Source organism: Humulus lupulus, chromosome 8 (assembly GCF_963169125.1).
Source record: "Humulus lupulus chromosome 8, drHumLupu1.1, whole genome shotgun sequence".
Taxonomy (NCBI): domain Eukaryota; kingdom Viridiplantae; phylum Streptophyta; class Magnoliopsida; order Rosales; family Cannabaceae; genus Humulus; species Humulus lupulus.
Genome location: NC_084800.1, coordinates 104,826,025 through 104,898,113, shown reverse-complemented (window position 1 = coordinate 104,898,113; position 72,089 = coordinate 104,826,025).

Genomic DNA, 72,089 nt, shown 5'->3' with positions numbered 1-72,089 from the left:
ATGTGTTCTGCCCGAGGAAGCACAAACTATTTTACAAGAAATACATGAAGGCTTCTGCGGAGACCATGCTGGGGAGCAAAACCTAGCTCTAAAGATACTGAGACAAGGCTATTTTTGGCCCACGTTGATAAAGGACTCGATCTTGTATGTGCAGAAGTGTGACAAATGCCAATGCTTCGCCATAGTTGCCCGAGCTGCTCTGGTCGAGCTATCCATGATCTCATCCCCTTGGCCATTTTCAACATGGGGAATTGTCTTAATTTGTTATCCACGGGACATACCCATTTTTCCCTGTCCTTTGGAAGCGAGGCTATGCTCCCTATTGAGGCGATGGTAATGATCCACAAACAAAATACCTTTGATCAGGATCATAACCACGACCTAATTAGTGCATCTCTCGATCAAATCGAAGAAAAATGAGAGGCATCACAATTACAACTCACCCATTATCTACAAAAGATCACTCGTTATTTCAATTCAAAGGTTAAGGGACGCAGACTCGGATTAGGCGATCTGGTTCTTTGAAGGGTCTTTGTAGTAAGTAAAGATCCCAAAGATGGTGTGTTAGGGCCGAATTGGGAAGGACCATATTAGATCGTGGAGGTCTTACGCGAAGGAACTTTCAAGCTAGCCCGGTTAAGTGGAGAAATAGTCCCACGAGCCTAGAATGCTCTACACTTAAAAAAGTATTATCAATTGTTTTGTTATCTTTAATGTTTTCAGAATTACTGTTTATGTAAGTATTATTTATAAAAGCCATTTCAGTTTAATAACAGTTGATTATTAAGTCACCAATTTTATCATTTTGTTATCACGAGCTCACTTTGTAAAAGCAACCAAAAACATTTATACATTCTGGTTGCTTAGGGGGCACATAACCGAAGAGAGCTTTTAAGAGAGTTCAGCTTATTCAAATAAAGATTAAAACTTAGAGTTTGGAAAAATTTATTATTCAATTAATTTTTAAAGCTCGAATTTTCAAAGTTTCGAACGCAAACTAAGTTTGAGAAATCTCTAAAAATAAAACCCCTGGATATAACCAAGTCCGAGACCTGATTTCTAACAGGTATAAAGCTACTAAGCCTGTTGAAACCCCTGGATACGACTAGGTCCACGACCTGATTCTTAACAAGTGTGATGCAATTAAGCAAGCAAAATCTTGGATACAACTAAGATATTGATAAAATCTATCCCGATCTAAAGTTAACCCCTAAGATTTTGAATGTACAAGAATCTAAGGATTCAAAAGCATGAGAAAATAATAGACTGAAGGGAACACAAATAGATCATATGTTAGATATATATTCAAAAATATATTGTCATCTTGAGGAGAAAAAGCCTCGACTTGAGCTCGAAGGCAATTGTTTTGGTCCCAAGGGACTTAATTACAGAAACATAAAGATAAAAACAAAAACAAAGATAATAAATCATTATGGTCCGTCAACTTGCTCCAGAGAGGTTACCTCCTCGCCATCTCACTCAACAACTTCAGAAGCTTTGGCGGTCTTTGAGGGTTCTTGTGAAAACTGAATCTTGAACCTGGCAAGATATGGTACCCACAGCTCAGGTTGCATAAAGGAGAAGTTCCCGTCCTGGTTGAAATCCTATCAATGGTAAAGCATCTCCTTCGTCAAAGTTGATGACTCCGAAACTTCCTCTTTGGCCTTGGCCTTGGCCTTGACCTCGTTTAGCTTTTTCTTGAGTCCTTCATTTTTGGCTTGTAGCTGGTCCACGCGACGACTCACCTCCATGACCTGGTCCTGGGAGGAAAACTGGGTGGCCTTTTCAAATCGGTCGCTCTCTTGGGAGGAAACCAGGGTGACTTTGGTGGTCTGTTCGTCCTCTTGAGCAGCGCTCAAGGCAGCTCAGAGATCCTCGTCCCTAGCTTTAACCTGAGCAATTCCTTGGAATTGAGCTAGAACAGAATGAAAAAGGATAATGCAAGTCAAGAATAGTTTAAGAAAAGAACTAAGGAGAAAGGAAAAATAAAAGTTAGAAGAGTGAGAAGGACTCACGTGAGGTTCATCCCCATAGCAGATTTGAGGGCGTCCTTAGGAGTACACTCCTCTATAGCCCTCAAGACTTTGGCGTTGGCTCTGAAGGCATGGCCAACCATATGGCATGCCATCTCGTACACAGTACCCCGAAACACCTAGGGGATCTTGGCCATGTTGAGGGCTTGACTGGGATCTGGACAATGGGAGCCTCACCTTGGATCACTTGAGGAATTGAGAGAGGTACATGTCGAGGAAGAGGAGGCGGAGTTTGGTGAACCGTGACAGTTGTTACCGGAGCTGGGGGTACGTTCTTTTGTGGCTGCTCCCGGGTGGAGCTGGCACCTTTGTCCCTAGCTAAAGAATCGGTGATAGCCGCAGTCTTGGGAGTTTGTTTCTTTGTCAATGTGGCCCTCTTCACCACAAGATCAGCTCCAGTCCCATCGACCTTAAAAGCATCCATCAAACCCGAGGCATCTGGCAGCTCCATCTCTTCACCTGAAAAAAAATGAGAAGAAGGTTTAGAATTGAAAAATAATTATTCAAAGTAATATAAAGACAAGAAAAAGGGCAAGAACCCTACCCTCCAAGCTAGGGGAGGAATCTACTACGACCAGCTCGGGGTTATGGATTGGGATATGCACAACCTCTAACTCTTGGATTAACAGAGGTGGGGGAGAATCTAAAATTATGTCCTCCTGGGTCCTAGGGGTTTCAGGTCCTTCTTTGGGCTGAACTCATCTATGTACTGCCTAAAAGTAGGGGCATATGTACCCTGAAGCAAGGAAGGCTAGGTCCTATAGTTTGTCCCCTACTCTTAAAAAATAATGGATCTAAAATTGAGAGTGTTGTCAACCACACTGGTACCTTTAGGGGTAGTTGTGGTCATAACGTACCACCAAATGGTCCACACACTGAAGAGGAGTTATGTTTACGTCTGTGTCAATAGGATGACAACTAACGAGCTGGTTAGGGTTGAAGCGAATTAGCCTAAAACTGCCAGCAATCTGATCTAACTCTCTGTATGGCTATGGGTTACCTTGGCTGGAGGGGCCAACTGCTGCCCCGAACGTAGCTCGCTCTGGATCAGGTGTCTGATTATCTTCGGGAGCTTGCCTTTTGCACACCAGCAGTGCCACATTTTCTTCCTTCTCGATGTATTCATTGATTGGCAAGGCTTCTTGAGGAGGAGGGAGGTCGAGGATGACAAGAAGAGGAACTCGGGTCCTGAGAGCCAGCGTTTGGACCTTGCTGATCAGGTTGGAGGCCACCATGGTGGTGTCATTCACAATTTGATGGTAGTCTTTCTCCTTAGGAGGAAAACTAGACAAAGTCTCATATTGACCCCCAAGGGTCACATACCGCTTTGTCCTCGCGAATATAGCTTCACAAAGAATGAACTCAATTAGAATACTTAAAAAAAAAGTGTGGAAACAATAATAAAGTTCACATGTTGAATTGATAAAGACAAGGGACTTATGAGGGCGGTTATATTATCGGTTATCGTAGTTCTTGAACCCATTTGACATAAAGAACAAGTCTTTATAGTCTTTTGGGTGGCTGGGGAGGTCGATGATGGAGGCTGAGTTGGGAAACGAGTGAGGTAGTAGATATCGTCACCTCGCCCCATCTAGTTGGGACTGCCCTTGAGGCAAAAGAAGTACATAATGTCTGTCGGAGTGGGGACCTCCCACTCGTGCCTCAAGAATAGATACTTTAACCCCGCCAAAAGTTTGTATGAGTTTGGAGAGAGTTAGAATGGAGCCAGTCTGACGTAGTTCAGGAAGTCTACAAAATACTGGTCCAATGGGAGGAAGGCACCTGCCTTCAAGTGCTCATCACTCCAAGCCCCATAGTCATCTTGGAAAGGGTCACAACTCTGCTCTCCTTCCCATGGAGGTCGAACATGGAGGCCATCAACTCCCTTCTCAATCACATGACTCAGCAGGATCTTGTTGACTTTCCCTTGAGTCGAGATTCGGGATGCTATGTGCTCGGCCTTGAAGAACACACTGGGGTCGACCACAAGTTCCCTCTCCACCACAGGGTCGAATTGAGGAATGGGAGAGTCAGAGGCAACATGCTTGTCCTTGCTCTGAGCAAAAGAGTTCGCAGTGTTTTTCTTTGTGGGGGGGGGGGGGATGATTTAGCTCGCTTGACGACAAAGCAACCTATTAGTGGCGACCTAAGATAATTACTGGCTACAGTTGTGGAGGTATGAAAATCCACGTGTTTAAGTGGTTTACTTTTTGGATATGAAAATGTATACGAGCTAAACTGTGTCCTAGCCTCAACACGTGGTCCTAGGCCATGCGCTTTGATTTCTTAAAATTCCCTGATACTTCAGGATTCGTGTGTCAAACTCATCAAACCCACTACTTTTCTTTTCAAATTGGTTTAATGCAAAACCACTTAAGGGATCAGAATTGTAATATATCCTATATGAGCAAGTCTATTATGCCATAAAATAATAGAATCAAAACCAAGCACATAAGAGAAAGATGAGCATGCATTATTATCAAAACCATTGTCTTTGGTACACAATTTGATCATCCCATCACACACATACCCTTTCCCCCACAAAGTAATTCCCATTCGATAGATTAGCTTACCAGACTCAAACACTGCTTTAATGCTCAGTTTGCTTAACAAATTCCCACTCACAAGATTCCTACTCATATCTGGAACATACAACACATTGGTTAATAGAACCTTTTTTCCTGACATGAAGTAAAGATCAACATTCCCCTTGCCCAACACCTTGAACCTTTGCTCATTTCTCATTTGGATCTCATGTGCATCCTTTGATTCTTCAAAGTTATTGAAGACCTCTCTATCATAAGCAACATGAATAATGGCACAAATGTCATACCACAATCCTTGTACTTTTCCTTGGATTGCATTCACCTCACTCAAGGCTGCAACCAACTCCTCTTCGGTTGAGTTGACCTTGGATCCATGGTTATGGGACTTTCGATACTTGAATTCTCTAGCCATGTGACCCCTCTCGCCAAAAAAAAAAACCAAGGGTCTCTCACACCCTTGAATTGCCCTTAATTATTCCTTGGAGCTATATGAGTATCTTTCTTTGATTAGAGCTTCTTGTGAGTCTTTCCTTTTGATTGAGAGGGTTTCTCTATGGCATTAGCTTTGAATGTCCCAACATTGGACTCTTCCATACACTTATCTCTACAACAAGACTCATCTCCAATCCTTAGGTGTTTCAAGATTTCTTCCAAAGATATCTCTTCATTCTTATGGAGAATCTTCTATCTTTAGACTCTCCAAGAGGAAGGTAGTTTAGCTATAATCCCTCCCACGATGAAAGGTTCCGACAATGTTATCTTAAGAGTAGACAACTTATTCCCAATAACTTGAAGCTCATGTACTCTTTGGGGAGTAAGGGGTTTAGCATCAAAGAATTTAAATTCCATGTATTTAGTGATAAGGAATCTCTTGGCATCTTCTTCTTCTTCTTCTTCGGTTTTGTACTCCTTCTCAAGAGTTTCCCATATCTCATTTCCCAGATAGTATTTGTGTAGAGATCATAGAGACGATCCGACAGAGCATTGAGTATGTGGCCTTTACAAATGAGTTCATCCTCTTCCCTTTTCTTTATTTCTTTAATTACGTCTTGAGAATCATCATCCTTTGGAGGCTCCAAAGTCTTCAAATCATTTTCAAGAATGTTGTGCACCTTTAAAGTTGTGAGGAGAAACTTGATCTTGTCTTGCCACCATACAAAGTTTGAGTCATCAAACCTATCTAGTATAACTAGAACATGGGACGTGAACTTGAGGACTGAGATTGATGAGCTTTCTTCCATGACTTTAACTAGCACAAAAACCTTTACAGATATACAAACTTTGACACAAAACAAATGTTAAGAGATAGAGATTTTTTATTGTTAGGGGTTAGGCAATGAACAACCTTTATTTTGTGATACAACTAAAGAAAAAAGATACAAGTAATCAAAATTTAATGATAGTAAAACACAAATTATAGAAACATAAAGAGAGCAAAGTGTAGAGTAGGCCTTTCTTGAAGAACTACCCTTAGAACATAAAATCACAAAGCTATGATTTTATGTGAAACACAAAAGTTGTAAGGCTTGACACAAATATTGATTTTTTTGTCCAAAACTCTCTATTTATAGCCTTCTCTATGAAAATGCTTGAAGCTACTACAATGGAATGAGATTAGGATACATTAGCCTTGAGTCTTCATACAAGCCAAGCTTTCTTGATGAAGATCTTAGAGAAAACTAGTAATCTTGAAAGCTAGAGAGAGAGAGAGAGAGAGAGAGAGAGAGAGAGAGAGAGAGAGAGAGAGGGGAGAGAGAGAGTTCTTATTTTAGGGAGATATAGGTGAGTGATCAATTCACCAATCATATAAACCCTTTAAATAGTATAGGACCCTCTTTAGACTCAACCAATAAGATTAGAGCATTTAAATTTAAGTTTTGGATCTAAAACACATAACTGTATAGACATGCATGTATGCCCTAGGCGATGCATCGCCTAACACCAGGTGATGTATCGCCTGCTCTGTCTTGTGCTCGTTTTCACAGCTAAGGCGACATGTCGCCTCCCAAGGGTGACGCATCGCCGACGCCTATGACTTTGTACTCCAAAATTTGTCTCAAATCATCCCCAAATGCTCCTAAACTTCTAGGGTACTCTTATATACTCCAAATAAACATTTAGGACCCAAAAATATGATTTATAAATGTCTATACCAAAAGTTAACTTCACATGTTGACTTATGTAAAATTGGTATTTGTTTTACACCTCTTTGTGCCTAAATAATTTTGACATGTATTTAACCAATATCAACAATTGAGAAAATTAATTAATTAATATATTAATTTTTGAAATAAAATAATTGATTAATGAATTCAATTTTCAAAAAATATTTCTTAATTAAAATTGGTATGTTTGAAAATTCTATTTAAATATTTAAGATAATTAATTATTTTTATATATTAAAATAATTTGAAAAGAAAAATTAGATATTTGAAATTTGATTTGAATTTGAATTAATATTTATTCATTAATTATTATGATAAGATTATTTATCAGATTTGATACTTTTGAATAAATGATTGTTAAGTAATAATTAAATAAAAGTGGTTAAGAAACATAACCCTGAAAAAAAAAAGATATGCCACACACCAATCACGGTGATTGGACTATGATTGACGTGTGACTAGGTCCAAGACTAGTTTTGGATATTTCTTTTATTTATTTAATAATTAGTTTATAATTTTAATTTTTAATTTAACTAATTCTTTTTTAAATATATCAGATAGAAAATTGTTGTTTTTCACGAATACGCTTAATAGAGAGAATATTCTAGAGAGAGATTCTTTGCTTTTCACAGAGAGAAAAATATATTGTAATATTTTTCCTATATATTGTAATATTAGGTGGGAGATGATCCAGGACTCAAATGCCATTGTCTCTAAGGCACGTATTTCCTTTTGCATTGCTTATCACCACCCTACATCAATCATTGCCTCTTTAAAAGATCGAGGCTCAACACCTGCCGTCACAGCTGCAAGAAAAATTCTATGTTGCAAAGAAAAAATTTCGCAATTGACAAAGTGTTATAGGATACATAGTACCTAAAGAAGACTGAGAGGCGGGTAGAACGGTGGGACTAGATGAAGGACTCAAATTTCTCACAGTGTTTGTCACATAATATCGAAGAAGAATAGAAGATCGTTTATCTCTCATACCTTTTCCCATGTTATCATCTGCAATACCATTCCTTGTAGCAATCATAGAGCTATCTGTAATGGAGCTAGGGAAGTTGTGAGTAGATGCTGTGCTATCCCTGAAAAATTGTCTCATACCTGAAAATTCCAAGATCTCTTGTGTTGAGAATATCTTATGAATCAGAAAATTTCCATCACAACTTTGCGTGCCAACACACATCTTGAGTAGTAGAGATACATCTTGGAAGATCTTGGTTTGAGTATTTTGGAGGCTGCTTTGGATTGGATGTTCGTAGGAGTTACAAAAAGATAGCAAGGATTCTTGATAGATCTATAACTGGTAAATCCTTATCTTTTTCTATTTTATTGATTAATGTTTGCATATTAATGGATCCAATTATTTATAGATTGTTTAAATATTTTTTTTAAATTCCTGGGCCCACCACCCTTTGCATTCCGCTGCACACATGGTAAACCAGTTACCAACAATTGGTACCAGAGAGATCATTAATCTTTGCATACATTAATTGTTGTGTTGGTATAACATGCATTCTTATATTAATGTAATATGTGATGAATGGATTGATGTTTTTTTTTATTAATGTTTGTTCTTAAGAGTCATTAATTATATGGTGTTTTGGTTTAGGAATTGTTCTTAATTTTTTCTAGATCTACAAAATTGTAAGCTGTATGGGGCATAGAATTTTTTGTATTTTATTTTTCTGTATTAGTATAATTATTTGCAAAAGGATGTAATCTCGGGCCCCAAGCCCAAGGGTGTCGAGACCCTCCCGACACCTGCTCTCAGCACCCAGGCGCCTCTGCACCGTGTGCACCAGGCTCTCCTGTACTCGAGCCTCCAGCCAAGCCCATGCGTGCCTAGGTCTCCTTTACCTTGTGCGCCTATCTTTCAGTGTCCTTGCTATGCTTGGCTCCCTGCGCCCCTGCCGCTGCCTTGACAGCTTGGTGCGTAGGTGGCTCTTGAGCCACCCTTATCGAGCTGAGCCCCTTATTGCAAACTTCTACTACTTGGCTTCTTACCCAAGCCCTAGGGTAACTGGTTGTTTCCTTAAATTTGTGGGCTAGGCCCAAATTGTTAATTGGAATTTTAAAATTCTAATTAAATTTTGAATTAAGTGGCCCAATTTCAAAATTGGCCTTAATGACCGATTGGGCTTTATTTAGCCAAGTTCAATATATCTAAAATATTGTTTAAAAATTATTGAGGTCATTTATAATTAAAAATTGGGCTAGATGGAATAAAAATAATAGAAGGTCCAAAATATAGATATGGAGATTCTACATGAAGCCTGGTTTTATTTTTGTATTTTATTTTGTAATTTATTGAAAGTGTTGTAATTTTTCTAGAAATATCCAAAACACCCGGCTCACATTTATTTATTTACTGTATTTATTATTTAAATGTTTGAATGTATTAAATGCGTGTAATAGCATTTTCATGCATTGTAACATGACATACATATTACCCACACAGTATCTAATTAAAGCATGCATCTCATATGAGTAGCAACATGTTTTGACTAGGAACATCCTATTTGATTATATGATTTTACTTGATGAATCATATAATTAATCTAGTTTAAACTAAAAGAAGATGGCATATTTATTTTAAGTGTTAATTTCATTCATATTTGATAAGTAATAAGCAAATGATATTCTCAATAAGTAGAGCATTTATAGACTAGATATTTTAAGGGCTTATTTAGTAGATTGATTAAATCTTGTTTAATGTTTAAATTTTTAGTGAGATTAATAATTATTAGAATCTCATTTGGTAAATTAATTGGATTAATTTAATTTAATTTAATTGAAAAGTATAGGATGTTTTGTGAAAACACATATTCTAAAATAGTGAGTGGGAGATTGAGATGTAACAATAACTCCTATGATTTCCATTCATGGAATGGGCCTTTGTTTCCATCCCCATAAGGAAGGTTTCTGAATGTGTTATTATTCAAGGTTAACTTCTTTATTTTTAAGAATAGGATTGAATATGTATTTCAAGTTTGTCTGACCCTAAGGCACACTTTTGAGTTAAGTCATTAATCTAAAATAATGGATTACACTCACAAAGGTTAATTAGGCTTTTGAGCTTACTAGTAAATTTCGACTAAACAAAAGGTTGTTCGTAAGTCAAAAGAGAAAATAGTTGATTTTAAGTTTTTACTTATGGATTTGAGAAGTGTCTCACAATTTATTTGAGATTAGTCTGACCTACCCTAAGGCTGGTCCATTAACTGTCAAATTAATTTATCGCAGAATTAGTAATAATTGTTTTTTATGTGTTGTTTAAATTTGTTGCATTCATGCATCATTATTAATATTCCGAAATTATTGATATTCATTATATAGGCTAAGTTCATTTTCTTTTATTTTGTTATTTAATCAATGATGTCTAGCTCAAACCCTATTACTGCTTTACTGGCAAATGAGAAGCTCACTGGTGATAATTTGATGAAATGGAAATCAAACATGAACATTGTGTTGATTTGTGATAACCACAAGTTTGTCTTTACTAAGGAATGTCTTGAGGTCCCTGCTGCCACTGCTCCAAAAACTGCTAGGGAGAAGTATGTGTTGATTTTTATAGATCAAATCAGAGATTATATGCAGCGAAATAACAGTCAAAATTGTTAATTTAACCCCACAAGATTTCTAGATCTACTTCTTCACATACATACATATATATTGAATCAAAGACATGAATAGAAAATTGCCTCAAGTCCTTCCTTGCTGCTATCTTTTTGTACGTCAAAAATCATTGAGATCTCACACCAAGATCTTCCAAAATGTTCTCAACACTCAAAGAACAAGTGTGGGCTCGCTATACAAAACAATAGGAAAAATCTATTTATCATATGTTCTCGACACATTAGATCTGATAAAGTTTGGACCTAAGTTTGTGAAGAACAGTGATCTATGATTGTACCACTGTTCTATTTCTCTCAGGGAGATTTCACAATCTGTTTTCTATCACTAAAAGTATCGTTCTGAAAAATTGATCTCCTATATTTAATATATCCAATATATTAAAAATAAAATAATAGTTATTTTAAACAATTTGAAAATAACTAATCAGTTATTAGAATTTGTTTAAATAATAATTTTGTAATCATATTACAATATCTCATTATTTCTTTAATATTTAAATAACTAAAATTGTGGAACAAAGAAACTTCTAGAAGCTTCTTGTGTGTGTAGCACAGTGACTGTGCACTGTGCTACACGTGTACCACATGCCAAGGAAGACATGTGATTTTTCCCAATTATTTAAATACCAAAAATCCCAAAAATAAATTAATTTGATTTTTGTTAAATCAAATAATTAATTAATTACACATAATTATACAATAATTATGTTTAGTGCATAGAAAAACATTTTACTTATCAAATAAGTCATTTTGCCCATTTTTGTATTTATCTTTGTGAGTATTTGTTTGAGCCATTTCGGGGACCATGGACCTATAACATTAAGCTCTAATAAATTGAAACTAAATAATTAAAGTCTTTAATTATAGTATTTAATTTATTAATTATGATATTTCTCCACTATAAATTCATAATTGAACTCTTTATGTTATAGATATACGTTTACAGAAATCTTATTCTAAGTTGTCCATTGATATAACCATCTTACAATAGTTCAACCCTCTAATTAATTAGTTCATAAATTAGAATGGAATAATTACCATTTTACCTTTCTAATTTACTTCTCATTCCTTAAGTACCATTAATTCACTAGTGAATAATTAATCTATAATCTAATTATAAATTTCAGCTCAAAATCATTCAGTTCCAGAATTAACCCTTAAGGGAACTAATATACGATATGTTAGGAAAGATTAGATTCTGTATTGTTGATACATGTTCCCAGTCATCCATGATATTAAATCTCCAAAACAAAAGTTATTAGCCTCATTCTATGAAGATACCTTAACGAATGAATCAAAAGATTTAATAAACATGAACAGGAGTTCATGAAACTCAGGATTTACGTTGATCTATAAATGATCATCAATTATGATATGAATTACAAGTCTTTATTATTAAATGGTTTTTGGATAAAGACTTTTATTCATATCGGTCCATGTCATATATAATCATATTATATAAATCACATTTACCGAGATGTCTTACCACATCAATAATCCGAATCTAGATTATTTGTATCAACATGATACTCAGCAAACCGTACTTACAACCCTAATTAAAGAATTCCATAACTTCAATTTGTTGTTGTTGACTATTTTTATTCATTCATGTGATCTTAATTCTCTCGTAATAATACAAGATCACATCCTCAATAAAGAATATGGAATTTTTCTGATATTTACAAAATTATTCAAACAATAATTTAATAATCTAAATATAACAATAATAAACCATTGTATTTATTTATTCATCGAAATAATAAATGTCTTTTACATGCTTTTAGGACATACTCCTAACAGTATGATGCTTGGATATTATCCAAAAAAAGGCTAAATGCTACATGCTTGCTAGTTTGAGTGATATACTCACAAAGAAGCATGAAGAAATGGAGACTACATATGAGATATGGGAGTCTCTTCAAGCCATGTTTGGATAATAGTCTGATCAATGCAGACATGAGGCTACTAGAGCCTATATGAACATGAAAATGAATAAAGGTATTCTTGTCATAGAACGTGTTCTAAAAATGATTAATACAATGCATGATACGGAAGTTCATGGAGCAACCATTGATGAGAGGACTCAAGCTAGACTGATACTTGAGTCACTCACACCAGCCTTTTTCACATTTACTACCAGCTATGTTATGAACAAGTTAGAGTATAATATGACTCAGTTATTATATGAGTTGCAGACTTTTGAATCACTCAATAAGAGTAATACAAAAGTAGAAGAAGCAATTGTTGCTGATTCTAAACCTTCCTCTTCAAAATGGAAAAATAAGAAGAGAAAGAAACCCAATGAAAAGGACAACGACAACCAAAAAAAGAAGCATAAAAAGTCATCTAATGGCAAGGAGAACAAAAAGAATAAGGATAACAAAACTTCCAAGAAAAAGCAGCTCAATGGGACATGCTTTCATTGTGTACTTGAGGGTTATTGGAAGAAAAACTGTCCTAAGTATCTCTCAGACCTAAAAGAAAGAAGAAAGGAAAATATGATTTACTTATTTTAGAAGCTTGTTTAGTGGACGATGATACATCATCATGGATTGTTGATTCTGGTGCCACTAACCAGTTTTGCTTTTCTTCATAGATTCTAAGTTCTTTGAGGGAGCTTGCTGATGAGGAGGTGACTATGAGGGTTGGCAGTGTTCAGGTCATCTCTGCCAAAGCAGTTGGAACAGACCGTTTAGAATTTGATAAAAATAAATTTCTTGTTTTGGACAATGTTTATTTTACTCATGAATTTACTAGAAACTTAATTTCCGTTTCTATGTTGCACGAACAAGACTTTGATATTTCTTTCAATAATAATTCAATTTTTATCTCAAGATCTAGTATTGAAATCTGTCATGCAAAATCCAATGATGGGTTGTATAAAGTAAAGGCAAAAGAAAGATCAATCTACACTCTGAAATGTTTAAATTTGTTAACCCAAGTTCTAATAAACGTCAAAAGAATGATTCCGACAGTGAAACATATCTATCGCATTTGAGATTGGGTCATATTGATTTGGATAGGATTAATAGATTAGTAAAGGTGGGTCCTTTAAGAGAATTGACTGTTGGTTCTCTTCCTACTTTCAGGAAAATGGGAGATTGTTGGGAATAATGCCCTTAAAGCAATTGTAGTTGACAATGGTTTTAATGAAATGAATAAATGAATTAAATTATTGTGTATATGTAGCTTATGTACTATATTATTGTTAATATTATTAAGAAAATATTAGAAAATTCCCAAGTTCATCTAGTGCTCTCAATCTCATATCGGTATGAGAGGATTGAGTTTGAGATAATGGACTTAAATAATTCGTGGTAAAATAAAGTTGTGGAATCTATAGATTGCTGCTAGTATGGTCCACTAGTATTGTGAATACATCTGACCTAGATCCGGGTTACTAGTGTAGTAGGACAGCTTAGTGGACGTACTTTGCATACTAAGAGTATGTAGAACTGGATCAGATGTGATATTCTAATACTTGTTTAAATACCATTTCGGAGAATTATAAAACACATCAACTGATGATTATAAACAAACTGATCTTAATCGTGAAGTTACTATGAACTCCTATATATGTCATTTAACCCTTTGATTCATGTGTTACGGTTTGTCAGAATGATCATGCTAATAACTATTGTTTTGGGGACTCAATGATGTATATGGATGGGGACATAGCTTAACATATATGAAATCTGTACCTTCTTATAGATTGAATGATGGTTTCTTATTTGGTTGGCTTTTAGAACTGAAAAGGTTATTCACATCAAATTCATAATTAGATTATGAATTAACCTTCACTAGTAAAGTCAATGGTACACTAGGAATCAAGATATAATTAAAAGGGTAAAATGATAATTTTATTCCCGCTTAATTATGAATCATCAATAGAGGATTAATTTATATGTAATGATTATATCAATGGACACTTTATGGTTATAATAAAAAACTCAGCAAATATATTTCTTTAATTCTCAAGAGTGCACTTTCATATTTATGGTGGAGTAATCATAAGATTAATAATTATGATTATTAAATCAAAGAGTCTTGGTTAATAATCTATTATTTATTAGAGCTTGGAATTATTGGTCCATAGGTCCCCGGGGTAGCTCTATCAACACTATTCAAGGTAAGAGTTGATGCAAGGGTCAAATTGTGAATGGGCTATATGAGAGAATATTTATTCTTCGCGATAAATATACAATTATGTTGCACAATTTATTATTGCATCAATACAATTTTTGAAATTGTATAGACATAAAAGAAGTTGATTTTAATCAATTATTTTATTTAAATGAGAAATGATAAATATGGATATCAAAATTGGTTTTGATTATTATATTTATTTAATTAATAATAAGATGATAATGAAAATTCAAATTTTGAATTTTGAATTTTGAAATGTAAGTTGTTGTCTTTTCCCTAAAAAGATGATACCTTATTTGAATTTTTAATTATTAATTAATTAAAATAAATATGTACGAAAAATTAAATCCCCTTATTTAGGGAAGTGTTACACTCATAGGGTTTCCTGGACTGCCGTATACGTGTACCACTACTGATAATGATCAGTTATTATTATTTTTATTTAATTAAATAATTAATAAAATATTTTGAAAAGTGTTTTAAAATGGAATGTAAGACTTTGTCTTTAATTATCATTCATTTTATTATTATTAAGATGATCGATTTTATTTGATTATTATTATTATGATAATAATACCTATATATTCTATTTGATAGAAAATAGAAAGAGAAGTTTTTTTTTAAGAATAAAAAAACTGATCACTTTTTCTCACAAAAGATAAACATTTCTCTCTTGCCTAAAATCGTGAGTCTCATGTGCTGAGAATACTTTTTATTCAAAAATTTGATTCTTGTTCTCTATGTGCCCACGAATTTCTTGGAAGATCTTGGTGTGAGTACTCTAGTGAGGATAGGATTAACAGATTAGTAAAGGTGGGTTCTTTAAGAGAATTAACTGTTCGTTCTCTTCCAACTTTAGGGAAAATGGGAGATTGTTGGGAATAATGCCCTTAAAGCAATTGTAGTTGACAATGGTTTTAATGAAATGAATAAATGAATTAAATTATTGTGTATATGTAGCTCATGTACTATATTATTGTTAATATTATTAAGTAAATATTAGAAAATTCCCAAGTTCATCTAGTGGTCTGAATCTCATATGAATTTTTTGTTGTTGTATACAATGCTACCCATTACCACAATTTCTGTCGCGCATTAGGAACTGTTCCTAATAATTGGTACCTAAACCATCTTTAATCCCTGCGCATGTTAATTATTTTGTGGGTATCATGTGTATTTTTTATATTATGCGTAATATATGAATGGATGGATGTTTATGTATGAATTGTTGATGTTCTTAAGGGTTGGTTTTCATGGTGCTTTTGGGTTTGGAAAAGTTCTTAAATTTTCTAGATATACAAAAATTGTAAGCCATTTTGGGGAATAGGAATTTTGTAATTTATTCTATTATCAATTTCTAGATAAAATCGTTATGGCTCGAGCCCCGAGCACGAACCCCATGGCGAGTGCCCCTGCGCCTGAGTCCGCGCACGCCCCTGCGCTTGACTCTGCAAAGCCCCTGCGCCCCAGTCCATGCAACCACCGCTCGTGTGCACTGCAGTCACCGCCCAAAGCTTGTGAGCCCGCCCCTAGGGCCCACTGAGCACCAAAGTTTTTATTAATTGGGATTTTTATTTCAAACTTAAATCAATAATTAAAATTGTTTAATTTTGAATTAATTGATTAAAATCCCAAATTTAAATTGGGACTAAATAATTAATTGGGTATTAAAAACCCAAGTTTAATTATTCTTAAACTTTTTTAAGATAATTAAAAAGTTATTTTTATTTAAAAATTAAAATTATAATGGCTCAAAGACTGAAAGAGAAGGTCAAAGATCAAAGGAGTTGCTCTTCATTATGCCTTAGTTAGTCTAATTAATTTTTTGTGTATGTTTTACAAGTGTTGTAAAATTCTAGATATACCCAAAGCACCCATCCCATATTTATTTATTTATTGTCTTGAACATAATTAAATAGTTTAATACTTTGTTATGCATTATAACATGCCATACATATTACCCACATAGTACATATTAAGCATGCATCTAATTTTTTTTAGAAACATGCTTATGATTGATTATATGTTTTTATTTGATAACTCATATAATTAATTTAGTCTTAATTAGTTAAGATGGTAAATAGAATTTAAAAGTTGTTTATTTTCTTATTAATGTTTTATTAAATTAAATTGTATTCTACTTAAAAAGCAAAATAAAATTAATCTAGGGCATGATTATTTATTTTGTATAATTTGATTAGTATTTATTAGAATATCATTTGGTAAAATTAATTTAATTGATTTTCCAATTAAATTGAAAAATATTGATTTTGAGAAAAACACATTCTTTTAAAATAGTGAGTGGGAGAGGGAATTATGACAATAAGTCCCTTGGTCTCCATTATTAGTTGAACATCAAGAGGCATAGGAAGAGCCTCGTGCCACCTCCGTTTGCAGCCTTCCTAAGGAAATGCTTACAAATATGTTTATTTGATTTCAAGGTTGACTTCTCCTATGAGAATAAGATCAATGATGTATTTCATGTTTGAATGACCCTAAGGCACACTCTTGAGTTAAGTCGTTAATCGAAAAATAATGGATTACACTCCGAAGATGTATCTAGGCTTTCGAGCACAACTAGCACATCTTGACCAAACTAACGACAATTCATAAGTCAAAAGAGAAAAATGAGTTTTTTAGTTTTCACTTATGGAGTTGAGACCTTGTCTTAAGGTTAATTTGTTTTTAGTCTGACCTACCCCAAGGCTGGTCCATTAATTTTTAAATTAATCTATGTGGATTAGTAATTTTATATTTTATGTGGTGCATTCATGCATCATGTTTAATATTCCAAATATAAAAATATATTTATTATATGCATTAATTGGTTATATTTTATTTATTTATTTTTTCAGCAACATGTCCAATCCAAACCCTCTAACAGCTTTACTTGCTAATGAGAAATTGAGTGGTGATAACTACATGAAATGGAAATCGAACATGAACATTGTTTTGATATGTGAAAACCACATGTTTGTCCTGAATGAGGAATTTCCTGAGTTTCCTGCTCTCACTGCTGCAAAAACTACTAGAGAAAACTATGACAATTGGATCTTATCTAACAATAATGTCAAATTTATATGCTTGCTAGTATGAGTGATGTGCTCAGAAAGAAGTTTGAAACTATTGAAATAACTTATGAGATTTGAGAATCTCTACAAGGCATGTTTTGCCAGCACTATGATAAGTGCAGACATGATGCTACAAGAAGATTCATGAATGTGAAAATGAAGAAAAATGTTTCTGTCAGAGAACATGTCCTACACATGATCAACATATTGCACTATGCAAAAATCCACGGTGCAACCATTGGTAAGAGAACTCAAGTAAGTGTGATACTTGAATGTCTCACACCAGCTTTTGCGGCATTCACTACCAATTATGTTATGAACAAGTTGGAGTACAACATGACCCAACTGCTGAATGAGTTACAAACTTTTGATTCTCTAAAAAAAAGTTCCACTAAGGTTGAGGAGGAAAATGCTGCTGAAACCAAGCCTTCCACTTCAAATGGTAATAACAAGAAGGATTTGATTAAGAAGAATCTTTTTCACCTGTGGCCATGCTTAAAGGTCAGGAGCAAAAAGTTTGCAAGCTTCTTTAGTTTATTTATGGACTCAAACAAGCTTAAAGATCTTGGAATCTTAGATTTGATGAAAAAATTAAAAACATTTGGTTTTGAAAAAAATGTTGACGAACCTTGTGTTTACAAACAAATCAAAGATAAGATTGTGGTATTCCTTGTTCTTTATGTTGATGCTATTCTACTCATTGGGATTGACAAAGAAACATTATCAAAAGTAAAGAAATTGTTAGCTGAGCAATTCCAAATGAATGATTTGGGAGAAGCCAAATATGTTATGGGAATTCAAATCTATAGAGATCGAAAGAACAAAATTTTGGCATTGTCTAAAGCAACTTATATTGATAAAGTGCTAGAACGTTTTGGCATGCAAAACTCTAAGAAAGGCACTATGCCTACTCGGTCAGAAGTTAAATTGTCTAAAGAACAATGTCCACAAACACCTCAGGAAGATGACGACATGAGACAATATCCATATGCCTCTGCGGTAGGCAGACTAATGTATGCAATGTTGTGAACTAGACCTGACATCTGTTATGCAGTAGGGATAGTCAGTCGTTATCAATCCAATCATGGATTGGGTCATTGAACAGCAGTAAATAATATTCTCAAGTATCTCAGACATAATGGAGATTACATGCTTGTGTATTCAGGTGGAGACCTGAACCCCATCGGACATATTGATTTTGATTTTCAATCAGACATAGACAGTCGAAAGTCGACATCTAGATCGGTTTTCACACTTGGAGGAGGTGCTGTAGTTTGGAGAAGTATTAAACAATCCATTATTGCATATTCCACCATGGAAGTCTAATACATAGCAGCTTGTGAAGAAGCTAAAGAGGTTGTGTGGCTCAGGAAGTTCTATATTGATGTGGAAGTTGTTCTAGGCATGGATAAGCCACTTTTTTTGTATCGTGATAACAGTGAGGTAGTAGCTAATTCAAAGGAACCTAGAAGTTACAAGAAGGGAAAGCACATCCAGAGGAAATATCACTTAATCTAAGAGATAGTCAACCGTGGAGATCTTGCTGTCTTGCAGATCCGTTCACAAAGACTTTATCTATTAAATCTTTTTGGGGTCATGTAATAAGCATGGGGTTGGGGGAAATGCCTCATTTGCTTTAGGGAAAATGGGAGATGTTTGGGAATAGTGCCCTTAAAGCAATTGTAGTTGACAATGGTTTAATTAAATGAATAAATGAATTAAATTATTATGTATATGTAGCTTATGTACTATATTATTATTAATAATATTAAGTAAATATCAGAAAATTCCCAAGTTCAACTATGTGGTCTCAATCTCATATTGGTATGGGATGATCGAGATTGAGATAATAGACTTAAATAGTTCGCAGTAAAAAAAAGTTATGGAATCTTTAGATTAATTACTGCTAGTACGATCCACTAGTATTATGAATACATGTGACCTAGTTCTAGGTTACTAGTGTAGTCGGACACTTTAGTGGAGGTACTTTGCATACTGTGAGTATATAGAACTGGACCAGATGTGATTTGATAATACTTGTTTAAATACCATTTCGTAGTATTGTAAAGCACATCAACTTATGATCATATACAAACTGGTCTTAATCCTGAAGTTACTATGAACTCCTATATACGTCATTTGACCTTTTATTCATGCATTACGGTTTGTCAGAATGATCCGGCTAAAAACTATTATTTTGGGGACTCAATGATGTATATGGCTAGGGACATAGCTTAACAGATATGGAATCTATACCTTCTTATAGATTGTTTGATGGTTCCCTATTGTGTTGGCTTTCGGAACTGAAATGGTTATTGACATCAAATTCATAATCAGATTATGAATTAACCTTCACTAGTAAAGTCAATGGTACACTAGGAATCAAGATATAATTAAAAGGGTAAAACATTAATTTTATTCTCGCTTAATTATGAATCATCAATAGATGATTAATTTGTATGTAATGATTAAATCAATGGACACTTTATGGTTACAATAAAGTACTTAGTAAATATATGTCTTTAATTCTCAAGAGTGCGGTCTCATATTTATAGTGAAGTAATCATGAGATTAATAAATATGATTATTAAATCAAATAGTCTAGGTTAATAATCTATTATTTATTGGAGCTTGGAATTATTGGTCCATAGGTCTCCGGGGCAGCTCTATCAACACTATTCAAGGTAAGAGTTGATACATGGGTCCAATTTTTGAATGAGCTATTTGGGAGAATATTTATTCTTCGGGATAAATATACAATTATGTGATAATTGAAGTTGCACAATTTATTATTGTATCAATGCAATTTTTGAAATTGTATAGAAATAAAAGAAGTTGATTTTAATCAATTATTTTATTTAAATGAGAAAGAATAAATATGGATAGTCAATATTGGTTTTGATTATTATATTTATTTAATTAATAATAAGATGATGAAAAAAAATTCAAATGTTGAATTTTGAAATTTAAGTTGTTATCTTTTTCTTAAAAAGATGATACCTTATTTGAATTTCTAATTATTAATTAATTAAAATAAATATGTATGAAAAATAAAATCACCGCATTTTGGGGAAGTGTTACACACTTAGGGTTTTCTGGACTGCCTATGCATTCACCACTACTTATAATGATCACTTATTGGTTTTTTCATTTATTTAATTAATTAATAAAACATTTTGAAAAGAGTTTTAAAATGGAATGTAAGACTTTGTCTTTAAATATCATTTATTTTATTATTACTAAGATGATTAATTTTATTTATTTATTATTATTATTATTATTATTATTATTATCATAATACCTATATATTCTATATGATAAAAAATAGGAAGAGAAGTTTTTTTTAAGAATCCAAAAAATTGATCACCTTTTCTCACAATAGATAAACATTTCTCTCTAGCCTAAAATAAAGAGTCTCATTTGTTGAGAATACTTTTGATTCACAAATTTGATTCTTGTTCTCTATGTGCTCACCCACATCTTGAGGTGTAGAGAATGTCTTGGAAGATCTTGGTGTGAGTACTATAGCGACAATAGGAAGATCGAATTATAGAGGAAAAGATTCAAGGATTCTTGATAGGCTACAAGAGGTAAATCATTTCGTATCAATTTTACATATTCATACACATATTTCATATTAAAGGATCCTCATATAAAGTTGTTTATATGAAATTTTTTTGTTGTATGCAATGCTACCATTACCGCAATTTCCGCTGTGCGCTAGGAATAGTTCCTAACATACGTCACTTTTGACACTTACAATAGGGGATTTTCGGCATCTATTATGAGACATTGTGCCCACCCACTCTCTCGAGTACGGGACATGTGTCAATCTATAATAGGCGTCTATTCGGGTTTCGAGTACTGTGACAGTTGTCTTCTCAAATTTTTACTTCCACTAGTTTTATTTAATCAAGGGGAAATTGGCGACTAAAATACTTAAGTTTTTGTCACTCAAGCACTTATATACCTAAGTTTTTTTTATGGTAAAAGTACCTCACTTCAAAAAATTTGGTGCTCTGTGGTGCCTACCGTTAAGTTTTTCGTTAGCTGTTGATGAAGTAGTAATTAAATGGGAAATTGGCAGCTAAAATATCCAAGTTGTTCTAATCCAATCACTTAACTACCTATGTTTTTTTTTAAAATTATTTATTTTTAAAAAATTAATTAATCACGTAGGTTACGACATCCTAGATCTCGAACTGATCTAATCGTGTGACCTAGATCAGTTCCCAAAGTATATGTATAAATAGGAGAACTAGACCTGAGTCTTACCACCTTTGCATTAAAAAAAATTTCCTTTTCTCAAGATACTCAGAGCTCTCTACATTCCCTCATTTTCCATAAGCTTTCAGACCATTACTTCTGAGCATGTTATCACTTCCTAGATCGAGAAACCACAATGTAAGTATCTTTATATCTGGTTTAAATTTCATTTTCTTATTTTCTGATAAGTTTTATGAAATTTTCTAGTATATTTTCTTTTACCTGTTTTGGCCTGGTATGATTTAAGTTTGGGTTTTATATGTGACCGACGCTGGTAGCATTAGCAATGGATAGGGACAATGCACAAAAAAAAAAAAGGTCAATTTCTTGGTTTGAAAGAGGAATGTCTAAATACATGAACTTGAAGATCTGAGGAATTCTTTTTTAGGTTTAGTTCTAGGTAGCTTATGGGTCACAGTTTCTTAAGCGGTTTTTCATTAAACCACTTTCCAAAGAGAACTGGGTCAAACACGCGAATATTGAAGTATCAAGGGGTTCCGGAGGTTATGGCGCGTGGTTTTTTACTGCGTGTGAACTCACGTATTAACATTAGGTGAGAATCTAGCTCATAGATTTATTAGGTCGAATAGATCGAATCCAAAACAACGGGTTGCCTCATTTTTATCATCATAGTGAGCTTATATTATAGGTCTCCTCTAATAGACCGCTTTGTCACCAGGAGAACTAAATTATGGCCAACCAGAAGAAGTCAGTGACTAGCTCTTCTTCTCAAAACAAGAATAAAGATAAGCAGATTGCTTCCGAGACTCCTATTCCCCACTTCGGCCCAATGGTGGATAGGAAAGTTGTGGTTGACCCCAATGCCTTCTTCGAGGCCGAGCATATCGAATCTTGGATAAAGACTCAAGGTAAGGTCAACAACATCTTACTGAGTCACAGGATCGAGATGAGCTCCAAAGTACTTGTTTCGATCCCTTGCTCTAGGATGACTTGGGGGCTTGGTTCTTGGAACTAGCACTGTTCTAGCCCCCCTCGAACTCGTATCGACTCCTGGCGAGGTTGAAGTATTTATTTTTGAAGAACGAGTAGGACGTCCCCACCCCCACCGATATTATGTATTTCTTTTGCCTCAAGGCTAACCCAAAGTCAAAGGGATGAGGCGATGGCTTCTACTACCTCAACAAATCCCCTAGCACAGCCTCCATCATCGACCTCCCCAGCCACCTGAATGACTACAAGGATCAATTCTTTATGTCAAACAGGTTCAAATATTTCACCCATCGATATTTCAATCGTCCTCGTAAGTTTCACATCTTCTTCTTGAACTTTGTACTTTGAATTATTTCTTAACAAAGCTTAAACATATTATGATTGAGTTGTTATCTTGTGCCGCTATATATAAGCGAACGGAGCGGTCAGAGACCCTCGGAGGTCAATATGAGACTTTGGTGTAATGACCCAACTAGTTCTAGACTTTGGACCATTAAAACTACTTACACATAGACATTATTCTTAAGAAAACATACATCCGAAACATTCATAACTTTGTTAAAAAAAACTCTAAGTAAATGTTGAAATACATAAATTCAGTGTATGGGATCCCATTGCTTCAAAAATAAAATATAACGTTAACTTAATTAAAATTGTTTACAAAACCAAGTGCGGAAAATACATAGAAATATAATTAAAAAGACTGAAAATAACGTTGTCCTCGAATCGTTCACGTAGTCCACCGAATCCATTCTTCCTCAATACATAATCCCAAGCTGCCAAGAATCTTTCCGCCGCCATAACTATTTTCCTGAATACATGAAAATAAAGGAATGAGCCTAATGCCCAGCAAGGAAAATCTACTATAAAACATAAACATAAACATATACTATAAACATATGAAGTAAAAACATATATCATATAGGACTACAATATTAATGGCCATTAACTCATTATCGTAGCATGTGATAAATCTATCTAGGTCCTCAGTCTACTAATCGAGGTAGGTTAGATCACAAGGTAGTATATGATAACCCATCTAGGTCCTCTGTCTACTAATCGAGGTAGGGTAAATCATAACTCTAATCTATGATTATGGTAAAAAATCTTGGGATTTGATTTTCTATCTAAGCAACTGACCCAAGTGACTATAACATAAAACATATTCATATACATATATAACATATCAACATAACATATCATAACACATATAATCTAACCTATTTTCCTTACCAATATCGGGATATGAGAACAAGGATGGGATTTGGAACACTCCTAAAATCTAACAATGAGAAGGTGAGTATTTCTAAAAGAAAGAGATGAAGAGAAATGAACTAAACCACTGAGAAGAAACTTACCGACAAGAAATCTTAAGTTCAAAGAACTTAAATACCTAACCAAGATAATGAAAAACAATAAGTTAGGATTTGAGTAAAGAAAACTATAAGAAACTAATGAAACATACAAAAATGAACTAGGAATAGGAATACCTTTGAATGTACTAGAACCGAACTACACCTCGATATCAAAAAACACACTATTAACCTTACTTCCCAAGTGTTTTTAAAGCTTAAAATTAAAAAGCTTATAACCCCAACCCAAGTGTTTATCTCTCAATAGTAAACCTAGCAGCTTGAAGGCTCTGAACACAGCTTGAAGAATGAGAGAAATGGCTGGGTACTAGGTCCTATTTATAGAGTTTCAAGGAGTGTAAAGATATTCTTTTAGCTTGAATAAAAATAATGAATATTACTTGAAAAACATTTGAACATTCATTCAACAGAGGTTTAAGACTCGCTCAAAAGGTTCAGAGGCTTATCAAGAGGTTAAGAAATAAAATGAGCTCGGTTTCAAAAATATTTGAAATATTTGCCCTAGGGCCAATATATCGCCCATATTAGGCGATATATCGCCTGGGCTTATATCCCGAGGCTCGTCGATGCGTTTCTGTGAAGTTACGTGTTTTTCGTATTCCTCGTGTGGCGATATATCGCCCCTAGAGCTGCGATATATCGGCATACGCTGAAATATTATACACGTAATTGCACTTTTTCAGCTTAATTTGAATTGCGTAAATAGCTTTGACTGAGTCATATAACATTTTTAAAGCTGCTGGCAGATTCTGGGGGTTTCAAATATTTCTCTTATAAAACTATTCATAAAAAATGCTTAATTCCTTAATAAACGTGCACATGACAAGTGTCATTATCTTATTAGTTCTGTTATCCCAAAAATCAGAAGTGAATGACATGGCAGGAATTAATTGCACGTGGCTGACACCTAGCAAAACCTGTGTTCGACTATCGACCAGGAAGATATTCTGCATTATGCGATCGTTCTCTTCACACGACCAGTCTGGTCGTAGGCACGTAACACGCGAAGGAAATCTTAGGCAGTTATAATGGAATCCGAAATTCTCTCCCATGATTTCCTGAGTATCCGATTATTTAGGAAATAATATCTGTAACAAATCAATGTAAATCTTCCCTGAGCTTATAAATAGAAGAAGAGGGCTCAGGGAAGGGGGGCTGGATCTTTTCTCTTTTTCTGACTTCTAAATCGCTTGAGATTAGAATTATTATATAAATCATATTGTATTGTTCTTCAGAGGTTAGTGAAACTCATTGAACCCTAGTTCTTTGATCACTCCTTTGAATCCCACATCAATAACAATCTAAGTGGGCGTAGGTTATTACTAGATCCTGGGGCCGAACCACTATAAAATATCGTGTTCTTATTATTTTAGCCATTACGTTCTTTTCAACGCATTCATCCACGTCAAGCGTATTTTGACTCCGTGTCAGTTGCCCAAAATCAGGGTCAACATTCTGGTGCTTTCATTGAGAGCTAGACATATCACCGTTGAGAAAACCAATGGCGAAAACTACAAGGAAAACTGGACAGCCGGCCGCCGCTGCACCATCAAATCCGCCTCCTCCTCCTCCTGCAAGCGTGGCTGAGGATGAGCCACATTTGGACTTTGAGGAGGAAGAAATGGATGACGCGACGCTGAAGAGTACTCTGGGGGCGTTGCATGAAGAGCTGGCCAATCTGAGGCCCAGCCAAGAAAGTGCTACCGAAATCATGGCGCGGCAGCAGCAAGAAATTGAAAGGCAGCGCGTGGAGTTGAGCGAGAGGCAGGCGGAGATGGACCGTCACCAGAGCGAAGCCATGGAAGCCCTTGAGGCAGCCTTGCAATTGGCGAGGAATCAGGCTGCACCTGCCTCGCAACTTGATTAGCCTGCGAATGGGCCACCGCACAGGGGTCCCAATCCTAGCCCGCATATCCAACCCTCGAGCCCGCAAAGGCCCGAACAGCCTCAGGTGCCTCATGACGATTTCCCACTGGACCCTGAGGCACAGCCTCCATCCCAAGCTGGTCGCGGAAATCCCCCACATCAGAGGCAGAATAGGACTGAGCATCAGCCTCGTAGTCCTAGACGCCATAGGGGCGATGAGCCAAACCTTCCGAACAGAGGGCAGCATCCTCCTGGTAATAGGAGGAACTCAAAGTTAGGCTCTGCGGTCCGAGGTCCCCCACGGCATGATAATGCACGGGTACCTAACGACCAACGCAGGCCACCCTCTAACGCTCGGGACGTTTCAGCCCGGGAAGGAAATCGAGGAAACAGTCGATCCCGTCATAGCCAATCACGATTCAGAGATGGCAATGGTTATGATGAGGCCGATTCCGGCAGAGGGAATGTCGGTCGGAGGAATGACGAAAGAGGTGGAAACAGGAATCAGCCACCTCAGGATGACCAACCTGGCAGACGGGACGCTGGGGGACAATCCAGGCAGAATAACATCTTCAACCAGCTCGGAGCCAGCGGCAGCAGAGAAGAGACGAGGACTTGAGAGATGTACTCAACGATCGTCACGAGCGGCATGGCGAGAACATCCCCCCAGCAACAGAAGCCACATCAATTCCCGTCGCTGTGCAGGCCCAAAAAGATTCCCTCAACCAGGCAGTGCAACAGCTGGTTGGGGGAAGAACATCTCATATCGATCACGACAGGAGGAAAGGAACTACTTTCTTCCAAAGGATAGCTATGGCAGAGACTCCTAGCAAGTTTAAAATGCCTACGCTTCTGAACTTTGATGGGTACGGTGACCCTGTATCTCACATCAATAAGTTTGAGATACATATGGACATTCAGAAAGTGTCTGAAGATGCTCGGTGCAGGATCTTCCCTGCAACACTTTCTGATGCCGCACAGGAGTGGTTTTTTAAGTTCCCTCCTGCAAGCATAGTTTCCTGGGAGATGTTCGTAAGGGAGTTTTATGGAAAGCTCTACGCAGGTCGCGTGCATCCGACCGAGGCAAACCAGATGGTTGAAATTCGCCAGCAGGATGGAGAATCGCTGAAGGACTACATCCAGCGCTTTATGCGAGCAGCAGCTGGAGCGAAAACAGTGGGGGACGAAGGCAAAATGATGGCCATAACCGCAGGGGTTAGGCGTCGCTCCCCCCTCTGGAAGAGCCTCCGCAAAGATGGAAAGCCTTCAGGCAAGGATAAGAAAACAGCCGAGCCCGCCAAAGCCGCCAATGGGTACAAACCTAACGGCAACGGCAAAGGCAACGGGAACGGTAACGGCAATGGCAATAATGGTGGAAAACGGCCACACAATGAGCCTTACACCTCCGACAATAAACGAGCCAAGTGTAACCGTTATGAAGCTCGGTTCACTAACTACACTGCCCTTGTTGAGTCTCGGGGAGAGGTTTATCAGGCCACGAGTTCTAGTGTGCCTTATAAGAAGCCTGCCCCCATTCGAAAAGGATATTTCGAACAGAGACACTACCAAGTTCTGTCGTTATCATAACGACTACGGACATGACACCAACGAATGCAACCAGCTGAAGGATGAAATCGAGTTCCTTATTAGACAAGGACACTTGAGAAGATACGTACGGGCCTCAGGAAATTCCCAACGAGAAGCTCCAGGTGGCAACGAACAAGCGCCCACACGCCAACGCTCGCCACCTTTGCAGCCTGCCCCCGTGACTGGCACACTGTTAACCATTTGTGGAGGCCCGCACCTCGCGGGAAATAGCGGAAAGGCCAGGGAACGATACGCTCGAACTCTGCGCCACGACCAGGACATCGAGATGATGACTGTGGAGGACCGTGCGCCAAAAAAGGCTCGGTCAGAAGAAGGCGAAATAACCTTCTCTGATAGCGATGCCCAACATGATGGTGAAGAGAGTGCTAGTCGATACAGGAAGTTCGGTGAATATCCTGTATAAGTCTTCGCTGGCACACATGAAACTGTCCGTTAAGGACCTGGAGCCCTACAACTAGACAATATACGGCTTCTCTAGTGAGGGACTCACCCCCGCCGGATCAATCAGACTGCCAGTGACGACAGGTACAACGCCTACTACCAGGACATTACTCGCTACTTTTATAGTAGTTGATTGTCCTTCGACGTACAATGCCGTCATTGGGAGGCCTATACTGGTCGATCTACGAGCCGTCACCTCCTTGTGGCACTTGGCCATGAAATTCCCGACAGACGCAGGGGTAGGACGTGTGTTGGGAAACCAGAGGGAGGCCAGAGAGTGCTATAACGCCTCAGTTACGAAGGCGAAAAAGGGAACATCGAAGGGCACTACCTCAGATAGGTTGCAGATGGCAATTAATACACAAGCCCAATCCGGTGATGAGGTCACCAAATAGGGTGTTGCCCAAACTGAGGATAGAGATCTAGATCCTCGCTTTGGGGATTTTGAAGAGAGCGTTGGACCCGTCGAGGACCTGGAAGAGGTCCAACTTGACGAAAAAGACCCGACCAGAGTCGTGAAGGTCGGGAAAAACCTAGAACCAACCACGAAGCATACACTGGTGGAATTTTTGCAGAGGAACCAGGAAGTCTTTGCCTGGTCGCACAAAGACATGGATGGGATAGACCCTGCAGTTATCACCCAGGTCCTGAATATAGACAAGACTTTTCCACCCGTGCAGCAAAAAAGTAGGCTGCTCGATAAAGATCGGTCGAGAGCCTTAAAAGAAGAAGTCGAAAGATTAAAGGATAATGGGTTCATCAGGGTAGCATATTATCCATCGTGGGTCTCCAATCCAGTGCTGGTTCCCAAGCCTAACGGAAAATGGCGAACCTGTGTGGATTTTACAGACCTCAATAAAGCCTGCCCAAAAGACTGCTTCCCACTCCCAATAATCGACCAGTTGGTCGATGCTACTGCAGGACACGAGATCCTCTCGTTCATGGATGCATATTCGGGCTACAATCAGATTAGCATGCATCCCCCTGACGAGGATCACACCAGCTTTCGGACCGATACGGGCTTATACTGTTATAAAGTAATGCCCTTCGGACTGAAAAACACAGGTGCGACTTACCAGCGGCTAGTCAACCACATGTTTAAAGAGCTGATCGGAGTAAACATGGAGGTATACGTGGACGACATGCTGGTAAAGTCTAAGAAGGAAGAAGGACATGTGAAGGATTTACAAGAATGCTTTGATGTATTGAACGAATACCAGATGAAACTAAATCCTCTCAAATGTTCCTTCGGAGTTGGATCAGGGAAGTTTTTGGGGTTCATTGTAAATTCCAGAGGAATCGAGGCCAACCCCGACAAGATAAAAGCCCTGATCGACATGAAATCGCAAGAGAAGATCAAAGATGTACAAATTTTAACTGGGAGAATCGCAGCCCTAAGTAGATTTATTTTGAAGTCAACGGACAAATGCGTCCCTTTCTTCAATCTACTTAGGGGCAATAAGAAGTTTGAATGGACAGGAGACTGGGAGCAAGCTTTTCAGGCCTTGAAGGCACATATGGCACAGCCTCCCATTTTATCCAAGCCGATCGAAGGAGAAACTTTGTTCATTTACCTGGCAATCACGAAAGTTGCTGCTAGTGCGGTGTTTGTACGAGAGGAAGAAGGCGTATAAAAAGCGATCTACTATGTTAGCAAGAGGCTGATCAGGGCAGAACTGAGATATCCACCCATTGAAAGGTTAGCATATTGCTTAATCCTGGCCTCAAGGAAACTACGTCCTTACTTTCAAGCCCATCCTATCATTAGTGCTAACCGACCAGCCCCTTCGGCAAGTCCTCCAAAAACCAGAGGCGGCTCGGCGCTTATTAAAATGGGCAATCGAACTAGGGCAGTTCGATATCACATATTCACCGAGAGCAGCAATAAAAGGACAAGTCTTGGCTGATCTTATTGCAGAGTTCACCGAACTCCCAGACAGCGAATAGTGCGAACAGCCTAGTGCGCCTGAGCCTCAAGAGAAAGCTCCATCGTGGAAGTTATTCACGGATGGGTCGTCCAACGAATCCCACGCAGGAGCAGAAGTGATATTGATAACGCCGGAAGGGCATCGATTTCACTGCGCCATTAGGTTCGACTTCACTGCGTCAAATAATGAAGCCGAATACGAAGCACTCCTCGCTGGATTGAGAATGGCCAAAGACATAGGCATAAAGACGCTTGATATTTACAGCGATTCACAGCTGGTAATGAACCAAGTTCTAGGGGAATATCAAGCACGAGGCCTAAAAATGGTGGCCTACTTGAATAAAACAAAAGACCTGCTAGCCCAGTTCACGAAGTATACCCTCCAGCAAATACCGCAGGATCAGAATTCAAACGCAGACGCCTTGGCCAAACTCGCAAGCATGAAAGATGCTGACACTTTGAACATTGTGCCAGTAGAAAGATTGAGTGAGCCAAGCATACGAGCAATTGAAGCCAGTATGGAAATTCGAATGGAGGATACATGGATGGCGCCTTACTTGGAGTATCTGACAAAAGGTATACTACCAACAGATAGAAACAAGGCCAGAATTCTGCAAAGGCAAGCCGCTAGATACATACTGGTCGATGGTGTTATGTACCGAAGAGGATATTCCATGCCACTACTCAGGTGTGTTACACCAGAAAAAGCTAAGGAACTAATGAAAGAGGTGCATGAAGGCTTCCGCGGGGATCACGCTGGGGGGCAGATTTTGGCAAAAAGATTCTAAGGCAAGGATACTTCTGGCCAACTATGAACGAGGATTCGATGGAATTTGTATGAAGATGCGATAAATGTCAAAGGTTCTCCAAAATTCCACAAGCAGCTCCAAACGAGTTGAAACAGATGTAGAGTCCGTGGCCTTTTGCGGTTTGAGGGATAGATTTGATTGGATCCCTGCCAAAGGGAAAAGGCGGAGTAAAGTACGCAGTCGTGGCAGTTGATTACTTCACCAAATGGGCTAAAGCTGAACCACTCGCTACCATAACGACCAAAAAAGTTATTGACTTCATCATCAAGAACATTGTTTGCCAGTATGGTTTGCCCTGAAAGATCGTTTCAGACAACGGAACCCAATTTGACAGCGACTAATTCACCGACTTCTGCGAAAGGCACAGAGTTATTAAACGCTTTTCTTCAATTGCGTACCCCCAAGCAAACGGGCAGGTCGAGGCCGTGAATAAAACCCTTAAGGACACCCTGAAAAAGAGGCTTGAAGACGCCAAAGGAGCATGGCCAGAACAGCTGTCTGAAGTCCTCTGGTCGTATAGAACGTCTCACCAAACAGTGACAGGTCATACCCCATTTTCCTTAGCCTATGGATATGAGGCTATGTTACTAGTCGAGTTAGATCCCCCCTCACATCGACGCATAACATATGACCAGGACCAGAACAGCCAACTGATGATGGAGTCCCTAGACTCAATTGATGAAATACAAGAAAGAGCCCAACTCCGAGTAGCTGCATATCAGCAAAAGGTTGCCCGGTACTTTAATTCAAAAGTGAAAGAAAGAAAATTCAACGTCGGAGAGCTAGTGCTACGACGAGTTTTCTTGAATACCCGCGACCCCACTTCTGGAGTACTCGGGCCAAACTGGGAAGGACCATACCAGATCGAAGAAGTCCTTCACCCAGGCACCTACAAACTTGCACGCCTAAACGGAGATCTCGTTCCATGCTATTGGAATGGAGAACACCTGCGCAAGTATTATCAATGAACAATCCTTTTTAAAGGACTGGCTTGTATTAAAATTTACTTTTTACAAGTTTAGCAAAAAGGGTTAGCCACATTGTATGGCTAATAGCTTATAAGTGTAAGATCTTTTTTAAGATCACTCGTAAAGACACGTTTAGTCCATTTTTAATACGAGATTATAAAGGACTGTGCGCAGCCAGTCATTCTTGCCAACTTTTGTAAATTTATTTTTACAAGTATTTGTTCATTGCATGTGTTGTTTTGCTGTATTACAAGTGTTAAATTTTGCAACGAGCAGTAATGTTCGCACAGGTCGTGGTCAAGGCAAGTGACCAAGGACCTGAAGCTCCTCGATCACTTGGGGGGCATATAAGGTACATCGATAGCAAAGTGTACCACCATGAGGTACGTAAACACACGAACAAAATAAGTTAAAGCATGCTTCGATACATAGAGCATTTTTCAAAAATATTTTGAAAAAAGCAAACCAAAGTACTATGCTAAGTTCGGTCATGCGAACGGGTATTATAATAAAAGATTATAATATCATAGGCAAACGTTTACACCACGAGCATTAGTGCTCGGATGTAAATATGAAATTAAAAGGAAAAAACCTTTACACCGCGAGCAGTACTGCTCGGATGTAATTGTTCAAGCATAAGCAAAAGAGCTGCCCTTGCAGCAATAAAAGAAAAAAGATTGTCTTTACAAAAAGACCCGTGGGCCATAAAAGCTGAAAAAAAATATATTAATTTTGCTGGGGGGCAGGAGAGTCTTCTGGATTAGGAGCGTTTTGATCAGCCGGAGGTTTAGCCACAGCAGCAGCAGCAGGAGTTTGGGCCTTGGCTTTCTCTTCTGCCTCCAGCCGAGCAACACATTGCGCCATCAGAGTCTGTTGCAGATGCTCGGAGAGATAGCCAATGTCTGCCTCCCGATTGTGCTTCCAGAAGTCATAGAAGCAGAGGAAGGTGGCTTCCTTATACTTCTTCAGAGTTTTAACTCTGTCCTCCTCGAGCTTGCACACCCGCTCCTCAAGCTTCTTTACCTCATCCCTGCTGGCGGTCAGATCGAGTGTGAGCTGTTTACACTCTTGGGTTATGAGTTTGCAGTTCTCCTTCCATTTGTGCCGCTCGTTGATGGCTTTATTCCGGGCCGCTTCACTCTCCTGAAGCTCTCGGGTAAGAGTGGATTGGTCCTCGCATAGCTGCTCGTTCAGCTTAGCCATCTCCTTGTTCTCCTCGAGCAGCTTGGTCTTCTCATCCTCAAGCGCTTGCATAGCCTGGGCAAGCCTGGAGTCAAAGTTCCTCTCTCAAGAGACCATTGCCCCAGCTCAACGCTAGCTAGCATTCAAAGACTAAAACCCCTGAAAAAGAAAAAATGAGTTAAGAAAGGAAGTTTAGCATAAATGACAAAGCAACAAAAGACGACTTACACTGGCTATCTCGTTCAACCCTCTGTTAATGATTTCGTTGATATCCATTGTGGCAGTGTCAGTGATGGCGACCTGGGAGCGCTTATGCTTGGAGAGCCGATATAATCTCTCCCTGGCCATGCCAACTATGTGGCTGGGCAGGGAGCCTTCGGACAAGTGGTCCGTGGTCTCTTTGTCTACGGCCTTTGAGGAAGACCGAGGATCGGCAGGTGTGGGAGTTTGTTGCTCGGGGACAGGCGGATGTGTTAAGTCCTCTTTGGAGGGGGCGTCGGTGGGAGCATCTTCTGTTCGGGCCTTCATTGAAGGGGTCTTGCTACTTTCCCTACGAGCTCTTTTGTTGTCCTTCTTCGGGACAGAAGCTTCGGCAGCAGCTTGGTAGTGTGCAAAGAAGTCCCCGGAGTCCATGCCTGCACAAAGAATTACATTTCAAACAATGAGATTAAAGGGTCGCAGAGAAACAGAGGTTAGAGTATAAGAATTGCAAAAGTAAGGTACCCGAGCTACACCTACTGGTCATAACATTATCTACTGAACTACCTAGTTCCTGGAAGAAATCTGAATTTAAAGGAGGAGCGTTCCTAAAGTTGCCGTCCCCATCAAATAGGAGATGGGAATTGGCAAGTTATTTAAAAACGAGAATGGTGTACCGTATACATCCGACGAGTCATCAGACTGTTCGACAGGCTCAACAGCCTTTTGTTTCCCCTTGCCCTTGGGGACCGACGGTTCTGCTGCTCGGTGGGGAGCAGCAAGTTCCCTGATTGTAACCCCAGTTGGCCTCCTCCTAGGAGGAGTTGACTAAGGTTGCTGCTCGGGACCCTGCTCACGTCTCGTGCCAGCATGGACACCACCCGCCGCAGGTTCGCTGGTCGTAGGAGGGGAGCCCTTAAGGCCAGCCAACCTGAGGTTAGCCTCAGTGATCAAGTTTTTCACACTCTTAGCAGCATTGTACATGCTGGCTAAGAGCGCTGCCCTCGACTCCATTCCTGGAGTGGGGGTCGGGTGCAACCATGGACCTGGAGTACAGTGGAACAGTAGAGTATTATGATAAGGAAGATTTAAAGGGCAAGAACTACTGGTTTAAGGCTCGTTATTCCCCTTACCTCCTCAGGTGAAAGCCAGGTTGTCCACAGCAATGTCAGGTGTGAGAAAGTACTCCAGATGATACTTCCCCACATTGGAGATATGGGTGGTCTCGGACAGGAAGGTGCTTCCGGTCTCCTGATGGAAAAAATGGAAGTACCCCGTACCGTCTTGGTTGGGGTTGGACTTGAGGTTAAATAGATAATTGACCTCATGAGGGGAGGGGGCTGGCCATTTCTTGAGTTTGTAAAGGATATAGAGCACGGTCAGCATCCTATATCCGTTCGGGGTAATCTGAAAAGGGGCCACCCCGAAGTAATTAACCACCCTTTGGAAAAATGAATGCAGAGGCAAGGTGGCACCTGCCTCAATGTGATATCTCGACCAGGCGCTATAAGCCCCCCCTGGCAGGTTGGGCTCGCTAGTCGATGGAAGGTCTGACTAGTGTTATCCCCGTCAGATTGTACTTATTTAAATAGTTGGAGACCATGCGAATGGTCACCGTGCTCGGAGATACCACGTGCCACTCGACAGCCGGCTAGTTGGCATGACGAGGACGGGCACGTGCCTGGACTTCGGTCTCAGGAGGGAATTCTCCTCGACCACTGGTTGAGGGGCCATCAGCAGGAGGCTGACTTGGAGAAGGGTTGCGTCTTTTTCTGGCCTTGGTTTTTGTTCTGGCCATTTTCTGGGTAGGAGCTGGTGGAGGATTTGGGTTAGAACGTGAGAATGGAATTTCTGGAATCAACGTGGATGGATTCTCTTCGCCTTCGAGCAGTTGGGCTAAGAGTTCGTCTTCGATAGGTCTTTCTCCCCCCCAAGGGTCTTGCATATGAACTGCAAACAGACAATGGAGGAGATAAGACATAATCTGCGAAGTAGTGTGGGGAAGCTGGGATAATGTTGCTCGTGCCTAAATAGCCAGCAGCATCCTAATCCTACGCTAACTTCAACGTGGGTAAATAAAAAAAAAAAAGGAAGAAGAACGTTTTCTGAAAAGAACTTTTTTCAACTCCTAAACGGCAGGAAAAAATTTCAGTTTTTTCGTCTAGCTTAAAGGTTGAATCTTTCGACAACCTAACGTCCCAAATCAGAAACTCTATCTATCAAAGTACTGATCTAACCCATACAAGGTATAAAGATGCACTTCTGCAGAATATTAGGCGGTTTATACCAAAAACCCTAAAAACTCTATTCAAGAACGCAAACATATTAGAGCACAAAAATAGCATGCATGGCGTAGTACAGAGCTTAAAGGATGGAATCCTTACCTGAGAGAAGGAGGAGATTCGGAAGAAAATGAAAACTTGAGGCGAAAGACCTGCGGCACGACGTCGGACTGGTTTTCGAAGCTCTGAACACTGGCGCGAGTTCTTGAAGATTTTAGCAAAGTTGATGGGTAAAAATTTCTTAAAAGCGAAGAAAGGCCTACTTATAGAGATCGAAGGGACAGCCAAAAGTCGGTAATCATCACTTCCCACTTTCGAAACGTGGGGAAGTGGACAAGCCGTCAGATTGCCTTTTTGGAAACCGAAAAGGCTTGATTAGACATAATTATGACATGGTTTTCGAAAATGCACGGGGACTCTGACAGACGTGGGAAGACGAACGGTTGTTCCCTTAAGTTTCTTTATTACTGGTCGCACTAAACAAACTTGGGGGGAAAATGTTATCCCAAAAATCAGAAGTGAATGACATGGCAGGAATTAATTGCACGTGGCTGACACCTGGCAAAACCTGTGTTCGACTATCGACCAGGAAGATATTAGGCATTATGCGATCGTTCTCTTCACACGACCAGTCTGGTCGTAGGCACGTAACACGCGAAGGAAATCTTAGGCAGTTATGATGGAATCCGAAATTCTCTCCCATGATTTCCTGAGTATCCGATTATTTAGGAAATAATATCTGTAACAAATCAATGTAAATCTTCCCTGAGCTTATAAATAGAAGAAGAGGGCTCAGGGAAGGGGGGCTGGATCTTTTCTCTTTTTCTGACTTCTAAATCGCTTGAGATTAGAATTATTATATAAATCATATTGTATTGTTCTTCAGAGGTTAGTGAAACTCATTGAACCCTAGTTCTTTGATCACTCCTTTGAATCCCACATCAATAACAATCTAAGTGGACGTAGGTTATTACCAGATCCTGGGGCCGAACCACTATAAAATATCGTGTTCTAATTATTTTAGCCATTACGTTCTTTTCAACGCATTCATCCACGTCAAGCGTATTTTGACTCCATGTCAGTTGCCCAAAATCAGGGTCAACAAGTTCTATCTAAACCTTATAGTATAATAAATGGCATCTTCATAATCAGCTATATAAATCAAACCCTATGTTATAATTAATATTCTTAAACTATATGTTAAACTTATAAAATCTATAAGTGTTGCTACGAGTGTTCAACTAAGTCCCGACTTGAACCAAAATCCACAGTAATAAACATACTATAACTATTACTAGCTATTACTATATCTAACTAGCTAAGTTCTCAGACCACCTCCATAATTGGATCCGTCGTCAAGAGGGCGAGAATATAGAAGAAATCCACCTCCAGAGCCAGAGTTGCCATTGGATCCCCTGCAAAGGATAAAGGTGTTAGCTCCACCCAAAAACAGCACAAGCAAAAGCAACCGCCTACTCAGGTAACTTCAGTTACCATTCATGAAGTTCTTCCTCCTCCTCCTCGCGAACCTGCTCTGATTCCTCAAATTAATTAAGGTGAGGTCCCATCTCCTCAACTCCTACACACATAGATCCTAGTCTTGTAGCTCAAGATTGCAAGTATCCCGGAAGCACTTTGTGGACCCATCCACGACGTCGAAAATCATTTAGTGAGTCACACCAACTAGGTGAACGTTAAGGATCTGAGGGCCATAGAGGAGCATTCCCTGGAGAACATTCTGGAGTTGGCCTTAGGAATGAATATGACCATAAGTTATCCCCTTTTTCATTACATCCTCTTTATTTTTTATTTTTTGCGAGTTAATCATGCTATGCATTTTTATTTTGTCGTCTTGTTTAGCTTAAATCCACGGCATCACCTAGATCCGAGCTCAAATAGATGAGGTCAGGGCTGCTTTGGTGGTATCCCAAGACAATGAATGAGTTGCCAAGGGATAGGTCATCGAGGTAAGCCAGCGTTGAGACTAGCTACAGGTCGAGGTCGACAGCCTCAATAAGAAACTTGAGGAAGTCGATGTGCTCAAAAAGAAACTGTCCGAGGTCGAAGAGAAAGCTAGCAGGATGCCGAAAAGACATAGCAGGATGTTGCCGAGGCAACGAACTCCCTAGAGGAAATGCTATATTGGTGTTGGTCGTACAACTAAGAAGGAGATTTCTCATTTTTGGATGTGGATGTTTGAGGGTGTTACCTCGCCAAGTTTCAGAGTTGATTCTCGCAAGAGCCCTCCAAGATTGTGGAGGCTTCTGGAGCTGCTGAAGGGGGCGATGATGAGGTGACATCACATGGGCAAGATGTCGATTCTCAGTGATGTTTAGAACGTCCTCATACTAACTTATTTTTTATGTTTTATTGCAGGTTCTTTGAACCCTTTGTAATTAAGCTTCCAAAAGCTAAGAAAATCATCTTCAGGCTTATTTCAAGGTTATTTATCCTGGAGTTATTCGTATACTTATGTTAGTACATGTTCATTAATCTCTAATCTATTTTTTGTTCCTCTTAACCTATTATCTTTCCATGTTTATGAACTCTTTTTTATGTCCTTGTACATTTGCATAGTCATAGGGGTTAAACTATAGATCGAGATGAGTGCTTGATGGCTCAACCAGTTAATTTTGGTCAATGACTTGGTTATATCCAGAAATTTGTTTGCCTAATAGTGTTATACCTGTATGGAATTAGGCCTCAGACCTGGTTATATCTAGGAGCTTGTTTACCAAATAGTGTTACACCTATTAAGAATCAGGCCTCAGACATGGTTATATCCAGGAGTTTGTTCGCCTAATAGCGTTACACTTGTTAGGAATCAAGCCTCAGACCTGGTTATATCAGGATTTCCTAGTGAATTCTAGGTTTTCTTTATTTGAATTTTCTTAACTTAGTTCGTATTCATAATTTCTTTGAAAATTCGAGGTTTAAAAGTTGTAGAATAATAAATTTTCCAAATTCTAAGTTGTGGCAAATTTTATCTAAATTTGTTAAATACTTCAAAGACTCTTCGAGGTTTATATGCCCCACAAGTGATCAGAATTTATGAATATTCTATGTCGCTTTTACAAAATGTGCACGTGATACATCACAAGAATAAGATAAAATATTGATTCTATTTTTAAATTACGTAGTAATCCTATTATTAAAATATACCGACTATTATAAATAAGCCTTACACGGAAAAATACTAAAAATATTAAAAACTAAAAAAATTGTCCTATTATTGATAGTATTTTCTATGGTGTAGAGCGTTCTAGGTTTGTGGGAGCAATTCTCTACTTAACCGAGCTAGTTTGAAGGTTCCTTCACGTAAGACTTCTACGATATGATAGGGTCATTCCCGATTCGCTCCCAATACACCACCTTTCGGATTTTTGTTTGCCAAAAATACCCTTTAGAGCATGAAGTCATCCAATTTGAGCCTTCTTCCTTTGAATTTTGAGTTAAAATAGCGAGTAACCCTTTGGTGGTAATGGGCTAGCTATAATTGAGACTCCTCCCATTGGTCTTCAACGAAATCCAGGGATGCATTAAGCAAGTCATGATTCCGATACTGGTTCTAGATTCTTTGCCTTTGTGATGTCACTAAAGCCTCCACTGGGAGCATAGCCACGCTCCAAAGGTCAAAGAGAAGAGTGTGTGCCCAGTTGATGTGCGATGTGAGGTCCTGTAGGCCTAGAGAACTTCCAGGTGCTGCTCTAGTCATGGCCCTTTAACATCTTCTAGTCGCTTCTTTAAGCTCGCCTTCAAGGTTTTGTTTACTGCCTTGACCTGGCCATTAGCTTTAGGGTATGCTACTAAGGAGAAAGACTTCATTATGCCATATTTCTCGCAAAAGGTTGTGAATAGGTCACTGTCAAACTGAGTCTCATTGTCAGACACAATCTTCTTTGGGGGTAAAAATTGGCATATGATGTTCTTCATGACAAAATCTAACACTCTCTTCGAGGTTATCATCGCTAGGGGCTCGGCCTCAACCCACTTAGTAAAGTAGCCGATGGCAACAACCGCATAGTGAACTCCTCCCTTTCCAATTGGCAATGAGCCGATTAAGTTGATCCCCCATACAACAAACGATCAAGGTGATGAAATCATGGCTAGCTCCATAGGTGCTGCTCACGCAATAGTGGCAAAACACTAGCACTTATCACACTTTAGGACATACGAGGCCGAGTCCTTTTTGAGCATAGGCCAGAAGTAACCTTGCCTTAAAACCTTCACAGCCAAATTTTCCCCCTAGCATGGTCACCACAAAACCCTTCAAGTACCTCTCGAATGATGGTTTGGGCTTCCTCGAGCAGAACACATCACAAGAGGGGAAATGAATGGCCTCGCCTGTAGAGATTTCCTTCGACCATAATATATTGTGGGATCTGATACAATAATTTTCTTGTATTCTTTCGATCTTCTGGTAGTTTACCGGTCGTAAGGTACTCGACAATTGGATTCATCCAGATCGGTTCCGTGTAAATTACTCTAACTTCCATTGACTCTTTCTCGATACTTGGTTGTTCCAAGAACTCTACGGGAACCACATTTAATATGTCTGCTGCCTAGGTGGTGGTGAGGCAAGCTAAGGCATCAGCATTAGTGTTCTATTCGCAGGGGACCTGTTCGATGGAATAGAGCTCAAATTTAGACAGATCACCTTTAACCTTGGCTAGATAAGTTGCCTTTTTGATTCTGCAAGCTTGGTACTCCCATAATAATTGATTAACCACGAGCTAAGAACCACTAAAGCATTGAATTACTCTTGCTTTTAGCTCTTTTGCTATCCAAACTCCAACCAATAATACCTCGCACTTCCCTTCGTTATTGGAGGTGTTGAAACCAAATTTAAGAGCCGTATGGAAGTGATATCCTTCACACATAGTTAAAATCATTCCAGCTCCAAACCCGTTCTCGTTTGACGATCAACGAAGAGTTCCCACAATTCTTGTACAGGTTCTCTCATTGGTTCATCCTGGGATCTCGTACATTCAGCCACGAAGTCGGTAAGAGCTTGGACCTTGATTATTATTCGCGATTTGTATAGTATCTCGAACTCACTGAGTTTGATTGCCCACTTTAGCAGACGTCCCGATGTCTCAGGCTTTTGTAAAACTTTCCTTAAAGGTTGATCGGTTAAGACATGTATAGTGTGAGACTGGAAATACGACTTGAGTTTCCTCAAAGCCAGGATCAAACAGAAGGTGAGTTTTTTTATGAGAGGATATTTGGATTCATCTCCCAAAAGCCTCTTGCTCACATAATACACCGGTTTCTGTGTTCGATTTTCCACTCGAGCTAACACAGCACTGATCGCGTTTTCTGTTACAGCTAGGTATACGTATAGACTTTCCCCAGCAGCTGGTTTTGATAACACAGGGGGCTCAACTAGATGATTCTTTAGATCTTGACATGCCTATTTTCATTCTTCTATCCACTCAAACTGTCTTTTTCCCCTAAGAAAGTTGTAGAAGGGGAGACATTTGTCTGTGGACTTTGATACGAATCAATTTAACTCAGTCACCTTTTTGGTTAAGCTCTATACATCTTTTTTGCGACCTTGGTGAGGGCATTTCTAATATCGACCTGATCTTTTCTGGATTTGCGTCGATCCCCCTCGCATTGACTATGAAGCCTAATCCTTGACGACACCCCAAAGGTACATTTTTGGGGATTCAGCTTCATGTTGTATTTTTCCAACACATCAAAACATTCTTCCAGATCAGATACATGGTTATTGGCAGTCTTTGACTTGTCAAGCATATCATCGACATATACCTCCATGTTTCTCTCAATCTGGTTAATGAACATCTTGTTGAGCAGCCTTTGGTAAGTTTCACCAACATTCTTCAGCCCGATTGGCATAACTTTGTAACAATATACGTTATTCTCAGTCATGAAACTAGTGTGCTCTTGGTCTGCAGGGTTCATCACGACCTGGTTATATCCAAAATACGCGTCCATGAAGGGCATGAGCTCCTGACTAGCTATTGCGTCTACTAGTTGATCAATCCTAGGAAGTGGGAAACAATTCTCGGGATAAGCCTTATTGAGGTCGAAGAAATTGATGTAGGTTCTCCACTTTCCATTGGGTTTTGGGACTAAAACAGGGTTGGTTATCCAGGTCAGATATTTCGCATCCTTGATGAACCCACATTGTAATAAGTGGGCTACCTTTTCTTGTAGGGCTTCTCCTCACTCTTTTCCCAACAGCCTATATTTTTGCGCTTTCATAGGTACATTTTTGTCAAATTTAATGTGTGTGTCATCAGGCTCGGACTGATCCCTACCATGTCCTTATTCAACTAGGAAAGACATCAAGATTTCTTCTAAGAAATTCAACCAACTCCTTTCTTTTGCATCTCAGGTTTTTCCAAACCTTTACCACTTTTGAGGGTACTTCTAGGTCAAGGATGATTTTCTCTATCTCTTCTAAAGCCTAGAGCTCAGATCTCTCTTCGCCTAACCTCGGATCAATTTCTCTGGGTTGGGCGACCTCATTTCTGAATTCTTAAGGTTCTTCCACCTCTTTGACAACTACTATTGCCCGAAGTTCCTCATTCTCTTAGGTTATTACCATGGCCTGCTGTTCGGGTTGTGATTTTCTGCTCATGGAAATGCTATAGCATTCCCTGGCAACGAGCTGATCTCCCCTCACTATGCATATCCCATGGATGAAGGAAATTTCATGGCCAGATGATGAACCAGATTTATAGCTTCAAACGCTATCAACATAGGTCTTCCCAAAATTGCATTGTAGGCAGCCAAATAATTAATTACAACGAACTCAAGCATCTTGGCAACATCTGGTGTATCCTCGCCCAATGTAACTATGAGATTAATTGTTCCTATGGCTGCCATTCTGTCCCCTGAAATTCCATAGAGGGTCATTGAGGTCACTTTAAGATTGGCTACAAATAGCCCCATCTATTCTAGGGTGGACCTGAATAGCACATTTACAGAGCTCCTATTGTCGAACAATATCCTTCGTACTCTTCTACTGACGAGCTGAATCGTTATCACCAACGGTCATTATGTGGGAATTTGATGTGGCTAGTGTCCTCTTATGTAAAAATCATTAGTTGTTTCTCCAATCGCTGTTGCTTTGATAACCTCTACTTTGGTAAAAAATTGACACGATTCTGCGTCTTTAGCTCCTGGATATACCTTTTCTGGGCTCCATTGCTCGTTCCTGCCGAATGGGGCATTCCAGCGATAGTGCCTATTTCTCTTCCTTCAACAGGGGGAGGGATAACCTAATTTCCTGGAACTGGTTAAGGGTTGGCCTGGCTTGCCTGATCTGGTTATGCTAGCGGTCTAGCCCCAATGAGAGTCTCGATCTCATCTTTTAGTTGATGACAATCATCAACGTTGTGACCAATGTCATTATGATATTGACAGAATATAGCTGGATCTCGCTTTGCCCTTTGAACCTTCATGGGTTCTGGCTTTTTCCGTGGAAGGCAAGTAGAGTTAGCTAAATAAATATGTTCTCGTGTATCTGTTAAATATGTATATGTGATCTAGACAGATGTATATTTATCCTTGTGCTTATTTTTCTTGGAGCCATTCTGGTGCGCTGGCCATTCTTTTCGTTTATTGCCCCCTGACTGGTTATTCTGGGTAATGGGCTGAGCCACAGCTACAACATCTGTTACCACTCCAACGGGCTCAACAAGGGGTCTGGCTGGTTCTTGCGACAATAGATTCTGCCTCTTTTAAATTTATCCATGCTCGAGCCAAAAAATCATCTACACTCTTCACTCCTTTTCTCTGGAGTTCTTTCCACAAATTTTCTCCTAGGTTAATTCCTATTCTCGTAGTCATGAGATTAGAGCTATCATTAGCGTCTTTAGCTCGGGCTATTGCATTTGTGAATCGGTTGACATGTGCCTTCAGGGATTCACCGGGATGCTACTTGATGTCAGTCAATGAATCAACATCTACTCGGGTCTCTTTTGTAACCCGAAACTGTCTTTTGAACTCGAGAGATAGTTTTTCTTGGAGGTGATTGAATGTTTTTTATATTTATTTAACTACAATTTGGTTGGTCTAATCAATATTGCAGGGAGCAGAATACACCTTAGGTCAAAATTTAAATTGTGGTCCATCATCAGCGTGTTGAAAGTCCCTAGGTGAATGGATGAATCGGGGTTCCATCATATGTGGGCATGGTCAGCATCCTGAAACCAGCATGATATGGATTTGCTGCAATATGGGGAGTGAAAGGCTCGAGCTCCTCATCAGAATCACAGTCATCAATGCCTATTCTAGACATGAGTCTTTTCATTTATTCCTCCATTATGGTCAACCGCTCTAGGATTTGATCCTTGGTCTCTAGGTTATTTTGGAGCTGATTATCATCTCCCATCCTATTTTACGTGTTAGATGGGTTAATCCCTCAATGCATGAGTTCGGTTAGGTGGTACATTCCCATTGTCACGTACAATAGACGGATCTCCCTCGGCCTGAACGTAACTCAAATCATCGTGGCGAGTTGGGGTCCTCTTTGTGAGTTCAGATGATCACACAGGTCAGAATGTGGGTTGGAGCGAAGGCTTTGTGCGAAGTTTAAATGATTTCTCAAGTCGCTTTCATGCCAGCCTCCATGCTGGCTCTCTCCAGTAGGTTTCATTCGCGAAGCTTACAACTCCTGGCTGGGATCGAGGACCTGGATTATTAGCGTGAGACTGTGTGATATAAACGTCTTCTGATGGGGGAGGATTTTTCCTGCTATTCCCTTGGGCCAAAGCATTCCCTTATGGATGAGGTGGCATTGGATGTCAAATCGACGATGGAGGATGCCTTATCAGTGAAGTTATCCTTATTCCATCGAGAAACACTAGATTAGCTCGTCCTTGGTCCACTCCAATTTCCTAGGTTGGAGGCAATGCATATTCGTTTCTCTGTGCCAGAGTTGCTCGCCGAGGCACGGATGGATTTGTTGGGATGTCTCTTCTCTTTTAGTCGGCTTCAGCTCGCCTTATCTAGCCAGGCTGATTCCTGGGAGTGTGAGTTGAATTATTATTCCTTTGAGAGCTCACAAATTAAGCATTTAGCAGAGTCCGTTCAGAAGGTACGGAAATTGGGCTCGCAGTTCAGACAGAACGACTGACATTAGGACGATGATACCTGTGGGCATTGGCAGGTTGAGTATTTCACAGAGTTCGTTCAGAAGGTACGGAACTCGGAGTTGCAGTTCTCACAGAGCGACTAATATTGGGTCGATTATTTCTATGGGATCTATGGGACCCATTGTGCCTCCTTCCAACATTATCATCAGTTGCGGGAGGGGGTAATCGAGCCAAAATCTCCTAAATTAGCTTTTTAGCCTAGCAAGATGGTTCCTTATCTGGTTGCTTTCCATCTTGATGGTTGTCAGGTACCCAGGACGGGGATTTGGTGGGCGTGAGGCTGAGCTCCCAGCATCATCTTGGTCCACATGTTGTTTTCCAGGATGACGTTGTGCGGATGTGCCTTCTCCTATGGGGATGGCCGCATGGTGAGGCTCCTGATCATCAGGTTACTCTATCTCATTGTCACACATAGATCGAGTAACCACCATAGTGTCTGTTGGGTGAAACTTGCATGGGGAATTAAACCTAATATGCTCTCAATGAAAGCACCGATCTGTTGACGTGATTTTTTGACAACAGGGGATTTAAAAATTCGACAATAGAGATATTAGGATTTTTGTAAAATCGAATGTATGAAAAGTAGCAAAAAACAAGCATGCAAAATGCTCACACAATTTTATCTGGTTCAGTTATTAAAATCCACATAGTCCACGAGTCACTCTTATTGATCTATTTAGGACTCTAGAGGAAATTGTTTATGACAATTTCAGCAAAGTTTTTGCATACAGAAAGTCGATCCCTTTAACTCTCCATTCCCCTTGTATTTATAGGAGATTCTCATGGACAGTGTTGAGTAACCGTATATTAATATAGTAATTGACCAATTTCGTTAACTTCCCATTTACATAAATATATGATTGCCTATTAAATTTACATCTGTTATATCATGTAATAAATGCATTATAAAATTTGAACTTTTATGAGGCATATAAATAATCTCCGAGTCTTTTGGGATCCTTCACTGTGCATCATGATTGGACTTTCGCGAGTTGAATGTAACACCCTAAACTCCAGGGATCGTTACGGTGTGCCTTGTAAACAATGCTAAACTCACTAATCGAGTCATTTGGGCAAAATCATGTAACTAAGTATGATTAGTGGTTTAAGGATTTAAAATTTTGGTTAAGATATAACGTTTCATTATAACGTTTATTATATACATTGGGATCCCAAAAATATAATTTAATGGTCTATTACAAGAAAATATTTACAACCAGCCGATCTAAGCGACAAATCAGGGTTTAGCCCTAGTTCCTCTCCTTCAAACCTCGGCTGTGGCGGTCGAGCAGCTGCATATGTACACATCGTCACCTAAGCTCACCAGCTCAAGGATGGTCTAGCTTTCTTTTTCCTTTACCTACACCACAAAGCACCCGTGAGCCGAAGCCCAGCAAGAAAACTCAATATGCTCAAGAACAATCATATCATGATATCAAATCATATCTGGCATGCCTAGCAACATAGCTTTATTCAAGCATGCAAATAAATTCAAACAATGCTGGGGAATCGAGGATAAGAAATCCTTCCCTCCTGATTGGATGACTATCAAGTGAATCCTAATCAGATGAGTGATTTAACACATGAGGCTCTGGTAAACAATACTGAGTGACCGACAAGCAAGTCACTACGGGGCTCAGTACCCAAAGCCATGCAAATGATGATCAGAATGATCATACAGAGCTTATAGCCCTAAATAGATGAGTGAATATCACTTTGAGGTTCCGTTAACCATACTGAGTGACTGACACGGAAGTCACTATGGGGCTCGGTGCCCATAGCCGTGTAACGAAACCGTTACCTAGGCTTTCCTACAATGGCTCTATCAGATGAGTGACTGATGGGTAGTCACTAGCTTAAACAGAAGAGTGACTACTAGGTAAGTCACTAACTTAAACAGATGAGTGACGACTGGGTAAGTCACACAAGCGCTTTTAGTTTTCATCGAATTTGAGGTTGGTCTGGCATTAACGCTCTTCTGAGTCATTTAATTCAGATGTCGAATAGATCTAATATTTATTGGCTTGCGTTGAACACGCTAAGTTCGTCCTGACTTATGAGTCAGCACTGTGTGACCAGTGCCCAGTACCACTGCCGAACTTGACTAATAAGTCACAGCTTCACAGTTGATACTGACACCTTTGCCAATTCTGAGTAATTAGTCAGTACCCTGCACAAGTAAGCAATGCTACCAGTATATATCATATGTCAAATATCCAAAAGTAGGGCATTCATCATGCTTACTTAACAGTTGCTAGCATAATTATGATCATGCACAAACACAGAGACTCAAGCTCTGATCAGTCTCATAGTCAATATTCATGGCATGCCCTAATCACATGTTTCTCGTGCATCACATGCATCACACTTAATCATCCAGCATGCCTCAATAATAACCATATACAAAGGAGCAAGATTGCTAAGCATTCAATATGCTATCAATGTCATCATTTAAGTATCCAACATGCATTAAGAATAACCATGCATGTCACATATGGGGTGCAGTTTTCTTACCTCGGCTTCGAGCAAGAATTAGTAAAAGAACGACCCTTGAGAATGATCAATCATTTGATCCTTTAGCGATCATCTAGTCATAACAAAATATGGAATCCCATCAATAGAATAAATCATAAAAAGGTTTATAATCTAAAACCACACTCCCGGGATCCATCCCGCACTCTCGGGACTCTTAATCTACCCAAACGGGGTAAAGGAACCAACCCTCGAGCCCTAAAATAGGCTTGCTGGAAAATGCACTAGCGCTGGGGCGCTGCCCCAAAGTCAGAGAAGCCCAAAATCTGCCCTGCCTAGCGCTGGGGCGCCATCAGCATACCAGAAACTTTTCTGGTCTTCTCGCCTGCGGTCCCCCTTGAAAACCAAGCATCCAAACCAATGCCAAACATCATCAAAACATCAAATTCAACCCCAAAACTTCATCTACAACACACCCTCATCAAAACCCACTCAAACTTATACAAAAACTTCCATGAATTCTCACCATTAACACCTCAAATTCTCAACTAAAAACTTACTAAAAAAACAGAGTATAGCTTAAATTCATGGATCTAATATTACCTCAAGCTTGATCTAGTCCCCCTTCAATGGTTGAACCAAGGTCCTAAGCCTTCAAGCCTTGCTCTCCTAGCTTGGATCTTCAAATCGGCTCTAAAAAATCTAAAGGAAGAAGGAGAGAAGAACATGTACGGGAGGGAGAGATGAGGATGATAATGTGCTCTGTTTTTTACAATTCCACAGCCTTCGAAATGATACATATCCTTTGCCAAATGACCATATTGCCCCTAGGTCAATTAAATCCCTCTAAAGACTTCCAAGGGTAAAACCATCCTTTCCTGCCTATCTCGTTAATTATAATTAACACACTCCAATTCCCGTTATTCTAAAAATTCTCAAATGCCAATAATTCATATCCCATTACCCTCTAATTCCCGGCAACGTTCTAATAACCAAATTACCCCAAGACTCACTCTAAGCCCCGAACTTAATCCCGTTATGACTAGACCGATAACTTGCATTCCATGATCGTCTCATGCCAAATGGCTCGAACCAATCCACATATAATGTGGTATTATTTATAATTCACCCACATGCATGAAAATACACAATCACACCCTCAACGGGCCAAATTACCAAAATGCCCTTATAATTAAATGTGGACCCATATGCATGCATTTTTCATCATATAATAATATAATTAACATAAACATACATATAATCATTTATTAACATGATAAATCAATTATGGCCCTCCCGGCCTCCTAATAAAGGTCCTAAACCTTATTAGGAAATTTGGGGCATTACATTGATCACCTCCCTAAAGCTGGATGTAGCAGGACTAATCTGAACTGACACAGCTCATGTTTAGAGCTTCACGAAGGCAATCTGGGCGATGCATATCTCGAACTAAGCTGTTGGTGCAAGAAGCAATCTAGAGACTATCTGGTTGTCGTATGCTATCAAGTTTGACTTGAGTTGCTCACTTCAAATTCAGTGTCTCACTTTCTTCATACGCCTGTCTGCCAGTTGTACCCCGTGCTGAGTAATTCAGCTCGTATTGTTGGGGTACAACACAAATGAATATTCAAGAAGAAAGGAAGAGCGGATGGGAAAGTGGAAACTTTCAAAGCTAGGCCTGTAGCCAAGGGAAAGGTTGATTATGAAGAAACATTTTCTCCTGTGGCCATGCTAAAATCTATTTGCATACTCTGGTCCATATCTGCTTGCATGGACTACGAGATATGGAAAATGAACATTAAGACAATATTTCTAAATGACTTTCTTGACGAAACCATTTATAAATCTCAACTAGAAGGGTTTGACATAAAAGGTCAAGAGAAAAAGATTTGAAAGGTTCTTGGCCCCATTTATGGACTGAAACAAGCTTCAAGATCTTGAAATCTGAGATTTGATGACACAATTAAAACATATGGTTTTGAAAAAACATTGATAAACCTTGTTTCTATAAATAAATCAAAGATGACATTGTGGTCTTCTTAGTTCATTACGCTGATGATATTCTACTGATTGGAAATGACGTAAAAACATTAACAAAAATAAAGAAATGGCTAGCTGAGCAATTCCAAATGAAAGATTTAGGAGATGCAAACTATTTTTTGGGCATCCAGATCCTTCAGGACCAACAGAACAAAGTTTTGGTTCTATGTGAAGCAACTTATATTGATAAGGTACTAGGGCATTTTAGTATGCAAAATTCGAAGAAGGGTGATATGTCAACTCGCCATGGAATTATCCTTAATAAAGAGCAATGTCTTAAGACACCTCCAGAACACTACAACAATTTTCACTTTTAATGACTCTCTATAATGGCTAACACCAATGGTGTAAGACATTAAAAGTATTAAGGGATATTTTAATTCTAAAGGTGTAAGTCATTAATAGTTCTTGTTTATGAATAAGCAGGTGAGTCATTAAAAATGGTGGGAGACTTTAATTAGAATAAATTTAATAATTCTGAATAAAATAATTAATTTGTAAAATATCAGATTTTGGGAGGCATCTAACGTCTCCCCTATGTAGCGTCTTGTAATTTCACTTAGCTAGGTAATAGTAGTAGTAGTAGTAGTAGTAGTAGTAGTAGTAGTAGTAGTAGTAGTAGTAGTAGTAGTAGTAGTAGTAGTAGTAGTAGTAGTAGTAGTAGTAGTAGTAGTAGTAGTAGTAGTAGTAGTAGTAGTCTCCCCTCTATAGCATCTTGGAATTTAGTAGTAGTGCTGGTGGTGGCGGTGGCGGTGGCGGTGGCGGTGGCGAGTAGTGGTGGTGGTGGTGGTAGTGGTGGTAGTGGTGGTAGTAGTAGTAGTGGTAGTAGAGGTAGTAGTAGTAGTGGTGATAGTGGTAGTGGTGGTAGTGGTGGTAGTAGTAGTAGTGGTAGTAGTGGTAGTGGTAGTGGTAGTGGTGGTAGTGGTGGTAGTAGTGGTAGTAGAGGTAGTAGTGGTACTAGTAGTAGTGGTAGTAGTGGTAGTGGTGGTAGTGGTGGTAGTAGTGGTAGTAGAGGTAGTAGTGGTACTAGTAGTAGTGGTAGGGGTGGTAGTGGTGGTAGTAGTAGTAGTGGTAGTAGTGGTAGTAGTAGTAGTGGTAGTAGTGGTAGTAGTGGTAGTGGTAGTGGTAGTGGTAGTGGTAGTGGTGGTGGTAGTGGTAGTGGTATTGTAGTGGTAGTGGTAGTGGTAGTGGTAGTGGTGGTAGTGGTGGTGGTAGTGGTGGTAGTAGTGGTAGTAGTGGTAGTAGAGGTAGTAGTGGTAGTAGTTGTAGTAGTTGTAGTGGTGGTAGTAGTAATAGTGGTAGTAGTGGTAGTTGTAACGCCCTGGATAACCAATACTGTTACACTGTGTGTTTGAAATAGTGTGAGACTTGCTAATCAAGTCATTTAAATAAAGACGTGAATCTAAAGACATAAACAGGTTAGGTTTAAAAGATGTTGGTTATAAACGATTAATTTTCATTAAAATAAGTGTTTGGTACATGGGATCCCAAATCAGGGTTTAAATGACATAATTACAGAATTTCCAAATGTTATAAATATCTAAGCCACTCTAATGGCAAAATACACATTTTAGGTTTCCGTCCCTGCACAATCCCTCGGCCGTGGCGGCCAAGCAGCTAACGATGTACACCTCGCCCCCAGAGCTCTCCAACCCGTGGTTAATTCATCTTACCCTTGCCTTTACTTGCACCACGTAGCACCCGTGAGCCGAGGTCCAACAAGAAAACATAATATCATAGGTTTTGAAATAAAAGGAAAGAATAAGAAGAATGAAATGGACTAAACCTGAAGATTAAAAGTGCCTTAGATAGCTTAGAGCTTTGATCTATACCTCAAACACCGAAATCACACAAATGCTTACTACCCAAGTGTTTAGAAAAACTTTAGATTTGAAAGCTTTAACCTCAAAACCCTAGTGTTTGTCTGTACAAAGAAAATAGCAGCTTCAAAGCTCTAAAAAGTGTTTGAAAGATGATGAAACTGTTACTAAAAAAAATAATTAATGAAATAAAAAATTAACTATCAATCTTGCAAAATCTAACATATATTTAAATAATGTCAAAGAAGAAATGATTGATATATTATTATTAAAAATAAATATAATTATCTTACAATAACTAGCTTAATAACTACCCTATCAAGAACCGTTTGAAATCATAGTCGATAAAAGTTTAAAATACAATACTTTGAATAATAATAAGAAAAAATATTATTTTGGCTCTTGTGTTTTTTCCAAATGCGCGATCGGTTCTTATGTTTTGTTAAATGATAATTCAGACCATGTGTTTTACAAAATGGATAAAAATAGTACCCTATACCCGTTTTGGTAAAAATATTTTCAATTATAAGATCAATTCTTGGGTCGTTGGCAATGCAATGGGTTTAGAGAAGCAGAGAAGGTGATCGAGAAGTTCAAAATGAAATATTATTTTTAAAACCAAAATTAGGTCTAGGGTACTATTTTGATCTATTTTGTAAAACATGGGGTCTAAATTGTCATTTAACAAAACACAAAGGTCGATCGCGTATTCGGAAAAATATAGGGGCCAAACTGAAATTTTCCCTAATAATGAAAATAAATAGGAAAGAATGATTTTAAATTAAAATTAAATTTGTTGAAAAAAATTATAAATAGAAGTATGATATCTCATTTGATCTGTTGTAGATATATACATATATTTTAAAGGTTAATGAAATAATATCCATTAATAATTCAGTCGGACATAGTCCATTACAAGAAGATAATGCCCGTATAGAAAAATCAACCAACATAGGCTTACAAAGCCATTTACAATAAGCAAAATGAATAAAACACCTACACCAACTTCAACTAAAGGTCCAATAAGGCACAAACAATCAAACATCCAACAAGTACATAGTAAGCTAAGTTTTCTTTCTAAATGGGAAAATGACAGATCAACCCCAACAATAGCTACAAGTAAATGATCTTCCAAAAGATGATGAAAATAATAAAAATAAATAAAACAAGGATCTACCAGAATCTTGAGAACCAATGCATAACATCAGTAAATCATGAGATAAGGGATCAATAAACAATTGAACAACACCCACTTCAAGATCTAAAATAGATCTATCATAGTATTTTCTAGGACATGCACAACGAGAGATTTTATGATACCAACACAATGATAGTGGTTAATAAACTCCACCATTATTGAAAAAAAGCAAGAAAATAATGCAAACCCGAAACCAGGCGTGTGAGATGATTGGTCTCGCGAGGTGCATGGGTGCATAGCGTGCGAGACGATGGGTCTCGTGAGGTGCATAAGATCTTGGTGCCTTTGCATGAGGTGCTCAAACCTCCAGGTGCGCAGTGGTTCAGCTCAAGGCACTCGAACCTTCAGCGACGTGGGGTCTTGCGTTGCAACTAGGAGTGTCGTGAGCATCTTTTCCTTTCCATCAACGAGGTTGGGACCTTGCGAGGCACCTGGGAGTGTTTTCCAAGGCTATGGATCGTGTGAGTCCTATACGCATGAACCCAATTGCACGAATAAATCACTTATTTTCGACCAATGTAGCAATGGGCTTGGAAATTTTTTTCCTAGGAAGATTTTTGGCATCCACAACGAGTTATGTATCAGTTGGTCAAAAGAGGCAGCTATAGACTGTAACATTGGGAGGTGGTAATTTTGAACTTGTGGAAGAAGATTCTTTCTGGATTATGGGTGCAGTGGGTGGACCCTGTATTTTGATGACCTCATTATTGAAGACTAGAAACTTATTACTGAAACTATGGAACCAGAGGGGATCATAAAAGTTTGTGAGTTTTGAAGGTATTACCAAAATACTTATACGAATTAGTACTGCATCGAGAAACTGAGTAGTGATAGAATTGGCACCTTGGACAGAATTTAAGGAAGTTTACTGAATGGTACCGACAGAGTGAAGAGAGTTTAAAGCTCAGTTGAAGGAGCTACTCAACTTAGTTTGAATCAGATCTAGCATCTGACCATGGGGTGCGTCAGTATTATTCGTGAAGAAGAAGGACGAATTGATGAGGAAGCATACCAAGTACCTAGATCTGAAGAGGGTGATTATCAAGGACAAGTATCCACTATTAAATATTTACAACTCGGGTGATTGGTCGTTGGGCAAGACAAGATTCTTAAAGATTGATCTTCGTTCTGGTTACTACCAATTAAGGATCAAGGAAGAGGACATTCCAAGGACTCCTACTCACATGAGGTGTGGACATCATGAAATTCTGGGGACTTCTTTTGAACTGACCAATTCTCCATCAACTTTTATGGATCTGAAAAATAGAGAGCTCGGGAATTTTTTGAACAATTGGTGTTTAAGTTATCAATGATATATTGACGTACTCCTAATAAGAGACATAATAGAAGTAGTATTTCTGCTTGGAATTACAGAGGCTAATGGGATGAAAATTGTGAGTAAGGTTCGAGCAAAGTGAGTTTTTACTACTTCAAGTAGTATTTGTGGATTACGTAAGGAGAAATGAAGGGTTATGGTTTAACCTAGTTGAATCGGTAAGGTCAAGAGATGAAAAAGATTTAGCCAAGGCCAAGGAATACTTCAGCAGCTGGAAGTTCCCTTGACATGGCAGGGCATTATTAGCATTTGATGAAGGATCCTTGGGGATGGAAACACTGTTGAGTGAACAAATAAGTAAGGACTAGAAGTGGAAGTGAAATGACAGATGTTAAAAGAACTTCCAAAAGTTAAAATGGAAATCGATTATTGCACCGGTACATAGTTAGTCATTTGAGAACGAAGAGCTCGTAGTGCATTGGGAAGTATCACGACAGAGTGATGAATCTAGTACCAGCGTTTCACCCCTTTGCAAACAAGGCAAAATGACAACTGAAAGTATGAGGAGAGGTAGCCTGCTCGTGACCTCCAGTTGGAAATAGTGGTGATTGCACTCAAGGTGTTGTAACAAAACTGATATAGGGAATAGTGTAAGATATAACCGTCAGTGTTGAGATATGTTGTCACCCAGAAAGACTCAAATATGAGAGAAATATTGGCTAAATCGGTGAAAGGATTATGATAATGAGATCTTTTATCATTCAGGAAAAATCAATGTAAGGAAGTAATCCGCAATTGATAATGTATAGAGACGAGGTCTTGGCTGGAGCGGCTAAGGACTTCATTATTTCTGATATGGCTATGTTAAGGTACGAGGATCGGAAGGATAAGCCGATAGATGAGGGTGCTGTTGGAAATTGTGCCCTGAAAGCATATGTAGCATACATTGTTTTTAAGAAATAAATAAATAAATTGAATTTGGTATGCATATATTTTATGGACTATATTATTATGTGATAATATTAAGAAAATATCAGAAAAAATTCATAAGTTCATATATGGGATCTCAACCACGTATTGGTACGGGAGGATTGTGATTGAGATAAATGAAATTGAATAGTTCACAGTAAAATACAGTTATGGAATCTTCAGATTAATTACTGCAAATACGGTCCACTAGTACTATGAATACATGCGATCTAGATCCAGATTACTAGTGTAGTAGGACACTTTAGTGGAGGTGCTTTATTTATTGGAGAATATATAGAACTGGACTAGATATGTTTATTAATACTTAGTTAAATACCGTTTCGAAGTAGTAATTAAATATATCAACTGATGATCATATACAAATAGATCTTAATCCTGAAGTTACTATGACCTCCTATTTATGTTATATGATTTCTTGTTGGGCATTAAAGACCAAGTTAATTATTCTTAAAATATGTTTAAGATAATTAAAAGTTATTTTAATTTAAAATTAAATGGATAAATGGTTTAATGGATCAAGACTACTTGTGAAGGCCCAAAGCTGAAGATAGAGATCTCTTTAGCTTTTATTTAGTTTCTTACATTTTTGTGTATAATTTTGCAAGTGTTGTAATTTTCTAGAAATACCCCAAGACACCCGGCCCGCATTTATTTATTTAGTATTTATTTATTTAAATGTTTGAATGAGATTAAATTGTTTAATACTTTATCATGCATTTTTTGACATGTCATACATGTTACCCACACAGTATTTAAAATTAGCATGAATCTCATATGAGTAGATTCATGTCTTAGGATTGTCCTTTGTGATTATATGTTTTATGTGATGGACCATATAATAATAAATCTAGTTTTTACTTTCAAGAGCAGAAATAGATTTTAAAAGTAGTTTAATTTCTAGTATTTAATAAAATTATTTTATTAAATAATAAATGATATTCCTATTAATTATAGAAAATTAAAATTTAATTAATTGTGACATAGTTCTATAATTTTAATTTTGCTTAATTAGATTAGTAATTATTAGAATATCATTTGGTAAAAATAGATCACTTTATTTTTACAAACTAATTAAAAAGCATAGGATGTTTAGATAAAACACTTATTTTAAATAGTGAGTGGGAGAGGGAGTTATGACAATAAGTCTCATGGTCCCCATTATTAGTTGGCACTGAGGTAACATGGAGAGGGCCTCGCGGCACCATTGCTTGTGTCCCCCCAAGGAAGGCTTCCGACTGTGTTATTTTCAAGGAAAACTTCTTTAAGAATAGGATTTAATGATGTATTCCAAGGTTGGCTGGCCCCAAGGCACACTCTTGAGTTAAGTCATTGATCTAAAATAATGGGTTACACTAACAAGGTACATTAGGCTTTCAAGCTGACTAGTGTATCCTTGACTAAACAAGCGGTTGTTCATAAGTCAAAAGAGAGATGTTGATTTATGTTTTCACTTATAAATTTGAGAAATTGTCTCAAAATTAATTTGGAATTAGTCTGACCTACCCTAAGGCTGGTCCATTAATGTTCAAATTAATTAATCGTGGAATTAGAAAAAAAAAATTATGTGTTCTTTAATTGTTGCATTCATGCATCACGTTTACTATTCCAAAAAATTATTGATATTTATTATATGCATAAATTCATTTTTTTCTATTTATTTATTTTCAGCAATCATGTGAGGCTCAAATCATGTATCTTCTTTACTTGCTAATGAAAAGTCGACTAGTGAAAACTACATGAAATGGAAATCAAACATGAACATTGTATTAATATGTGAGAACCACAAATTTGTCTTGACTGAGGAGTGTCCTGAAGTCCCTCCCACTACTGCTGCCAAAACTGCAAGGGAAAAGTTTGATAATTAGATCTTATCAAACAACAAAGCAAAGTGTTGTATGCTTGCGAGGATGAGCGCTGTGCTCAGAAAAAAGTTTGAAGAACTGAGACTGCTTATGAGATCTGGGATTCCCTTGAAGATATGTTTGGGCAGCAGTCAGATCAGTGCAGGCATGAGGCCACCAGATCCTACATGACTAAGAAAATGAATAATGGAGTTTCTGTCAGAGAACATGTATTAGACATGATCAATATAATGCATGATGCCATTATCCATGGGGCAACTATTGATGAAAGGACTCAAGTGAGCATTATACTTGAATCGCTTTCTCTAGCTTTTATAGGTTTCTGTAAAGAACGCCCTAAACTAATACTTATAAAACATTCGCATAACATAGTTTATAAAACAATAACACTCATTATCAAAGTCTCAGTGGTGACTTGCTTAAAACCATGCAAGTTGGCGCCATTAGTTTTAAAAGAAAACATAAATTTTTATGGAAAGTTCAAAAGAAACAATAATAAAATAAATGAGTCCCACTGATAATTAGGAAAGTCTCTTAAAACAAAACATAATTTAAATGGTGTTCTAAGATGATTGTTTTTCCGTCCATAGGATTACCCCACGCCATACACCCCACGATGATAGAACTCCTCACGTCACCACGCGTGCCATAAAGAAATCTTATTTGCTACCTGGAAGGAAAGTAAGGGGGTGAGCTAAAAGCCCAGTAAGGAAGTACAAAAAATAAGCAAGTAAGGATACAACAAATACAAACACTAATGTTCAACTAAAACATCATGGCATATTATAACATTTTCGTAACATATCATCATAGCATATCATAACGTAATCGTAACATATCATCATATCACATTCATACAGCATACATGATGAGCATGGCCCGCTAGTTTTCCATGTCACCCTAATCATATTCATACAACATACATGATGAGCATGGCTCGCTAGTTGTCCATGTCACCCTATGAGGTAAACAAGAGTCTCTGGTCCCTGAATAACCTCGGCGCGTCCGCCCTATGAGTTACATCTCTATATCTTTAGTAACTCGTTTGATGTGTCTAACATCCATAAACATATCATATTCAACATATCATCACATTATGGCATTCATAATTCATAACAATTCATTCATACAACAGTCTTACCATTCATAGCATAAAATCATAGAATCTCTCTAACTTCCTTACCTCAGGTCCAAGCTAAGTAATTTTCACAACCTCTCAATGAGCCTATACCATAACCAAAACAACATTTCTTAGGTTCATAAAATTACTATTTTGCCCATCCATACAACTCATGTGTGCATGGGCCATGCATACATAATAACAGTTACACATAACATGCAATTATTCTTAACTACACATAAAGCCATAAAAGAATAATGCTCATTTTACCTATTTTACATGCATGATCTTTCTATAAAAACCACATAGTTGAATAATAAACATAATTTTGGACGTAAAAGTGGATTTGCATGTAACATGTACACATGGGAACATTACATAATTGCGACGTTTTAAAAACGATAATTCTACATTTCTTACTTTTATTGTTTAAAAATTAATAGACATATAACATGCTTTATTTTTCTTAAAATTTCTAAGTTGATTAAATTTCTCAAAACATTATTTTATTTTATAAAATAATTTGATTTAGCTTAAAAATAAAATATGTGACAATTTCATTTGTTAATCTCAAATTACAAAGAATTAACCAAAAAGCTTGGAATTAATTAAAATACCTATGTTTAATATGTTTCCTAAGAAAAACAAATTTTAACATTGGTTAATTGTGTTACATAAATGATGTGAGAAAAATATATTTTTAAGTGTGGGAAAAATATATTTTTATTTAAATTATTTAAGACTTAGTTTTATGTAACATAAATCCATATGTGACAATTTAAATAATCATTTTTTAAACCTTTTAAACCAAACTTTCAGTCACTATTTAATTTCTTTAAAAATCACAAATAAATAGAATCTAAATATTTTTCTCAATCAAAATAAAGAAAATCATAACTTATCAAAATATGCATTCATACCATATTAAAATACCATTTTTAATATTACCATAACTTAGGATAATAATTTTGTTTCAAAAACTCATCAAATTTATTTTAGTGAAACACACTTCCCATTTTCTTACAAAAATTCCAGCAACCATTTTATCTTTAAAAATCACCATATTCAATATAAAAACCTCATATTTTTCTAAAAATTCAATAAAAATTCTGTAGGTAATTATTTACACACAATATAACTTCAAAGCATAATTAAACTTCACATTAAATTTCTTAAAATATCAAAACATTTGCAAACTTTATTTGAGCACTCAAAACATTAATCTCATCATGAACAACATCATTTTTGTACAAAAATCAGCAAGCACATTAAATCATAAAATTTATTCCTTTCATTATATTCACAAAATTCATGCTCAATTATGCACAATATTTCAACACAAACCCTAGCATGCTTCTAACCTCTTTATCCATTTTAATCACATCATGAGTATACAATAATTCATCATTCACCTTAGAACTTATTCACAAGTCATGAACAACAACCACCATTGATCTTGTGTTACATATATTCTCAATACATTATTACCATGCAATTATTCCAAAAATCACAACCATCATAACTTCATATAAGATCTTGCCACAACCTATCATGTTTCTAAAATTTTCATTGACATAAAACATAATAAAAATAACCATCATGCTTTTGAATATCCCTTTAGGCCGAAGCACATCCAATAAACAAATAACCTATTCTTTTCATGTATTTCAAATATTCATCATCACTACACATATTCTCATTACACAACCATAAAAATCAAACCCAACAACATAAACCCATGCATAAAATTATAAGAAAACACTCCATCAATCCATGAACATCATATCATTAGGGTTATAGATTTGATACCTCTCTTGATTGTAAAATCAAGAATACAAAATGATCAACACCCAAACTTCACCACCCTTTGTTCAAGCCTAGTTTTTTTTTTTGAAATCCACCATGAGGAGGACAAAGAATCCAACCACACACAACAATAAAACAAAGTCAAAATCATATAATCAAGAAAAAGAGATTGGACAAACAAAAATACAAGAAAAACATACTCTAGACTTGGTTCCTCTTCTCCTTCTTCTTATTTCTTCCTTTCTTTCTTCTTCTCCTTCTCTCTCTACACGCCACACTCTCTCTCTCTATCTCTCTCTCTAGGTCACGACAGCCACACAAGAAATGCCCTCCTCTTCCTTTCCTTTCCCCTTTATTCAACTCTCTCAATAAAGCCTCACCAACATAAAATGGTAAGTTTCCTATTTCCATTTTATTTTCTCTTAATTTTCTTATTATTTTATTTTATGATAATAGATATAAAATAATAAAGAGTGATCACATTCCTATCCTAAAATAGCTAGTTTCTTCAAATATTTGATTTTATTGCCTTAGAAAAATAAATGGAAAATCAATCCCTTTCCCACTACACTACACACACTACACGCCCAAGCACTTGCCCCTTTTGAATTTTATTTATTTATTTTCCTATCTATTAAAATAAAACTACCCAAAAATATCAAATAAATGACAATTATAAAATGTGTAGAAAATCCACACATGTGCACCCTATTACCATATACTTGCACACACTAAAACACTAGAGTGCAACACTATCTACCATGCACCTTAGTGCATTCAACCAAAACTCACATAATCACCTCAATTGTCACACTTATTTAAAATGTAACACTAATAGTAAAATAAACATGTTACACAATTATTCTAACAATTAAATAAAATAACAGACAATAAAATAAAACAAACAACAACTAAATAAAATAAACAACATTTAAATAAAACAATTCATTACACTTAACATTTAAATAAAATAAAACACAAAATTTAAATAATCTAAAAAAAAAAATTTGGTGCACTACAGTTTCACAACCAACTATGTCATGAACAAATTAGAATATAACATGACGCAAATGTTGAATGAGTTGCAAACTTATGAATCTCTTAACGAAGGTTCTGAGAAAGAAGGAGAGGCAAATGTTGCTGATTCTGGCCCATCCTCTTCAAAGGCTAAAAAAAAAAGAGGAAAAATAGATATGGAAAGAACAAAGAGAAAGAAAAAGAAAAGAATTCAAAGAAGCCTAACAAGTCATCCAAAGGCAAAGAGAACAAGAACACCAAGAACTCCTAAAAGAAGACCCTTAAAGGGACTTGTTTTCACTGTGGAGTAGATGGTCACTGGAAGAGAAACTGTCTAAAGTATCTCGCTGACCTGAAAGAGAAAAAGAAAGGTAAATTTGATTTACTTGTGTTAGAAGCTTGTTTAGTGGAAGACAATTCCTCATTTTGGATAGTAGATTCAGGAGCCAATATCCATGTTTGTTTTTCTCTATAGATTCTTAGTTTGACGAGGAAGCTTGTTGATGGAGAGGTGACTATGAGGGTAGGCAATGGTCAGATTGTCTTTGCAGCAGCAGTTGGAACAGCCCATCTGGAATTTGAGAAGAATAAATTTTTTATTTTAGAGAACGTTTATTGTATTCTTGGATTTTCTAGAAACTTAATTTCTGTTTCTGTGTTGCATGAACAAGGTTTTAAAATTTCTTTAAATATTAATTCGATTGTTATTTCGAGATATGGTATTGAGATATGTTCTACAAAATCTATTGATGGGCATTATAAACTACAAGCAAAAGAGAAATCTGCTTATAATTCTAAATTATTTAAAACAGCTAATCATAGATCTTTTAAACGACAAAAGACTGATTCCAATAGTGAAACAAATATGTTGCACTTGAGATTGGGTCATATTGGTCTAGATAGAATTAATAGGCTTATAAAGGATGGCCCTTTAAGAGAACTGTAACGACCCAAATTTGCTAATAAGGCTTAAGGGCCTTGATTAGCGTGCCAGGAGGGCATGATGGGAATTATGTGTGATTTTTATGAATTAAATGCATGATTATGATTTAAAGCATGTTATATGACTATTTGTTGATCTGAGATGCATGACTATGTATATTAGTATGCATGTAGGCCCGGATCGTGTTAGGAGGGCATAACTGTGTTGGTATGTGATAATTGTATTCCGTGAATTGTACCACGTGTGTGTGGTTTTATTATTGTGATGCACGTGCCGAGACGGTCCTAGAGAGCTAGTTAACTTAGATGTCACAACGGGATTTTGTACCCGGCTCGGGAGGAGCCTAGGGGTACCTCGGGAATTTTATGGTTAAGTTGAGATTTAGCGTGTAATGGTTATTGGAGATTTAGTAACCTAGGTAACCATTGGTTACTGCTGAGAGTAACAAGTTTTAGAAAGAAAATGGTAGAAATGAAATGAAAGTGTAAAGACTTAAGTGGCCTTGGAGGTTTAGCTAAGGAGGATTAGTAGGAAGGGGTAATTTGGTCTTTTGGCTGGGGATTATGAAAATTCTCAGCTGGGTATATGGGGTTCGGTTTGGGCATTGGTTTTATGAGGCATTGATAGAGTTTGAAGAGAAGAGAAAAGAGAGGAAAAAGCTAGGGCAAGCAAGAAGAAGAAGAAGAAGAAAAGGAGAAGTGGGAGTCTAGGATGAGATCAAGGACTTTGTGTGGGTTCTCCATTGGAGGTAAGTGTTTTATACATATTTAAGTTTGGGTTTTGGTTTTGATTTGAGGAAATTAAATGCCTAAGCTAAGCTTTGTTGGGTTTTGGGATAGTTGCTGAATTTTAAGATCAATGGGTGTGAATCTTGGGTATATTGATGTTTTGAGCTTGAATCTTGAGTTATGGGTTGTTATATGGTCTATTTGATGTTTGAAATTGGTTTTGGGGTTTGGGTATTGGTTTGGTGTGATTTGGAAGGTTTTAGCTCGGAGAAAACGCAGGAGAAAACCCAGAATTCTGGGTCTGCGAAGGCGTGCCGCGACACAGGTTTTTCGTGCCGCGGCGAGGGAGCCTCTGGCTGTTGGGTGCCGCGGCACAAGGATGTGGTGCCGCGGCACAAGGCTAAATTCAGGGCATCATTTTTAGGCAATTTTAGGCCTTTGCTCCGGGGGTTCGGGGGATGTCTCCGGGGTGTTGTTTTAAGGTTTTAAAGGTCCCGAGAGTGCGGGATTGGTCCCGGGAAGTGGTTTTGGGTTGATTAGTATTGAGGGATGTTTCTTGTGTGTTGTGACTAGGTTGTTGGTGAGGCTCATGCTTGAGGACCGTGCTCGCGGCTTTAGTGCATCAGGAGTCTCGGAATTCAGGTAAGAAAACTATAACACCCGAGGTTAGGGCATGGCCCCAGATTGTATTATGTGCAAATGTTTAAACTTAAATGAATCATGATGTGTGTGAATGATTATTTCGAATGTACTATATGTGTGATTATGATGGAATGAGCGGCCGTGGGCCGAGTACGGCGTAGGCCGGGGCGGCCGTGGGCCGAGTACGGCGTAAGCCGGGGCGGCCGTGGGCCGAAAGTAACACCTAGCACATGGGATGCTATATTCAGGGTGGGACCCAAGGGATACATGAGTTATCCTCGCGATGAGAACCGATACCCCAGGCTTCGGTAAGGCTCTGGGGCGGCTTGGCCGTGTTTGCTTAGTCTAATAATTGACTTGTTTATTGTGGATTATCAGTTATGATAAACTGTATACATTGCATATGTTATGTCCTGCATGAGTTTTCTTGCTGGGCTTCGGCTCACGGGTGCTCTGTGTTGCAGGTAAGGGCAATGACTGAGTCAACCAACCATGAGTACGGAGAGCGTGAAGCGACGTGTACATGTTTGGCCTGCCCGACTGCTTTGGTTGGGGGTTTATTCGAAAATGGCTGTAATAATCTATAATTTTATAATTTCTCAAACTGTAACCTTATTTCAAGATGTAATTAGTTTTCAAACCTTATTTTGGGATCCCAACTGTTTAATAATAGAAGTTTTGATGAAACGATGCATTTTCAAAGATTACAGCCTTAACTTTTAATTAGTCACACTTTTGTTTCAAAAACCTCGGTTAGCGAGTTCATTGCACACTGTTTTGTCTTAAAAACTCACTTAGTAACGGCTCTAAGGAAGTAGGGCGTTACAACTTGGTATCAGAGCGAGCCAAGGTTTATTGGTTCTGGAGATCGACCAAACATGTACGCTCGCTGTCAGTGACAAGCTCGACTCAGGGTTGGTTGGTATGATTGATTGATATGCTGAATATATGTTTGAATGCCCTGTTTGCCTACTTGTTAATATGGAGCATGAGGAATGAGATAACATATGTAAGAGATACTGATAGGGCCTGGCCCTTGACTATTGCATGTTGAGATTAATGCATGCTGAATGACATTGTGATGTATATGGATGAATATTGGCATATTGGTTCGCGTTTTGTGTATATGTGATTAATTTTCTGGATGAAATTCATATGTTATATCTGTATATTGGCTTGTATGAAGCATGATGAGTATGGATATACTTAGTGATGATTGAATCTGGTAGCTAAATGTATATCATTGTGGATTTGACCTAGTATATGCTTGTGTGTGCATTATACCTGTAGACGTTCGGATCTAGTTGTGGATTGGTTCAGGGTATGAACCTCTGAGTTCAGGAGTTTGGTCGGTTTTGACGGATGAACTCGAGTCGTTGGTTCCTAGGAGGGTTTCATGGTCCTGATATGGTGATAAAGAGGGGCTTCTAGACATAAGTTGGAGTTGAGATCTCCAGTGATCCCTGGAAGCAGCAGCAGTGAGTCACTAGTGTGTGAGTAGGCTGTGGAGTTTGTTAGTTGAGATGGGATAGAAGAACAGCGGATTCTCTGGGGAGATGGTTGAATTAGATGTTTTAACAGTAAGGTTACCGGTGATGGTTTACTGTGAGGTATGGACAGATAAGGGTACTATATGAAAGGCGTATAGGGTGTTATCCTCTAGAGTTGAGGAAGGTACGAGCTGACAAGGAATTTATCAATAGATGAGCTGAGTTAATTCCACCCTTGGTTAAGAGGATGAGAGATCCTGATTAGAGGGTTGTGTTAAATGTTGAGGCAGAGAGTCGCTTGGAAGTGATACTCGGGCTGAGGTACTGGCTTATTGGGTTGGGAAGAACCTAGATGATGAATGGTTAGAAGAGATTTTAAAGGCATGATTAGAACCGTGGAGACGGGCAAATGTTTAAGTCTGGTTTGGACTGTTAGGAGTAACGACAGCGTAGATCAATGGGTTTGGTGAATTGGATAATTCATTTTGGGAATTTATACAGATGGATGTATCTGGGATTGGTGGCGATCCATTTAAGGGCATGAGATCTGAAATAGCCTAAGGCATTTGGGCTGCTTTGAGGAAATAGTTTTTGTCTGCATGTGGATGGCGGAGAGGGCCATATTGTTTGAGGAACTGATGGTTGATGTATAGAGCATGAGTGCTAGAGCCGCAAGGGCGGTGCTTCCTTTGATGGAATTAGTGAAGATAGATTCGTGATAATCAAGTTGAAAGAACCCCTGATAATGTTGTGGCTTTTGGATTGCCAAGAAAAAGGGGAAAAGTCTGACTGATAAGACGGTACTTTTGTTGATAGAACGCAGCGAGGTCGGATTCTCGATTGTTGAGATAGAAGGACCCCAGACAGTGCTTGGGCACCTAATTTGAGATTTGAAAGAACCTTGATTGAAAAGGTAGATATCGAGATGGCGACAGGAACCAGGAGGTTAATTGGTATGCATATGAGGAAGAGGATGCCACCTGAGAGGAGGTCAGGTGAGGGCGTGACTTCTGCGTAGAATGACTTGAGATGTTAGGATGGATTTCCCATGGTGCGGGAAACGGAGAACTGGAATGCATCGATACATTCGAGGTTCGAGGCTGAGTCCTCAAGGATGAATATTTAACTGATGAGCTTATGCTTTGGACATGTAACGAACTGGAAGGGCTCGGTGTTGAGAATGTTCCGAGGGGGGAGATGGACATAGAAAAGTTGCCTCAAAGGTGCCATTTGAGAGGCTGGGGACGGTAATGCTTACTGAGAAGGAGTTAGAAACTCTGGTTGATGGATTGTTGAAGATATCGTCTGGAGTATGTAAAGGATACTGAATGGAAACAGAGCTGACCAGTGGGGAAGCTATGAGGGTACGTAAAGAATATTTAGGGACTACTTCAAGGTCAGACTACAGATAGGGTTGGTATAAGGAATGTCGTAAAAGACGGTTTTGGCCGACAGAAAAGTCTATTGGAGCAATCGAAGGAATCTGAGCCTGGTATAGCTAGTGTGTTATACTGCGAGGATTGCTAGTATCGTCGAGTTAGGACGAAAAGTACAATGTTGGATACAAGATGGGATGATGTCCCCAAGAGTTGATCTACGACATGGTTATTGCCAGTTGGAAACCAAGGATAGAGACATTTCGTGGATTGTCTAGTTTGCGCCGGCTAGAGTGTGAGGAGTTGGTAACAAAGATTCTGGAATGGTTCAAGCTACAACAGCACAGGTAAGTTCTTTAGACAGAGAATGCATGAACGGTGTGGGCAAATCCCCTTCAAGCTCACGAGCAGTGCATGTGGACTACTCCCAGACAGAAATGGTGAGCAACTGATTATTATGCTGAAGACGTTAGTACCCAGAAGACAGAGTCTCAGGTAAGGTTCTACGGAGTGTTAGTTGGGTGTCGTCAGGAGTTCTCAGATTGCAGCTGCAAGAAGAAAGGACAGCTAAGAGAAGAATTGATCTGAAGTCGCAAAGAAGCTAATGATGAGCGTCTGAAGAATTGAAGGCATAACAAGACTGGTAAGCGCGTCATTTATTGCACAAGCACCTCCAGAGACGACTACATCAGAGATGAGGAGAACAGTAAAACTTGAGGTTAGACAGATTGAATGGTGTCAAATCAGAAAGAAATTCAGAAGACAAGGTAAGATTGTTTAGTATCTGGAATTTGTGTATGTTTTGGTTAAGTGAAGAGTGATGGCATAAAGGACTTGATCTATGATGAGGACGTGGACTTGTAGGGGTGCATCACGGATTAGGCACGCCCAGGCGCACCTGGCGCGAGGTTGGATCGAACCTTGCGGGAGAAGAAAGTATGAACCTGGTTGATACACTTGGCGCATTAAGTTGACAGTTATGGATATCATAAGATGTTTAAGTCTTGGGTATTAGTGAGAAAGGTTAACGTTGAGACACAGATGTGGTGAAAAGTAACAGACGGATGATCAGTGTTTGAAATCCTCGATTGAGCGAGGGGAGTTATAATTGGAGACGGAACTCCTAGCTGTGAGGCGTGTGTCAGTCAGGGGATAGCGCCATAGACTGTGATAGAGTGGACAAGGCGACGACTGAGTTTGGCGTAACGCTAGTAGGTATGATTAGCTGGTGAGTGTCAATGATCTATGGAATTTAAAGTGTTGGCTTGAGTTGAAGCAGGGAAGGACCCTGCTAAGGTAGTACAAGTAGGGATACCAGGAATGGATGAAGGGTCCAATTAGATTTGGTTTATGAACGAGAATTCTGAATGGATATCATTCCACCTCCTAGGGTACGTTGTACCGGGAGGGTCGAGCAGGTGGCGGAATCTAGTGTTTTCCTTTGGACCCTGAGGGGTTAGGTGATGTGGTAGTGTATCACAGGAATAGGCCACTTTGGACCTTGAGTAAAGTGATTGGACACGAAAAGTTTTAACCCGGTGGTTTGAGTTAACGTAGTTGGTTCAGGTGAACTGGTAGCAGGGTAAAACGTCGATGATATCAAATTAAGACCCTACAGTATTTTAAATTTTGGAATGGATCTAAAGAACGAAAAAGAACAGAGTGGGAATCTGGGATTATCAGTTGATTGCAAGTGAAATGGCAGTCTGAAAGTTTATCAGATATCTTAAAGAATTGAGCGCCCGGTAGGCGAATACTTGAGGTTTTAAGGGAAGCGTTATCCCTGGTGAGTTAGCCGTGGTGGCAAATGTTGGCGTCTTGTTAAAGTAACACGACATAGGACATGATAAGAAATGAAGGATAGTGAATGCTACGGTTGGTTTCAGTTCAGAGAGAAAGCCAAAGAGGTCGTTGGAACTTCTTAAGGCAAGAGCGTCTGCCTATTTGAAAGGGTAAAGAGCTTGTGAATGGTTAAATTATGAGGAAATAAAGCGCCGGAAGGAAAGAGTTGCATCTCTGCGTAATAACAGACGAGGATCTGTAAGGTGTTCAGAGAAAGAAGGGAGAGTTCTGACTCTTGATTCAACATAAAATTATGAGAAAGAAGGGAGAGTTCTGACTAAGGGTTAGGCCAGCGGGGCCTACAAGTTGATTCCACCTGGTAGAGGTGATGACTTTTGAGTACCTCTGGAATCAGGAATAAGACAATGAATTGGTCATTGTAATCTAGGCAAACCCTGAGGCTTCAGCAGGGTTGCGGTGTAAACGAGGAGCTATCGAGAGTATGGCCGTTAGACAAGATCTTGTGGGGCAAGATTGATGTGCCAGTAAGAGTGTTGTTGGAAACTAAAGTAAAGGCGGTGGACCTTGGGATTCATGGTCAGAGTTGCGGGTTTTCTGACTGATGTGTTGGATAAATTTCGAGGACGAAATTTCTATGAGGAGGGGATAGTTGTAACGACCCAAATTTGCTAATAAGGCTTAAGGGCCTTGATTAGCGTGCCAGGAGGGCATGATGGGAATTATGTGTGATTTTTATGAATTAAATGCATGATTATGATTTAAAGCATGTTATATGACTATTTGTTGATCTGAGATGCATGACTATGTATATTAGTATGCATGTAGGCCCGGATCGTGTTAGGAGGGCATAACTGTGTTGGTATGTGATAATTGTATTCCGTGAATTGTACCACGTGTGTGTGGTTTTATTATTGTGATGCACGTGCCGAGACGGTCCTAGAGAGCTAGTTAACTTAGATGTCACAACGGGATTTTGTACCCGGCTCGGGAGGAGCCTAGGGGTACCTCGGGAATTTTATGGTTAAGTTGAGATTTAGCGGGTAATGGTTATTGGAGATTTAGTAACCTAGGTAACCATTGGTTACTGCTGAGAGTAACAAGTTTTAGAAAGAAAATGGTAGAAATGAAATGAAAGTGTAAAGACTTAAGTGGCCTTGGAGGTTTAGCTAAGGAGGATTAGTAGGAAGGGGTAATTTGGTCTTTTGGCTGGGGATTATGAAAATTCTCAGCTGGGTATATGGGGTTCGGTTTGGGCATTGGTTTTATGAGGCATTGATAGAGTTTGAAGAGAAGAGAAAAGAGAGGAAAAAGCTAGGGCAAGCAAGAAGAAGAAGAAGAAGAAAAGGAGAAGTGGGAGTCTAGGATGAGATCAAGGACTTTGTGTGGGTTCTCCATTGGAGGTAAGTGTTTTATACATATTTAAGTTTGGGTTTTGGTTTTGATTTGAGGAAATTAAATGCCTAAGCTAAGCTTTGTTGGGTTTTGGGATAGTTGCTGAATTTTAAGATCAATGGGTGTGAATCTTGGGTATATTGATGTTTTGAGCTTGAATCTTGAGTTATGGGTTGTTATATGGTCTATTTGATGTTTGAAATTGATTTTGGGGTTTGGGTATTGGTTTGGTGTGATTTGGAAGGTTTTAGCTCGGAGAAAACGCAGGAGAAAACCCAGAATTCTGGGTCTGCGAAGGCGTGCCGCGACACAGGTTTTTCGTGCCGCGGCGAGGGAGCCTCTGGCTGTTGGGTGCCGCGGCACAAGGATGTGGTGCCGCGGCACAAGGCTAAATTCAGGGCATCATTTTTAGGCAATTTTAGGCCTTTGCTCCGGGGGTTCGGGGGATGTCTCCGGGGTGTTGTTTTAAGGTTTTAAAGGTCCCGAGAGTGCGGGATTGGTCCCGGGAAGTGGTTTTGGGTTGATTAGTATTGAGGGATGTTTCTTGTGTGTTGTGACTAGGTTGTTGGTGAGGCTCATGCTTGAGGACCGTGCTCGCGGCTTTAGTGCATCAGGAGTCTCGGAATTCAGGTAAGAAAACTATAACACCCGAGGTTAGGGCATGGCCCCAGATTGTATTATGTGCAAATGTTTAAACTTAAATGAATCATGATGTGTGTGAATGATTATTTCGAATGTACTATATGTGTGATTATGATGGAATGAGCGGCCGTGGGCCGAGTACGGCGTAGGCCGGGGCGGCCGTGGGCCGAGTACGGCGTAAGCCGGGGCGGCCGTGGGCCGAAAGTAACACCTAGCACATGGGATGCTATATTCAGGGTGGGACCCAAGGGATACATGAGTTATCCTCGCGATGAGAACCGATACCCCAGGCTTCGGTAAGGCTCTGGGGCGGCTTGGCCGTGTTTGCTTAGTCTAATAATTGACTTGTTTATTGTGGATTATCAGTTATGATAAACTGTATACATTGCATATGTTATGTCCTGCATGAGTTTTCTTGCTGGGCTTCGGCTCACGGGTGCTCTGTGTTGCAGGTAAGGGCAATGACTGAGTCAACCAACCATGAGTACGGAGAGCGTGAAGCGACGTGTACATGTTTGGCCTGCCCGACTGCTTTGGTTGGGGGTTTATTCGAAAATGGCTGTAATAATCTATAATTTTATAATTTCTCAAACTGTAACCTTATTTCAAGATGTAATTAGTTTTCAAACCTTATTTTGGGATCCCAACTGTTTAATAATAGAAGTTTTGATGAAACGATGCATTTTCAAAGATTACAGCCTTAACTTTTAATTAGTCACACTTTTGTTTCAAAAACCTCGGTTAGCGAGTTCATTGCACACTGTTTTGTCTTAAAAACTCACTTAGTAACGGCTCTAAGGAAGTAGGGCGTTACAAGAACTATCTATTGGATCTCTCCCTGTTTGTGAGTCCTGTCTAGAAGGCGAGATGACCTAGAGACCTTTCTCTAATAAAGGTTCAAGAGCTACAGAACCACTTAAGCTGGTACATTAGGATGTTTGTGGTCCACTTAATGTACAAGAAAGAGGAGGTTATGAATACTTTGTCACTTTAGTTGATGATTATTCAAGATATGGTTACCTATACTTAATGCAAAGAAAATCTGAAACTTGTGGAAAGTTCAAGAATTTCGAGCAGAGACTGAAAAGCAATTAGGTAAATCACTGAAAGATCTTCGATCTGATAGAGGAGGAGAGTACTTGGATTTTAAATTCGAGGGCCATCTATGTAAGCATGGTATTCCATCCCAACTCACAGCACCTGGAACGCCACAGCAAAATAGTGTTTCAAAAAGACGAAACAGAATGTTACTAGATATGGTAAGATCAATGATGAGCTTCTCATCATTACCACTATTATTCTGGGGCTATGCAATTCAATGTGCTATATACATATTGAATGTTGTTTCATCTAAGTCTATCCTGAAGACACCCATGGAATTATGGAATGGCTGTAAACCTAGTTTACACCATTTCACATTTAGGGGTGTCCTCTACATGTGCTAAAAGGAAATACTGGGAAGTTGGAATCACGCTCTGAAGTGTGCATGTTTGTGGGCTATTACAAAGAGACTAGAGGTGGAATTTTCTATAGTCCCAAAGAAAATAAAACATTTGAATCAACAAATGCAACTTTTCTTGAACATGACTATGTTAATAACCATAAACCTTGCAGTAAGGTTGTACTGGAGGAGATGGTCTCGAATTTAGTTGCAAAGTCACCAGCAACAACCAATGAAAAACGGCAAGAGGAAACTGCTAGTTCTAGTTAGAATAGTAAAGAGCCTCGTCGTAGTGGGAGGGTTAGTAAGCAACCCATACGCTATGAACACGAAGTTCAAATGGTTGTGTCTGACACAAACAAAGACGATCCATTGACATTTAAAGATGCAATGAATGATTCGGACAAGGACAAATGGCAAGACGCCATGAACCAAGAAATGGAATCGATGTATTCCAAGCCTGTCTGGGTTCTTGAAGATCCACTTGAGAATATCAAGCCCATTGGTTGCAAGTGGATATTCAAGAAGAAAATAGGAGTGAATGGGAAAGTAGAGACTTTCAAAGCAAGGCTTGTAGCCAAAGGCTACATACAGAAAGAAGGGGTTGATTATGAAGAAACTTTTTCTCTTGTTTCCATGCTAAAATCCATTCATATACACTTATCCATTGCTGCGTGCATGGATTATGAGATTTGGCAAATAGATATCAAACCAGCTTTTCTGAATTGCTACCTTAACGAAACCATTTACATGTCTCAACCAGAAGGGTTTGTAGTAAAAGGTAAAGAGCACATATTTTGCAAGCTTCTTAGGTCCATCTATGGACTCAAACAAGCTTCTAGATCTTGGAATCTTAGATTTGATGACACAATTAAAACGTTTGGTTTTGAACAAAACGTTGACGAACCATTTGTCTATAAACAAATCAAAGATTGTGTAGTAGTAATCCTTGTTCTTTACGTTGATGATATATTACTGACTGACAATGACGTAACATCATTATCAAAGGTAAAGAATTGGTTAGCTGAACAATTCCAAATGAAAGATTTGGGAGAAGCCACGTATGTTCTGGGCATTCAAATTCTTAGAGATAGACAGGACAAGACTTTTGCACTGTCTCAAGAAACTTATATTGATAAGGTGCTAGAACACTTTAACATGCAAAAATCCAAAAAGGGTGATATGCCAACCCGTTCTGGAGTAGTCCTTTCCAAGGAGCAGTGTCCCAAAACACCTCAGGAAGAGGAAGATATGAGATAGTATCCCTATGCCTCAGCGGTAGGCAGTCTTATGTACGCTATGCTATGTACAAGACTTGACATTTGTTATCCAGTAGGGATAGTCAGCCATTATAAATCCAATCCTGGCTTGACTCATTGGATTGCAGTGAAGAATATTCTCAAGTATCTTAGAAATACTAGAGATTA